The sequence below is a fragment of the Salvelinus alpinus genome, chromosome 9 (assembly GCF_045679555.1).
Source record: "Salvelinus alpinus chromosome 9, SLU_Salpinus.1, whole genome shotgun sequence".
In the NCBI taxonomy this organism is placed as follows: Eukaryota; Metazoa; Chordata; class Actinopteri; order Salmoniformes; family Salmonidae; genus Salvelinus; species Salvelinus alpinus.
In genome coordinates, this window is record NC_092094.1 from 80,878,091 (window position 1) to 80,950,179 (window position 72,089).

General features: G+C 44.8%; 2 protein-coding genes and 1 long non-coding RNA gene across 4 annotated transcripts; all 3 read left to right on the plus strand.

Annotated features, from left to right (window-relative positions):
- The first annotated feature begins 20,354 nt into the window (after nucleotides 1–20,354).
- On the plus strand, nucleotides 20,355–21,879 carry LOC139584078 (oligodendrocyte transcription factor 3-like). The gene has a single exon (XM_071415594.1). The coding sequence runs from the start codon at nucleotides 20,596–20,598 to the stop codon at nucleotides 21,364–21,366; it is 771 nt and encodes a 256-aa protein (XP_071271695.1). The 5' UTR covers nucleotides 20,355–20,595; the 3' UTR covers nucleotides 21,367–21,879.
- Nucleotides 21,880–33,766: 11,887 nt separating this feature from the next.
- LOC139530725 (BSD domain-containing protein 1-like) lies at nucleotides 33,767–39,413 on the plus strand. 2 transcript variants are annotated; one of them, XM_071327383.1, is made up of 11 exons: nucleotides 33,767–33,857; nucleotides 34,811–34,874; nucleotides 35,129–35,245; nucleotides 35,374–35,541; nucleotides 35,955–36,009; nucleotides 36,922–37,037; nucleotides 37,195–37,263; nucleotides 37,786–37,870; nucleotides 37,970–38,461; nucleotides 38,588–38,691; nucleotides 38,812–39,413. In XM_071327383.1, the coding sequence occupies exons 1-11, from the start codon at nucleotides 33,847–33,849 to the stop codon at nucleotides 38,836–38,838; spliced, it is 1,308 nt and encodes a 435-aa protein (XP_071183484.1). In that variant the 5' UTR covers nucleotides 33,767–33,846; the 3' UTR covers nucleotides 38,839–39,413. The 2 variants fall into 2 exon arrangements, with proteins under 2 accessions (XP_071183484.1, XP_071183486.1); XM_071327385.1 differs by lacking the exon at nucleotides 33,767–33,857 and adding an exon at nucleotides 34,142–34,164.
- Nucleotides 39,414–40,560: 1,147 nt separating this feature from the next.
- Nucleotides 40,561–41,227, plus strand: LOC139530727 (uncharacterized). The gene is made up of 2 exons (XR_011666111.1): nucleotides 40,561–40,877; nucleotides 40,998–41,227. It is a non-coding gene; the product is annotated as an uncharacterized lncRNA (long non-coding RNA).
- Nucleotides 41,228–72,089: the final 30,862 nt, after the last annotated feature.

Genomic DNA, 72,089 nt, shown 5'->3' on the forward strand with positions numbered 1-72,089 from the left:
TTTCTAAGTTAACTGAGGACAGACTGAACAAACATCTGGATGGGTAGAAGCCCCAGGGAATAGTAATATGAATCCCATAGGGAGGTGGTGGTGGTGAGGTGGCTGCCACTTCAAAAGACTAGACCAGCTAGCCTCAGCTCTCTCTCTATCTCTTGCATAACGCTCTTCCTCTCCAATCTGCCAGGCAAATGTGTCTCACTGCATTATTCATCCTGCGAGCGGAAATTAGTGATTCTCAGAAAACACATCCGGAATGATTGTTTTAAGTCTGAATATTAAAAGGGCCCTCTGTGCCCCGATATGATGTGCAGTGTTGGCTGTGGCAACATGACGTCTTCCCTTGTAATCAAACATATGACTGAGCTGACCCACACAGTATGTTATAGTGGTTATTAAAATGAAGGTCATTTCAAAAGTTATATATTTGAAATACAGTAATAAAGTGTAATCTGCGACCGTCTAGCAATCCAAAGGTTGTGCATTCGAGTCGCATCTGGGACAACTGTAGCGTTTTAGCTAACCCTTCCGCTAATCTTATTCTAAATTTAACCCATTTCACCTAACCTGCTACGTACATTCTCCTAACCTTTGTCGTTTTAGTTCCCCTAACCTTTTAAATAAATGATCTTAACCTTTGTCATTAGTACCCCTAGTACCCCGCCAATGAGAATTATGGGGAGAATGTGTTGTTATTTGCAACAAGAAACCTGGTCTCAGAGAATCACGCATAATACTATACGTCCTCCAAGACATATGCTAAGGTACAGTAACCAATTCTTATGCTATTGTACGATCAGGTAAGACATATGATACATATTTACGTACAGAATAATACTAATTGCCCTGAGACCACGTTGATGGACTGCACAGCACATTGCAGTATTATAGAAATAGTTCAAATAACCAGATTACATGTTTAATTGACACCACTAGGGGGCACACCAGCTCTTATAAAGTTAGTCTCTAGATCCATGTCATCTGATGGCAAGCATAGAAGCCATCACTTTCATTACAGACAAGACAGCACCGGAGAACAGACAAATAACCAGAGAGAAATTATTAATAAAATACTAGCTGAAAGCAATTATCACAAATCTCTCTAAAATCTTTCCAATGTTTGCAGTGCCTCATTGCCCTGAAACCCTTGAGGTAAATGTGACCTTTCTCATCCACCTCACCACATTCCACAGTGTGTATGACAGCATGTGAGCAGAAGAGAATCCAGTCTGAAAGGAAAGGAACAAATTCAATAATTTACAGGATATTCTTTAATATCTAAACCCTACCCAATTGAGGATCATGTTTTATACTATTGGCCTGTATCTAACCAAATCCTGAGGTATTGTGAATGTGATCTGATCCATTTCGGCTCTCTTTCTATTTGTTTTGATCTCAGTGAGTCCTCTCTGTTCTCCCTGTGTGTGACCCTACCCTGGCCCCGCCCAAAGCCATGTTCATTTTCTTAGGAGACAAAAGCGTGGCCCTTGGTCCCGCTGGTCCTGTGGTGGAGGTTGCGAGGCTCCGCTGCTCCCCTCCGGTCCCAGGGCCGCGTCACGCTGGGGCCCCTCAGGGGATCATGTCCTGAAGCCTGTAGTATCAAAGAGGCCCCTGGGTCAGGGGGCCGAGCAGAACCTGGGTTAACCCCCCTGTGCTCCTTGCATTACAAAGACATGGTACGTTCCCACTCTTTAACACTCACTTTCGCAAAATATGCGTATATCAATGATCCCCTCAAAGACCTGTTGTTCACCCTCCCACTGCTACATACAGAGCACAACAACTGGGACCTCACGGTGAAACTAGGGTCTCTCTGTATAGTTTGTTAGATCCTACAGCTCACCTATTCAGAAGGAATGTTGACCTTGATTGAAAGAATGGTCTCAATGATATTCATTCCATGTAACTTTATGGATGACTATCTTTGGCTATAACATGCCTACAGTAATTAGTCAGTCATTGGAAAATTTGAAAATACGCATGACCTAGCTAACGATAAAAATGTTAAAACGTTTTGTTGTTCGGGGATACACAGTGGAAAATATGTACATCATTTTATTGACTGTAACAAGCTGTGCGCTGGAGATACTTATTTTATCCATCTATCCCAGCAGAAACGACAATCACCCTTCGGCTATTCTCCAACCAAAACCCTCCCCTTAGGTAACTCTGAAAATAGACTTCTTAGGTTGACAGGCCTCAGAGAGACAACTGCACAGCAACTTCTTTCTCATCCTCCTTTACCATGTCCTCAGGATGTCCCTGGGTGGAAGTGGGAACACTGCTTTTGCCACTTTAGTCTTGATTTGAGAACTATCTGTTTGGTGTTGAGGGTGACAGTTGAACATGCTGTAATGTGACCTGTCCTTAGAGATTAGTATCCATATTATTATTACATTGTGCATTCTGAAGCACCAGTCACGCTATGCTAAATGTCATTTTTCATTGGATAAAGTTGAAATGTTGATGATTCAAACTTTTTCATCCGTTGATGGTCCCATCAGCCATATTATTACATTCATAAAGATGTCATGGCATCTCCAATCCCTTTATCTCCTCCATTTCCACTGGGATGATGATTTTCCGTGGTGAGACACATTATGCAACACCATAATGGACTTGCCATTCAAAGTTAATGGGATTATATTTCAGTCTCTCCATTGACATGTTTATACACAGCATTATGCTGAAAACTTTTCTGAAATAGATTGTGAGAGATGTTTGTTACTGTTGGCTGTTTGGTGAATTTAGGAATGTGAACTGACAAAACTGTAGTGAATTTACTGTTATACCATATCAAATCCAAGTGTATCTAATGGTATGTCAATTCTTATAATAGCACAAAATCTGTGTATATTTAAGCCTGTGTGCATTTAAACATGCAAATTCATTTTTACTGTTGATTTTCAATGAAAGTCATTATCTAAAACATGGCTTTTTACTCTCTACACAGATACACTGTGACCACTAGTCAGATTTGCTAGTGAATCCATCCCTTCTGCTCAGTTTACCATAACAAAATTACATTTAGGCTCTGTTGTTATTATCAGTCTCCTAAAGGCCTTCCAGCTGCTCAGCAGAAGGCGATTGTTTAAGAGATCATAGACTTGATCAACTAAAATGGTGGGAGGCAGGAGACGTGTAGAGGGGGAATGGTTCAATCTTACAAGAATTTCCTCTCTCTCTGATGCCCAATAAAACTGGGATAAAGACTGAAAGTGAATGGCTGAAATGGGGTCACTGATGGAAACAATGGCAGAAGAGGAGAGAGGAAATCTAATGTTTGCAGATGCTAAGTTTATTGAGCACCAATGAAGGAGAGTTCTTTATGACACTTTTTGTAAAACAAAACAGCAGAGTTCCTCCAGTCCTGGTTGGGGGGCCCTGGCAGAGTGGCCCCGTGGCCCCTGTGCAGCAGTGAGAGGCCCCCTCCATCCAGCCTAGCCTAAATGGCAGAGCACAGGTCGTAATGGGCTGGCACCTCCTTTGTGTCTGCCCTTGCCCACATTGTGGAAATGAGGCCATGTCTGTTTGTTGTTCTGGAAGGCCTCATGTCTTGTCCATCACCGTCACAGACCAGAGACACATAAGAGGAGGACTAGAAGGGGTCTCACCCTGTCCAATCTGTCCCGCATTGGGCTTTACAACCTGGGATCCTACATTTGCCTATCCCACCCCAGACCCATACATCTCCATCAGAGTCTTTTGGGACTGACGGCTTTTGTATCGGCTCACTCCAGCTGCCAGGACCTGTCTCTACACTGCTAACAGGGGTCTGGGCAAAGCTGCTAACTAAACAATAAGGCATGGGCCCTACCAGCCCTGACTCTGCAATGGTTAACCAGTGCCGAGCCCACTCGCTCCCCATCCGAGCCCCGTCCCGGCCCCGTAGCCCCCAGGCTCTTTGTGAGGACAGGGTTAATGTTTTAAAGGCCGGAGCGGAGCCTGTCCCCGTTCATCCCACTGTCCCCCAAATATACTGAAGTGCAGTCACTAGAAATTTACTTTTTAGGCCTTTTGTTAAGTACTGTGTGTTCTGCATTAAAATCTACAGCACATCATTGCCCTGTGGATCCCTAAAGGTTTGTTGCACAATAGTTTTTACTCTGCTTAGGATATAAACGTTTGATATTATGCTGAGTAAAAGGTTTACAAATCAATCCATCTTCATCAATGTAAAGATCATATTAGTGAACGCTATAAGTCGGCTTGAAGAGGATGATGAAATACAGATTGCAAATCAATTCCAGGTCGACAGCATCAATCATTACTGATGAAGGAATATCAGTATTACAGTCCCACAGGCAACAGGTGGATGCACATCTGTTACCGTGTGCTGCCGTTTTGATGTTTCCTTCCCTCTCTCAATCTCTTTATCCCTTTATCCACAACTCTCTCTTCTACTCCACCCTCCCTTCCTCCTAATACAGTTGGGAGGTGAGGTCTATGCATCTCTCTTTTCATTGTTTCCTCTCTCTCTGAGCCCTGCGTTTATGACACTCATAAACGTGTATTGATATTTGATGCCACACTCAGCAGGGCAGGTTCTGTAAGTCCAAACTCAGGGGCCTCTGACTCTCCATCAGGAAAAGAAAATACAAAGAATAGTATGAATGACAAAAGTGCTTTAAATCTACAACCCGCATGCCACGGCAAAGCCACACATCCATATGGCATCGGCCTGTAGGATCCTATGAGGAGCAGGTGCCTGTTTGGCCTAATGAGACAACACAACAGTCAGAAAAAAGAGCTGCAAGTTAGCTCCATCCTATAAATCAGATCTGACATTATCACCAAGGGCCATGACAATGATGTTATTGGCATTTCCGTGGTAGTGAAACAGTGACAGACTGAATGACTTGTCTTTGTTCCATCCAGCCTTATAGAGAGGGGAGGTCTGGAACACCATCCCCCTCAGTCCTGTTCAATAACTCCAGTTCCACTAGTTAAACAACAGGAGGCTGATGAACCACAGGGTCGTGGCCTCTCCATTGTTATGCTATCAGAGTGGAACAGGACCTATTTAGGTGGAGGCCAGTGAGAGTTTGGGTTTCTGTGGGAGTGTGAGTGGGTGGGTGCATGTATGCCCATGCATGTGTGTCAGGGGAGAACGACTACCCCCTCTCACTGAAGCCACGAAGTTCAAGGCCTACCACGGTACAGCAGGCATTGTTTTCAGAAAAAAGGATCCCTCATTATTGTGAATGGGAAAATGTCAATCTACCTGATCAATCTTTGTGTAAAATAAATACAAAAATCGAAGACAATCATGGTACCAATAATTGTTTCTATTACACCAGATGTATGTCCTTGAACCGATTATTTTAAAATCGCACACAAAAGTCATAAGGATAATTTAGTTTCTAATGGCAGCCTGCAGTACCCCAGTGTGCCTTCAACTTGAGATACTCAATGAGAGGGGGCAGCACTGAGCTAGCCTGCAACATCACTTTCTGGAGTAGCTCAAACTGTGTATGTGACACCATCTTAACTGACTGCCTTGGCTTCAAATGAGTCTTCACATAGGAATGAATGGTGTCACGTGATCATGGCTTTGTTCATATACAGTTATCGGTGTGTGTTTTTGTGGATATATCTCAGCCTGATGTCATAGACTAGACGTAACATAGTAAATGTAAATCTGGGACATTCAAATTAGTATGATATGGTACGTTTGGTATGGTTACATAAGACAGATGGTTAATTAAGGCGAAAACTAAAGTAGGGTGGATGGTCGGGCGTATAACGCTAACATTTAGCAACCCAAAGGTTGCGAGTTCAAATCTCAACACGGACAACTTTAGCAATTTAGCTAATTAGCAACTTTTCATCTACGTACTACTTTTTAGCTACTTTGCAACTACTTAGCATGTTAGCTAACCCTTCACATAACCTTAACCTTAACCCTTTTAGCTAACCCTTCCCCTAACCCTTAACCTAACTTCTAAACTTAAACTTAACTTTAACCCTAACCCCTAGCCTAGCTAACTTTAGCCAGTTAGCTAATGTTAGTCACATAGCTAGAATTCATAACATATCATACATTTTGAAAATTCTTAACATGTTGTACATTTTGCAAATTCGTAACATATAATATGAATTGTAATTTGTAACATATCATACGAAATGGGTAATGGACTTCCACGAATTAATACATGCCAAACAAAAACGTAACATATCATATTAAATGGCATGTCTCGGATTTATGTACAGAACAATACGAAATGCTCTGAGACCAGGTTGGATATCCTGACTATCTGTAAATCCTTAACTGTTACAACTGTGGTATTTCCTAGGGCTGTGACATGCCCAGGCAGAGCTGATCTCATGATTATAATTCAGATCTGCCTGAATGCAAATGAGCATTTCATGGGCCCCATCTGTGTGTGTGTGTGTGTGTGTGTGTGTGTGTGTGTGTGTGTGTGTGTGTGTGTGTGTGTGTGTGTGTGTGTGTGTGTGTGTGTGTGTGTGTGTGTGTGTGTGTGTGTGTGTGTGTGTGTGTGTGTGTGTGTGTGTGTGCGTGCGTGCGTGCGTGCGTGCGTGCGTGCGTGCGTGCGTGCGTGCGTGCGTGCGTGCGTGCGTGCGTGCGTGCGAGATTTGGGAGCAGTTATTGCAAACACACATCATCATAAAACAGAGTGCAAACTTTTCTGTAAAATGAAACTGTAACTACAATTACAACCCTGAATATCTCACATGGCCATAACCTTCTTTAGTTTTATTTCACCACAAGACCACAAGCACTTTGGGTATCTTGGATCAAACAAATCAGCGCAATAAACCTTGCAGTCCTTTAATGTCCTGACAAGGCATGTGACCATTGAAGTAAATTGCACTTATTCATTTAAGTTCATCAAACCATCAGCCAATAAACCCAATTGTGTGTCACTAACCTGTCTGATGCCATCAAAGAGTTGATAGACAGAAGGAGCACGCTTGATTTGAATGGGCCTGCACATCTCTTGAGGAGGACGACGCACACACGCACACACGCACACCCTCCACATCCCGTCAATCATTAGTGAATGAGGAGGCACAGTGGCCACCAACACTTGTGTTTTGTGTGCTGTGACCTCGGGGTCAGCAGTAAGTAGCTCTGTGTTGACCACAGACAATAGGAGCGCATCATGTACTCCACATACAGTGGCGTCTCAATGGACACATGGCAGCTCCTATCCACAGATGGGAAAGGATGGGGGGGACGCGTTGCCGTGGTGAGGGAGCACAAGCGAAGGTAACGGGCTGAAACAATGGTGCTGATGAAAGCTAGGAGTCGTGCCTGGGCGTTGGGGGGAGAGATTATTGGGTGGCAGGTCTCCTTGTTATCAGTCAGGACGACACTGAGGGGGATGGGGCAGAAGGGCTGCACTGTGGCAGAAGTGTACAGATTGGGGACACAAAGCCATCTCCACGCACCAGTGAGCAGCCAACTGTTCAAAAGTGTGACCGGCACAATGGCAGTCTGACACACTGGGCTCATCAGAGCCGAAAACAAGTGTTTGTGAAGAAGGAGATTGTGTTAGGGTGTGTTTGGGTATGTTAGGGGGATAGATTGATAGATAGAAATGACTTACCCAATACAAAGATGGAGAGATCATTTGATAAGCCTATTGAATTCTTCCTATCTGACAGAAGAAATGTCCAGTTAGAATAGAGCAATAGGTACCTGGACTTCTGATGATTCTAGATCGATACTGCCACTGACTTCATCTTTTCCCTAATCTACTCACAGACTAGACTGCCCAGGATAAAGTGTTGGTGATGGTATTGTCACATCATTCACATGGCAAAGGAGAGGAAGTCACAGGATGGACTGTTGAGAAGATTGCACTGTGTCGCAGGGAGGACTACTGTATGTGCACTATATGCCCTATATAACCAACCACAGACAGTGTATATATGCCTAAGAGAAAGTAAACCATTGTAGTAGGTACATTTAGGATATGTAGTCTACCCATCACTTCTTGTGGCATTTTGAGACACAGACGACCAGGCAATGTGTGTGAGCGGCCTAGGGAGGGGGCCGTGATTGGGGTCTCTGACACCTGATGGAGAGCTGCTGGACTGGGCCTTCTCATCCCTGACAAGGATCTGCTCCTCTCCTGGACCTGGGCTTGTCCCCTTACTGTCTCTGACAACACTCTTTCCCTCTCTCTTTTCTCTCCCTTTCTCCCTTTATCTCCTTCTCCCCCGTCGAGCCCCCCTGCACGCCCTGTGGTAGTTGTGGTGTAATTTATGAAGCCCTAGCAGCATGGAGCAGAGCTGTGTATGGGACAGCCTGCTGACTGAGCTCTATTCAGGTCCAGAGGACAGGGCCACAGCTCCTTTCATCCCCCCATAATCAGCCTCCCTCCCTGGCCCGGGGAGTGGCGGGGATGCTCTCCTTCCAGTCCCTTCAACATGTTCCCCAGTCACAGCCGCATAAAGATTAAGGAACCTTAAGAACAGCGTGCAGGGAAAGTTAGTGACTCATAAACAACCCAGGGGATTTCCATAGCGCCCTTGTCTTGTTTTTGTCATTCAGATAATGCAATTGTTTCAGGCTGTGTAAATGAATAAATCACAGTGCTGTTTGTGCTGATGCTCTGTGATAACAAAGGCTGCACTCCCTGTTAACAGAACACCACTCTGGCTGTTCATCTAAACTCTGTGAAACAACTTGTAAACTCTTTAGCAGACTGTTAAAGTGAGCAAATGAATCAAACATGGAGCGTCTTTTTCTGATAACATTGCTGGTTGGCTACTGGGGAACCCATCCCACAGCTAGCTTCCAAAACAAAGTGGGGTTTGAGATGGAGATGAATAGTCTCTTGCCAGTCTATCTCTGTTGTTGTTCTCTGTGGTTTTGATGCTGTGTCCTCTGCAGTGCCCCATCACCCACAGGTCCAGATAAAGCCCTGATGTGTACAGAGCATCTCTACTGATTCTGTTTAACAATGACAGAGAGAGAGTGGTGGAGCTGTAAGGTACACAGGACAGCGTTTGCTCCTCAGCTTAGTGCTTTATTGAGCCATGATGGGCCTAATCTGGCCTGATCCTCTGTCGCTACAAGCATATGCCTGTGATAATGCCCTCATTTTCTGGTCACCGGAGCACTTTCATGGGATGTGATCCCCAAGAGGTGGCAGAAGGGGGTCTCTAAACCCTAAAATGGAGGCTCACGGAGACCCTGAATGGAGGGAGAGGTCTTTAAAGGCGTGGGCCAGTGAGGAAAGTAAAACACTTTCATTCAGGGTTAAAGAGAGTGGGATTATTGAAAAAACATGGAGGGTGGCTACTCTTTCATCCGTTACAGCCATGGCTCTGAGTCCCTTCTGTCTCTCTGTGTGGCCCATCGCTTCTGTAAACACATGAATACGAATGAAGGAGAGGGTTTAGTCAGGCTCTCACATTTACACATGCCGACTGAGCAAGAACCTCGTTGTTATCAGAAGGGGAGATGTCGCCTTTGTGCTCTTATTGTGATCCGAAACAAGTAAAGGAAAGTATTGCACCAAATACTGTACAATATCTAGACTAAAATAGACACAGACGGATGACCAGTGCATGGAATAGTGACTTCCCTGATAAGCGTGGAACGAAGTCTGGGTTTGAAAGTCAAATCAGCCATTAGAAAGTGTATGTGACTAATAGAGAGTGAAATAAGAGCCATTGTATCTGACATTAATTAGGACCGAACCCAATTAGGAGTCTAAGTTTCCAACAGCCATTTTGGCTAGCAGCCTAACGATGGGAAAATCCATATGTTCTGAATAAATCGCCTATGTTGTCTCTCAAGGTTTGTCCAATTATAAGATCCTTGAGAATGGGCCAAGCCTAGGAAACCTGCAGAGCCCTCCTCTTGTAACAGAGGTAGGGGGTCCTGTTGACCCACTTGATTCTCTTCTGAATAAAGTTTGTGCATGTGTGTTTGAGGAGCACATAGAAACACACACATGACTCACACAGAGTAAATGTACACTACCGTTCAAAAGTTTGGGGTCACTTAGAAATGTCCTTGTTTTTGAATGAAAAGCACATTTTTTTGTCTATTAAAATAACATCAAATTGATGAGAAATACAGTGTAGACATTAGTGTTGTTAATGACTATTGTAGCTGGAAACAGCTGATTTTGTATGGAATATTCTATGGAATAGCCCATTATCAGCAACCATCACTCCTGTGTTCCAATGGCACGTTGTGTTAGCTAATCCAAGTTTATAATTTTAAAAGGCTAATTGATCATTAGAAAACCCTTTTGCAATTATGTTAGCACAGCTGAAAACTGTTGCTCTTATTAAAGAAGCAATGCAACTGGCCTTCTTTAGACTAGTTGAGTATCTGGAGCATCATGTCTAGTTTGAGAAACAGACGCCTCACAAGTCTTCAACTGGCAGCTTCATTAAATAGTACCAGCAAAACACCAATCTCAACGTCAACAGTGAAGAGGCGACTTTGGGATGCTGGCCTTCAAGGCAGAAAGAGAAGTGGGAAAAATCTAATGTCAGAGTTTTTGCTCTGACATGAACTGTAAACTGTGGGACCTTTACAAATAATGTCCAATCAATTGAATTTACCACAGGTGAACTCCAATCAAGTTGTAGAAACATATTAAGGGTGATTAATGGAAACAGGATGCACCTGAGCTCAATTTCGAGTCGCATAAGCAAAGGGTCTGAATACTTATGTAAATAAGATATTTCAGTTGTTGTTTTTTTAAATAAATTTGCACAAAAAAAAAATATATATATTTTTGCTCTGTCATTATGGGGTATTATGTGTAGAGTGATGAAAAAACGTTTTTTAATCCATTTTAGAATAAGGTTGTAACGTAACAAAATGTGGAAAAAGGGAAGGGGTCTGAATACTTTCCAAATGCACTGAATGCAACTATTTAAGGTGTTTTCACACTTGGTCCCTTTCAGACAATTTTTGTGAACTCAGTGCGGTTTGCTTCATTTTTTGTGCAGTGTGAACACTTCAAAGGAACTCAACCCCTTCAAAAGAGCCCTGAAGCAAACTGAACTGAGACCATCGGGAGAGGTGGTCTGGGTCCGATTCCCTTTTGATGATGTGCAGGTTTGAGGAAAAAAAATGTGTGCTGTTTTTGGATATTAATTAGCGATTGTCAGTGATGCACAGAAATTCTGAGTTTTTACTTCAGATTATTTGTTAGAAATATGTGCTCTATAGGCTAACAGAGCTTCATAAGCTGTTTATTAAATTGAGGGGGTTGAATAGTTTGAGAAGACAACAACATACTTAGGTTACAAAAGCAATACTAGCTCTTAAAGGGGAAGTAGCCTACATTGGGTGGAGAATGTTAAATTCCAGCATTAACCTGCAGTTATTCTTATGCTATTTATTCTGTTACCAATAATATTTACATGTTAATAATATCTTCTGATTACAATTATTATGTCTAATATTTTAACTAAATGCAATCTATTAGCTTCCAAAATGTAAGTAGGTATATCTAGCTGTCCGATAAACCTTTATGATGGAATGGCTTGTCCTGCACTTTGTAAAAACCCAGAGTGCATTGAGTCAACGTTGGGAAAAGATCTTGGTTCTGTTTTGGAAGCTAATAGATTTAATTCCATCAGAATGTCTTATTGGGCAACTAGATACACCTACTTACATTTAAAATCAAATACAATTTGTTTTGTCACATGCACCGAATACAACTGGTGTAGACTTTACCATGAAATGCTTGCTTATGAGCCCTTCCCAACATGCAGAGTTTAAAAATAATAAAATAGCATTTTAAAATAGTAACACAAGAGGAATAAAATAAAATACACAAGAACGGAGCTATATATATAGAGGTATGAGGTATTTGAGGTAGATACAGTATGTACATGAAGGCAGGGTAAAGTGACTAGGCATCAGGGTAGATAATAATAAGAGTAAAATAAAGAACAGAGTAGCAGCAGCAAATGATGAGTGTAAAAGTGTGAGTGTGCATGTCTGTGTAATGTGTATGTATCTGTGTTTGTGTTGTGTTGGTATGTGTGTGTGTGTTATGTGTGTGTGGATGGCAGGGAGCTCGGCCCCAGTGATGTACCGGGCTGTCCACAACACCCTTTGTAGCTCTTTGCGGTCTAGCGCAGTGCATTTGCCACACCAAGCGGTGATGCAGCCAGTCAAAATGCTCTCGATGGTGCAGCTGTAGGGCCCATGCCAAATCATTTCAGTCTCCTGAGGGGGAAGAGGCGCTGCCATTTTGTTAGCTAATAGGTTGCATTTAATTAAAAGATGAGACTGTAATGTGTACGTCAATAACCGGGAAGCAAGTACAGGGAGTGAATTTAATAAATAAATGAACATAGAACAAAACAAGAAACACGAGTAGCGACATGAAACATATGAACAGAACATAACGCCTTAGGAAAGAACCGAAGGGAGTGACAGATATAAGGAAGGTAATCAGGAAGGTGATGGAGGGGGGGTCTGATGAGGCACTGGTGCGCGTAACGATGGTGACAGGTGTGCGTAATAATAAGCAGACTGGCGACCTCGAGCGCCGTAGAGGGAGTAAACGTGACAGAGACACAATAATTGTAATTAGAAGATGCTGTTAACATCTAAATATTATTGGTAACAGAAGAATAACTGCAGATTAAATAATGCTGGAATTGAAAATTATACACACAATAGGCTACTGCCCCTTTAAGAGCTAGAATTGGTATTGTATCCTATGTTGTGATTTTCACCATATATGTTGTTATCTTCTCACACTATTCAAACCACACAATCAAATAAACAGCTTATGAAGCTCTCTAAGCTCATAGATCACATCTTACCAGTGGCGATTTTAGCATGTAAATCTTGGTGGGGCAAACTCCCCCATTTTTGGGGGGGATGCATGCCAGCAAAGCCACTACACAACACAACACTAAACAATACATTAATTGCACTATAATGGTGACAAACGGTGCCCACAAACTGTTAGGGCTACATAAAGCTGTCCCAAAAGCAAAGTCCCAACAGCAGTCCCAACACCTTACCACTGCTACACCTGGCTATCAGCGGAGACTTGTCTGGCAGCGAAACAGTTCATTCAGCCTCATTTACTTCCTTTTAAAAAAGAATAGCTGATATGGCTGACTTGCTTAAACAAATGTGGTTTCTACGGACAATTGAGATGTACAAACTATGGCATAAGGGCAAACTATGGCACTATGGCACGAGTGGATAAGAGGCAATCTGTAATTTCGATTAAGACATTTTTCTTTATTTAACTAGAGAAAATTCTTATTTACAATGACAGCCTACACTGGCCAAACCCAGACGACGCTGGGCCAATTGTGCGCCGCCCTATGGTACACCCAATCATGGCCAGTTGTGATCCAGCCTGGATTCGAACCAGGATGTGTGTAGTGACGCCTTAAGCACGGAGATGCAGTGCCTTATACTGCTGCGCCACTCGGGAGCCCCAAATTAATGAGCGAGTTAGGACGGACATAGTCAATATAACGATTTGTTCAGAACTTTTGAAATGTACAGCGACAGAATTCGGAACATGGGCCGTTCTTACAGTATTCTCCCTGTACACCAAGTCAGAACCATAGGATAAATAAAGGGGGCATATAAGCAGACAATGAAAGCTCTTACAATATTCAATGATTACATTTCTCTAAAACAGGCTATAGGCTACATGTGCACAACCAGGTCAGAACAGTAGGCGAAATGATGAGGGGAAAAGGGACCAAATTATTAGGGTGAGGCACATGGGCTATTAACTGCTTACTACACAACATACACTTAATATTATTATTTTAACTACAGTATACATATCTCTCTCTGGCATATTACATCATTCAAAACGTATTTTCCTCAGTCGGAGCTTGTTTTTTTCCCGAGTTCCCAGTTGCCTTCCCAGTTCTGGCTTTCCTGTTGTTTTGAGCATGGCAGAAGTCATGCTGGATTGACCAATGTTGAATGTTTATGCTTTTAAGCTTGGAAAAGAGACCCTTAAACCCAGACTTGGGACCACACAGGCTAGTGATTGCTTTGCAATGCTTGCAATTAGCCACTGATTTCTTCCAAACCACGCATTGTTGAATATGCAATTTCCAACTTGTTGTGTAATGTTTATGTCCAATGGCCGACGAGCACAGACACGTTTAATCTATCTTTAAATTTAAAAAATTACATTGTTTTGCAAACTGATATGTGACACGTATTAATGCCCAAATAACATGCAAAACAGGCAAAAAATATAGGGCCCCACCTGCCCTGAATGACGGGTCGCCACTGCATTTTACGAACAAATAATCTGAACTAAAAACTCAAACACATATTTTAGAATGTCTGTGCATCCTTGACAATCACTAATCAATATCCCAAAACAACACGTTTTTTTCCACGAACCTGGGGTGTAATCATTAGCCAAACAGTCAACTAAAACCAGAGTTTCTATTGGACAAATTCAATCCCTGTTTCATTCCTTCTGCTCCCGTTTAAGAAACGTTTTGCAACAGAATCGGCAGAAGGAATACGCCCCTGCACTTCATCATCTTCTCTATTTTGTGGCACCAATGGGAGGGCTTATGGCAGGGGAAATGGTGTTACAGTAGTCTAATGTGTGGTGTGGGAATAATGATAAGAGAAACCTGCGGAGCTTTGTGTTCACATTGACCTTAAAAAGGGAATCGGGGCTCTTTTGAGGGGAGTTCCTTTGGAGTGTTCACACTGCACAAAACATTAAGTGAACTGCACTGAGTTCACAAAAATTGTGAAAACACCCTAAGTAGCAGAGTAGTAGTTGGTATTTCATTAGTCAAGAGGGAGAACGTTACAAAAGTGAGTTCTACTTAAACCTGTACCTACAGGTCAAGCTTTTCTGCCCAAGGCCATTCTTCTGCAGGACTGAAACTGCACAACATAACACAAAAAGCACTGATGTTTTCACCAGCACTCCACCCATAATATTTCCCTCAGTGTAGGCTAGTCTTGGTAACATTTCACAGGAAATTCCAGAGCAAGAGACAAAAATGTGCTAGTGAGAATAATAGAGGAGTGATGTGGAGAAAAGATGGAGCTGGGCTTCATATCTCTGCCATGTGATTAAAGAAACAGACAAACATCTGGACAGTAGCGTTGCTGGAGCCATGTATGATCACATATAACCTAATGAAAGGGCTTTGTGAATACAGCAAATGTGTGCTATTCCCCTTAAGCAATTCAGCATGTTGTGGTCATATGTAACAGAGTTATTATTGGTGATTCAACTTGCCACTATTGTATGCCAATGGGTTTTTGGGTTTTAGTTTTGTCTTGCCTTCACGTACTCAACATGGAATCTTACTGGCTGGTTTGCGTGGCTTGCTTACGAAGGTCGGTGATTTTTATACTCTGAAGTGCAGATCGGAATGTTGAAGTTATATCGATTTGTTTGTAAACATTGCTGTAATATTGTACATGAGATGTGGTGTTTCCTTTCTGAATATTTGTGGTGCATTTCATCTAATATAATTTCAGCAAATGCTAGCTGGTTATTCATTGTGTCTGGGGGTGTTAAGTATACTGAACAAAAATATAAATGCAACATGCAACAATTTCAATTTTTTTACTGAGTTACAGTTCATATAAGTAAATCAGTCAATTGAAATAAATTAATTAGGCCCTCTATGGATTTCACATGACTGGGCAGGGGTGCCAAGCCAAGCCGAGCCACCCACTGGGGAGCCAAGCCCAGCCAATCGGAATGACTTTTTCCCCACAAAAGGGCTTTATTACAGACAGAAATACTCCTCAGCACTCCCCCTCAGACAAACTCGCAGGTGAAGAAGTCGGATGTGGAGGTTTTGGGCTGGTGTGGTTACACGTGGTCTGCATTTGTGAGGCCGGTTGGACGTACTGCCAAATTCTCTAAAACGACGTTGGAGGACGCTCATGGTAGAGGCATTAAATTCTTCCTGCAGTCAGCAGGCCAATTGCACATACCCTCAAAAACTTGAGACATCTGTGGCATTGTGTTGTGTGACAAAACTGCACTTTTTAATGTGGCCTTTAATTGTCCCCAGCACAGGGTGCACCTGTGTACTGATCATGATGTTTAATCAGCTTCTTGATATACCACACTTGTCAGGTGGATGGATTATCTTGGCAAAGGAGAAATGCTCACTAACAGAGATATAAACAAATGTGTACAATTTGAGAGAAATAAACTCTAGTCAACAAGTGCCAAACCAGCACACGCATGCAGAGTGTAGAATGATCTGTGGTGGCTGCATTGCATGGCGTGCTATCCGTACTGTTTCTCTATCAGATAATACATGCGTGATTGGTGCAACATGCTGGAGTCCTTGTCGATGATTGTTCACAACACAACGCAAGAAGAGAACTGTTACACATACAGTTGAAGTCGGAAGTTTACATACACCTTAGCCAAATACATTTAAACTCAGTTTCTCACAATTCCTGACATTTAATCCTAGTAACCTGCCCGCTTGACCCTATCCCCTCCTCTCTTCTCCAGACCATTTCCGGTCCCGCTCAGCCCAGTCACAACTGTTCGCTGCTCTGGCCCCCCAATGGTGGAACAAACTCCCTCACGACGCCAGGACAGCGGAGTCAATCACCACCTTCCGGAGACACCTGAAACCCCACCTCTTTAAGGAATACCTAGGATAGGATAAAGTAATCCTTCTCACCCCCCCCCCCCCTTAAAAGATTTAGATGCACTATTGTAAAGTGGCTGTTCCACTGGATGTCATAAGGTGAATGCACCAATTTGTAAGTCGCTCTGGATAAGAGCGTCTGCTAAATGACTTAAATGTAAATGTAAATGTATGATGGCTGCATGGTCCCATGGTGTTTATACTTGCGTACTATTGTTTGTACAGATGAACGTGGTACCTTCAGGCGTTTGGAAATTGCTCCCGAGGATGATCACAGACTTGTGGAGGTCTACAGTTTCTTTTTCTGAGGTCTTTGATGATTTCTTTGATTTTCCCATGATGTCAAGCAAAGAAGCACTGAGTTTGAAGGTAGGCCTTGAAATACATCCACAGGTATGTATGTACTCAAATTATGTCAATTAGCCTATCAGAAGCTTCTAAAGCCATGACATAATTTTCTAGAATTTTCCTAGCTGTTTAAAGGCACAGTCAATTTAGTGTATGTACACTTCTGACCCAGTGGAATTGTGATACAGTGAATTATAAGTGAAATAATCTGTCTGTAAACAATTGTTGGAAAAATGACTTGTGTCATGCACAAAGTAGATGTCCTAACCGACTTGCCAAAACTATAGTTTGTTAACAAAAAATTTGTGGAGTGGTTGAAAAACGAGTTTTAATGACTCTAACCTAAGTGTATGTAAACTTCCCACTTCAACTGTACATAAATATTTAGATTATCTTCCGTCTTTTATATGTCTGTCACATATAACTTCTACATGAACTCTGTGGCAAGTGTCATTGTAAGAAAGTGTTATAACCTGTAGTGTGTGAGTAATCAGAGTCAGTGTGAACCAGCACACACAGACACACACACACACACACACTGTGTGTGTTATAGTCATGTTAATGAAGCCTCTGTGGCCAATGCAGAGCCATGGAGGAATAGCCACGCTACGCAGGATCTTAGAAAGTTAACCGGCCCAATCTAAAGGGCTTTACGGTACCGAAGAAGGGCAAGACAATGCATCGCCCACTCTTTAGTATCTTTTTAACTACCTCCTCCCCTCTGCAGGGCCCCCTTCCAGTGATAGTGATGTGATTTCGCAGACTGTTTGGGGGCTTAGTCGTATTGAATCTGACCCCATTGTCTTTATCCGCGGTTGAATTGTACCTAGTCTGCCATTAACAATGTTCTTGTCTAGGTTTAAAGCGGCAATCAGCAGTAGAACAATAACAAAGCCTACTCCCCGCCCCTGTTTCTGTAAAAAGGTGAAGGATGGGGCTGGAGAAATGTAACCACTCTCAAATTCATAGACAGAACTATGGATGCAAGGACTGACCATCCATGATATCAACATTATAGTTTTAACCATGTTTTGAGGCTATATAGTGTTTATTTACATTTACTATGTTTACAAACATTTGAGTAAAACAAGCTTATACTGTATTTCGGGTTCTGATGGGGTACGACAGTGGAACTAAGCTCATAAGGCATTTATAAGTTACATTCTTTAAGAATCAATGGGTATCAGTGGAGGCTCTTAAGAGGAGGAAGGGGAGGACCATCCTCCTCAGTGAATTTCATAAAAAGAAATATAGTGAAATGTAATTTTTTTTCTCCTTTTAGATAAAACGATACTAAATATATTCACGTCAAATAATTGATTAAAACACACTGTTTTTCAATGAATGTCTACAGTAGCCTCAACAGCACTCTGTGGGGTAGCACCGTGGTGTAGAGGGAGGACCGCTAGTTTCCGTCCTCCTCTGGGCACATTGACTTCAATACAAAACCTAGAAGGCTCACGGTTCTTACCCCCTTCCATAGACTTACACAGTAATTATGACAATTTCTAGACTATGTCCTCCAACCTATCAGAGCTCTTGCAGCTTGAACTGACATGTTGTCCACCCAATCAAAGGATCAGAGAATTAATCTAGTACTGAAAACATAAGCTACAGCTAGCTAGCACTGCAGTGCATACATTATTGTGAGTAGTTGACTCAAAGAGAGAGAAAGACAATAGTTGAACAGTTTTGAACAAATTAATTTATTCAGAAATGAAGGAGAAGAGAGAGAGAGAAAGAGAGAGAGAGAGAGAAAGAGAGAGAGATAGCTATATTTTGTTGTATTTAAAAAAAAACGTTAACTTACTTAGCTAGTTTAACCTACTCAAACACCAGGCTCAAACAGAGAGGGATGCTATGTTAGCTAGCTGGCTATGGCTATCCAACACTGGAACTCTTCCTTATCAAGGTAAGCTTTTGGTTTTATTCATTTATTGCCACCTGGGCCTGCCAGTGTAACTGCTAAACTGCTTGCTGCTGACTGTACACTGTACTGCATGATTGTAGCAGGTTTACAAACGCGTTAGTTTTAGTAGCTATGTTGACTATGATGTTAATATGGTGACAACGATGTAGGCCGTGTGTAGCGGTTGGCGGATATGATAGGTTTGGAAAGTTTTTTTTGCCTGGTCACAGACAGCTGATGTGTTGTACACTGAAGTCCACAAGCGAAGGGAAAAGGTGAGAGGAGGAGAGTGCGTCGATGCGATTCACTTTGTATGTGATCAGGGGTGTATTCATTCTGTTGAAAAACGTTTCTTAAATGGATGAAATGGGGATAAACATACCTGAATTTGTCCAATAGAAAATTATTACACCCTAGATCAGCTAGGTGCAGGCAAGATTGTGCAAGGCGGGATTGAATGTGTCACTGTCTGTCACCGTGATTACTCAAATTTCTATCGACCTGTGCACCTACATTGTAAACATTCATTCATAGGCTAAGTTGTAGCAACCTCATGATGAGTGTGGGAAAAATTAGAGTATCATGTAGTAGCCTAAACCTATCAATGTTACATTGAGCTGGGTGAATTGAATATGAATGACAGTCATCCAATATGCTCCAATATGCTCATAAAATAAATAATCATCCTCCCTCATCTTAAATGGCACCGACCGCCACTGATTTGTACATATGATTAATTTATAAGTACAAAAATGGTTGTAGCAACTGCTGATTGCCCCACATACAGGGTTCCATATCAAAGTGTATTAAATATGTCAATGTCAAGATCACTATTCTCAAGGAGGTACCAAATATTTATTATTACTGAACTGATTTTTCTGTTCTTATTAAGATTGAGGTATTGTTTTAAATATTGGGTTACATTTCCCTCCAAATGAAATGCAACAGATAAAACATGACATATACAGGATGTCCATCACTTTGATCAATTTCCAGCACTGGCAGCACATGTATTGAAATGATTACTATATTATTCATTACTTTGGTGAATGTCCCCCTGACACTGGGAGAATTTTTTTACATTTCATTTTGCACATTGTTTATCACACCATAACCATTATGGTTAATGTCTTTACATACTTGCAAATGTAGACCACTGATGAAAAGGACTCTGTCCTTTAGATCTTCACATGTACATGTGAATCTTCACTGATGAACTGTGAGGTGTCTTGTGTTAACTAAACAGTGTTTTGTATGTCTTAACACATACGTGTGAACCCAGGCCTGCTCTAGTTAATGTGTGGTGATTATGGGGAGTTAAACGTGGGTGTAGCGAGGTGGGGTGGTAAGGGTGGGCTCTGAGGAGTGAAAGTGTGTCCCTTCTGCAATTGGCTGCGAGTCTAAATGTTTCATTATGCGTCTCATTGTTCCTTTGTTGGGATGGGGGTATAAATGCACCCCTGTAGAGCTGCAGGAGGACAGACCGCTGACGAGGACCAGACATAGCACATCTCCTGCCTTCGCCTGCTGTATCTAGCTATCTACTGAGCTCTGACAGAAGTACGAGTGAGAGAGCATTGGCCCTCAGCGAGCGGTGGGGGAAAAAAGAGTGAAACATTTTTCAAGAACTTTTCACCAAAGGCTTTGGCTCTAACCTCAGCTGCTTTGGGGATTTAGTTGTCTTTTCTACTTTCGTGTATAACGTTTATTTTTTTACTTATTCAACGGCTGAGATGGATTCTGATGCTGGCTCCAACTCCAGCCGCTCCTCATCTCCAGACCTGGTGGTGGACGACTCCATGGGTAGCTTCTTCTCGAACAAGATGTTTCAGGCCTACTGCCAGGAGGAGGGGGCAGCCAGGGCTGCCGGCCAGGGCAGGGCTGACCGCTGTGCTGGGGGAGGCAAGAGCAAGACCCGGGCTGACCTCAAAGAGGGTGACGACGTGCAGGACCTTAGGCTGAAGGTGAATGGCAGAGAGAGGAAGAGGATGCATGACCTGAACCAGGCATTAGACGGCCTGAGAGAGGTCATGCCCTACGCTCAGGGGCCCTCTGTCCGCAAGCTCTCAAAGATCTCCACCCTGCTGCTGGCCCGTAACTATATCCTCATGTTGTCTAGCTCTCTGGAGGAGATGAAAAAGCTGGTTGGGGATGTGTACGGAGGCAGTGGTGCCCAGAGTCGCACCAGCCACCCCCGGATCACCCTTCCCGCCCCCACAGCCCATCTCCCACTGCACCCCTTGGCCCAGAACCTGCACTCCCTGGTTGGCAGTACGGCCTCAGCTCTCCACCACCCCTCGCCTCCCTCTGCTCCAGCCCCACACTCACCGCCCTCTGCAAGCTACATGGGCTTCCACCATGCACCGGTACAGAGCCTGCTGAAGGACCCTCTCCATCTAGCCAGCTCCTACAGGCACTTCCCTGGTATGCCCTGTCCCTGCTCGCTCTGCCAGCCTCTACCAACCACCACATCCACCCTGCACAGCTTTTCCATGGGCAAGTGAGCAGGTGACACTTAGGACTGAAGTTGAGGCCCAACCCAGGACAAAGTAGCTCACTGCCAGTGGATTGAGAAAAATCATTGGTTTAACTGTAAAAAAAACACTGGTAGCCTCAGGACCTGTACATATTTTGTATATAGTGTATCTTTTATTGAGTATGCCGCTGCTATTTTTCCAATTGACATGCCTTGTTTATATTGAAAGGATTTAAAATGCACACACAGGGACCATTTCATACTGTTGTTCTTGGAACTAACAGCAAGAATAGCTGCTATGGCTATTCAATATCAGTGTTACTGAAACAAATGACAAAGATGGAAAGTACTGTGTCCTTCTGTGCAGGTGTCCTATTTTCCTAAATTAAACTTTTGATATAAAAAAACTAAAATGTTCTGCTGTTTTACTTGAGACAGTCTATTTACATCAGAAATTTAAATCTATTAACATCTACTTACATTTTATTTGCATCAGACTATTGTGTTTTTGAGCATGTCGTTCATGTTTTTAATTTTCTAATTGGCTACGTAGCAGCACTACAATAGTAAAACATAACTATATTATATTTACCATTGCTGTGCACTGTATTTTAGGGTCTCTCCATGGTAGACCCAGGAGGGTGTAGTAGTTATCGATGCTGAGCAGGGGAGGGGAGGGGTGGGTTTAGAGTAGAGAGGGTGTTGGTTGCTAACCAGCCTAGAGAGGAGAGGCCTACCCCTGAGCTAAAGAGAGACAGAAGGGCCAGACAATGCAGCTCTGCAGAGGGAGGTTGAATGTGGCACTCTGAGCTCTGGGATCATCCATCTTCACCTCAACAGGGTGTGGGAGATGAAAGGGCAGCGCGGGCGCCAGGATGGCGATTCACTTTTGTCTGGCGCAGGCGGGGGACAGGGCTGTGGCCTTCTCATCTGTGGGCCAGAGGATTTGTCACTGTCCCTTAAGGACATGGCTGTATTCATACCTAGGGCGCATCTGAATAATGCAAGTAGATATGGCACATTTTTACATAGGATGTTTAAACATAAGAATACACACCAAATCTCATTGGGAGATAATAGTGTATATGGCAGTATTGTAACTTCTACTTTTTTTTATTTAAACCAACAAATCAAAACAGATATTTAAAGATAAAAATATATCTATCTTCATGAAACCAATTATATAAAAAAATTATAGTCAATGATTGACTAGCTTTACCAAACACTCCAGAACAATGACATATGTGGGATGGAAGCCACAGACATGTATTTACTCAAACCCCCAACAATGACTCACCCTCACTTAGCAACAAGTCAAGCGTGTAAAATACATGCTTATCCTCCCATGGCTGATGGATGAGGTGGAGATCAGGGGAGAAATTAAGAGATGTAACTCCTCAGTCCCCCTTCAACCCCCTCCTCCATGAGAGCTCTGAATAGAGCTGGACAATAGCTGTGCATGGGACACAAAGACCGGGGGAAGCCAAGCTCTCGTGCCTGGGACACAGGCCCCTTCCATTCAATCTACATTTCATCATGGTAACAAGCGCCGTTGGGCCAAAAGGCCTGACACCTCGCCTGCCACAAAGGCGGTTAGCTCTAATTTATGGGGCTATTGACACTGTAAAGAGCCCCTGTCAGTACTCCGGGACTGTCAGCTGTGGGACGTCCCAGTGGGGGGAGGCAGCTGCCAGCCCAGCCAAGGGAGGGGCCTTCTGTGGTGGGGACGGACGCTCCGGCATCACCTGGTCCCTGGTCCCCTGACACTGGGACCCTGAGTCCTTCCACTAGCCCCCCCCCCCCCCCCCCCCCCCCGTATTTTGGGCACAGGTGGAATTGGGAAGCAGAACACATTGTTCGGATTAGTGGGATCGGCCTCCCTTTGCTGATAATTAGGGACATTAAATTTACTTGTGCAAAGCTGGTGTTTTTGTGTCGCTAGCTGATGGTGTTAACCCACGAAGCAGCAGCAGGATGGAGAAGGTGTGGGTGTGTGTGTGGGTGTGTGGCGTGTAATGGATATGCATCTTAAATCATACAGTGCCTTTCCGAGCCATTATGGCCAGCCACTGTTGTCATCATAGTGCTTTTACCATATGCTGACCTGTTATGTGCTGTCTGAAGTATGTATGTTAGGAGCATATGCTGTGAATAGGCTACCATGTTTAGGAAACTCCACATTAAACACATAGAACATAGGACGTGTGAAGTAAAAAGGGCTTTTAATGTGAAGGTTTTATCATGTTGAATGAGTAGTGCATGGTTCATGATACAGGCTTATTTCTACATTACCATGAACAGCTGTGAGGCTTGACAATATTTTGGGACTTATCCATTAAAAATGATAAAACATAAACATGAGGGGTAAAAACATGCTTTTTCAGTAGCAAGAAAAATACCTAATAGTAGCTAGGTTTCCATCCAATTGGTGACAGATTTTCATGCAAATATTCTAAATTCTGCATAAAACAATATGCGCATTTTCCCACCAAAGACGTGTTTCCATCAAATTGACTTGTTGCGCATAAAAGGTTGTGCGTGAAAATTACTTTTGCGGTTACATTTTTTGCCAGCAAAAATGTTTGTGTTACAGTATATAGCGAATGTGCCCACTCTGGTCTTGGCACGTGTGCTCTACCCAACAGTTTGCAGATGTGGGTATACAGTAGTCTACATTATGAGATTATTATGGACAAAAGAGTGAGATTATTTTATTTGTCAAACGACAGCCAAGAACCAATCATCATGACCCTCGATATTTATTGGAAAGGAGCATAAGCTCATCACCTTGCACTTTCACCACCCTGTGAAGTTCATCATCATTTATTTAATCTGTTGCCTAATAAACTGTATGTTTTCCTGAGTCGAAGTAGGAGGACCACGCACCATGTCAACGCCTTCGATATGATGGTTCTCATATCAATATTTGCACATAAAGGCATTTCCACAGCCATTTCTCACATTCATACATTTTACCAACACAGAACAATCCCACCTTGTCTAGCATATTTTCTTTTGTCCACATTTGAAAATGTACAGTACCGACAGATTTGCTGTTTCCATCAAGCCTGTTGTGACATTTCACTCTAATAAAAAGGTTGGATGGAACATCGGAGAAAAGAAAAGCCTCAAACTGAGTGGAGAGTAAAGACTGCATAGTCATTATTTCCACTACTATATACAGTTGCCATGATCATGCTAGCTAGCGGCACCACCCCATAGAGACAGATGGATGAGTTAACAGGAGGGAATGCTAATCAATAGAAGGGTGTGTGTTACCCTGGGCTCAGCAGTAGACAGGATCGACAGTTAATTAGGGAACTGAAGGAGACAATTAAGGGGATTGAGAGTCTGGACAGAGGAGACATATTGCAGAACATACGCACACATTGTACGTCGTCTGGGTACAGGGGATCTTCAATTAAGGGAGAGCACTCCACCAGAAGCTTGCAGCCTGACCTTTTTACTATCAGCTCAGTAAAGTCTGGCTCCCCTTCACCCTGCATACTGATGAGGGGGAAACACAGCTGGGATAGGGTCAACACGCACGCACGCACGCACGCACGCACGCACGCGCACACACACACACACACACACACACACACACACACACACACACACACACACACACACACACACACACACACACACACACACACACACACAGGTCTGGGAATTCGTGTAGACCCGTTAAAGTTTGAGTAACATATGGGCAGATTAAATTTGAATGCTAGTCATGTGGCTAGGTGAGTTAATGATCTACCTACAACAAAATATGAGTTATCATATCATTTTTTATTTTTTTATTTTTTATTTTTTTATTTCACCTTTATTTAACCAGGTAGGCTAGTTGAGAACAAGTTCTCATTTGCAACTGCGACCTGGCCAAGATAAAGCATAGCAGTGTGAACAGACAACAACACAGAGTTACACATGGAGTAAACAATAAACAAGTCAATAACATGGTAGAAAAAAAGAGAATCTATATACAATGTGTGCAAAAGGCATGAGGAGGTAGGCAATAAATCGAATAATTACAATTTAGCAGATTAACACTGGAGTGATAAATCATCAGATGATCATGTGCAAGTAGAGATACTGGTGTGCAAAAGAGCAGAAAAGTAAATAAATAAAAGCAGTATGGGGGTGAGGTAGGTAAATTGGGTGGGCTATATACCGATGGACTATGTACAGCTGCAGCGATCGGTTAGCTGCTCAGATAGCAGATGTTTAAAGTTGTTGAGGGAGATAAAAGTCTCCAACTTCAGAGATTTTTGCAATTCGTTCCAGTCGCAGGCAGCAGAGAACTGGAAGGAAAGGCGGCCAAATGAGGTTTTGGCTTTAGGGATGATCAGTGAGATACACCTGCTGGAGCGCGTGCTACGGGTGGGTGTAGCCATCGTGACCAGTGAACTGAGATAAGGCGGCACTTTACCTAGCATAGCCTTGTAGATGACCTGGAGCCAGTGGGTCTGACGACGAACATGTAGCGAGGGCCAGCCGACTAGGGCATACAGGTCGCAGTGGTGGGTAGTATATGGGGCTTTGGTGACAAAACGGATGGCACTGTGATAAACTGCATCCAGTTTGCTGAGTAGAGTATTGGAAGCTATTTTGTAGATGACATCGCCGAAGTCGAGGATCGGTAGGATAGTCAGTTTTACTAGGGTAAGTTTCGCGGCGTAAGTGAAAGAGGTTTTGTTGCGAAATAGAAAGCCGACTCTAGATTTGATTTTGGATTGGAGATGTTTGATATGAGTCTGGAAGGAGAGTTTGCAGTCTAGCCAGACACCTAGGTACTTATAGATGTCCACATATTCTAGGTCGGAACCGTCCAGGGTGGTGATGCTAGTCGGGCGTGCGGGTGCAGGCAGCGAACGGTTGAAAAGCATGCATTTGGTTTTACTAGCGTTTAAGAGCAGTTGGAGGCCACGGAAGGAGTGCTGTATGGCATTGAAGCTCGTTTGGAGGTTAGATAGCACAGTGTCCAAGGAAGGGCCAGAAGTATACAGAATGGTGTCGTCTGCGTAGAGGTGGATCAGGGAATCGCCCGCAGCAAGAGCAACATCATTGATATATACAGAGAAAAGAGTCGGCCCGAGAATTGAACCCTGTGGTACCCCCATAGAGACTGCCAGAGGACCGGACAACATGCCCCCCGATTTGACACACTGAACTCTGTCTGCAAAGTAGTTGGTGAACCAGGCAAGGCAGTCATTAGAAAAACCGAGGCTACTGAGTCTGCCGATAAGAATATGGTGATTGACAGAGTCGAAAGCCTTGGCCAGGTCGATGAAGACGGCTGCACAGTACTGTCTTTCATCGATGGCGGTTATGATATCGTTTAGTACCTTGAGCGTGGCTGAGGTGCACCCGTGACCAGCTCGGAAACCGGATTGCACAGCGGAGAAGGTACGGTGGGATTCGAGATGGTCAGTGATCTGTTTGTTGACTTGGCTTTCGAAGACCTTAGATAGGCAGGGCAGGATGGATATAGGTCTGTAACAGTTTGGGTCCAGGGTGTCTCCCCCTTTGAAGAGGGGGATGACCGCGGCAGCTTTCCAATCCTTGGGGATCTCAGATGATACGAAGGAGAGGTTGAACAGGCTGGTAATAGGGGGTGCGACAATGGCGGCGGACAGTTTCAGAAATAGGGGGTCCAGATTGTCAAGCCCAGCTGATTTGTATGGGTCCAGGTTTTGCAGCTCTTTCAGAACATCTGCTTTATGGATTTGGGTAAAGGAGAAGCTGGGGAGGCTTGGGCGAGTAGCAGCGGGGGGGGGGGGGGGGGGGGGGCGGAGCTGTTGGCCAAGGTTGGAGTCGCCAGGAGGTAGGCATGGCCAGCCGTTGAGAAATGCTTGTTGAAGTTTTCCATTATCACGGATTTATCGGTGGTGGCCGTGTTACCTAGCCTCAGTGCAGTGGGCAGCTGGGAGGAGGTGCTCTTGTTCTCCATGGACTTTACAGTATCCCAGAACTTTTTGGAGTTAGAGCTACAGGATGCAAATTTCTGCTTGAAAAAGCTGGCCTTTGCTTTCCTGACTGACTGCGTATATTGGTTCCTGACTTCCCTGAACAGTTGCATATCGCGGGGACTCTTCGATGCTATTGCAGTTCGCCACAGGATGTTTTTGTGCTGGTCGAGGGCAGTCAGGTCTGGAGTGAACCAAGGGCTATATCTGTTCTTAGTTCTGCATTTTTTGAACGGAGCATGCTTGTCTAATATGGTGAGGAAGTAACTTTTAAAGAATGACCAGGCATCCTCAACTGACGGGATGAGGTCAATATCCTTCCAGGGTACCCGGGCCAGGTCGATTAGAAAGGCCTGCTCGCAGAAGTGTTTTAGGGAGCGTTTGACAGTGATGAGGGGTGGTCGTTTGACCGCGGACCCGTAGCGGATACAGGCAATGAGGCAGTGATCGCTGAGATCTTGATTGAAGACAGCAGAGGTGTATTTGGAGGGCAAGTTGGTCAGGATAATGTCTATTAGGGTGCCCATGTTTACGGATTTAGGGTTGTACCTGGTGGGTTCCTTGATGATTTGTGTGAGATTGAGGGCATCTAGCTTAGATTGTAGGACTGCCGGGGTGTTAAGCATATCCCAGTTTAGGTCACCTAACAGAACAAACTCTGAAGCTAGATGGGGGGCGATCAATTCACAGATGGTGTCCAGGGCACAGCTGGGAGCTGAGGGGGGTCGGTAGCAGGCGGCAACAGTGAGAGACTTATTTCTGGAGAGATTAATTTTTAAAATTAGAAGTTCGAACTGTTTGGGCATAGACCTGGAAAGTATGACAGAACTTTGCAGGCTATCTCTGCAGTAGATTGCAACTCCTCCCCCTTTGGCAGTTCTATCTTGACGGAAAGTGTTATAGTTGGGTATGGAAATCTCAGAATTTTTGGTGGCCTTCCTAAGCCAGGATTCAGACACGGCAAGGACATCAGGGTTGGCAGAGTGTGCTAAAGCGGTGAGTAAGACAAACTTAGGGAGGAGGCTTCTGATGTTGACATGCATGAGACCAAGGCTTTTTCGATCACAGAAGTCAACAAATGAGGGTGCCTGGGGACATGCAGGGCCTGGGTTTACCTCCACATCACCCGAGGAACAGAGGAGTAGTAGGATGAGGGTGCGGCTAAAGGCTATCAAAACTGGTCGCCTAGAGCGTTGGGGACAAGGAATAAAAGGAGCAGATTTATGGGCGTGGTAGAATAGATTCTGGGCATAATGTGCAGACAGGGGTATGGTGGGGCACGGGTACAGCGGAGGCAAGCCCAGGCACTGGGTGATGATAAGAGAGGTTGTATCTCTGGACATGCTGGTCTCAATGGGTGAGGTCACCGCATGTGTGGGAGGTGGGACAAAGGAGGTATCAGAGGTACGGGGAGTGGAACTACGGGCTCCATTGCAAACCAAAACAATGATAACTAGCCTGAACAACAGTATACAAGGCATATTGATATTTGAGAGAGACATACAGTAAGGCATAAAGTAATTGCAGGTCTTGATTGGGAGAGCTAGCTAAAACAACAGGTGAGATAACAGCAGCTAGTCAGCTAACACAGCAACAGCAGGTAAAATGGCGATGACTAGGCAGAGAGGGTCGGATTAACTACACACAGAGCCTGAGTTAAAACACAGAGCCGACAGATAAAACACAAATAAACAGAATGGAGTACCGTGAATTAATGGACAGTCCAGCAGGCATCAGCTATGTAGCCAAGTGATCATAGTGTCCGGGGGGCAGCCGTAGATGGAGCAGGGAAGCCGCCACTACGCTAGCACGCGGCGTTTAAAGTTAGTAGCCCGGGGGTGGTCTGCTCAGACGGAGGGGGTCTGCTCAGACGGAGGCCGGTTGAGGGCACAGCGGATGGGGTATTCGTCGGCAGACCAGACGTGGTGGTGCGGCGGGGCGCCGTGTCGACAGAGAATCCAAGCCAGATGGCGAAAGAGGTATTGTAGAATTTTGTTTGCTAACTGGTGCTAGCTTCGTGGGAGTGGCGCTAGCTGCAAGCTAGCTGTGAGGATCAGAAGTAGTGGCTCAGGGATTACGGCAGGAATCCGGCGTTGTTGTGGAGAGACAGTCCGATGCTGGTAAATTGGTGAGTAATATCCAGGATAATAACAGGGCTGGTGTCTGTGCAGAAGGTAAAAGCTGCTAGCAGTGGCTAAAAATGACTAAATAGCTTGTAGCTGATTAGCTGGTTAGCTACTGGGGGTTCTTGAATGTGTTCCAAAGTTTAAAAAGTTTAAAAAAATAATAGCGATTCCGTATCACATTGGGTGAGGTAGGTTACCGGAAGGTATAATCGAATTAAAAATCGAAAAGAGCTAGATATTTTTTTTTTAATATATACAAAAAATACGAAAAATACAAAAGTACACGAGAGGACGAAACAAAACACGCCTACACTGCTACGCCATCTTGGATCTTTTTGACTGGCAGGCCACACTTTACCTAATTTATCATATTGAACAAGCTCAAACTGGTTCAGAATGATAGCCTACAGACCATGAACATCAGAAACCATAAACATTCTTTTGGATCCCATTAAAATGAGTGTTACGACCTTTGCATGGGCATAATTAGCCAAATATGCAAACCTAACCAACTGTCTGGCTCAGCTCTAGCCAATTACCTAAACTCCTCCACGGAGTTGAGCGCAGACTAGAGTTTGACTCCTCTATGTGTCGATACTTCAAAAATGTAAATTCTTACCATGTAGCTGTTTGTCCTCTGTTTTTGGGAGCCTTTCTTTGTTGCTGAAATGCTTACTTTTTATTAAACGTTAATCAAACACAACCACTGACTGTGACCTCATTGCTGTTGCTCTAAGATAGATGGCAACTAAGTGTGAATGCGCATTTGCCAATTGAAACAGTCGGTGGTGGTTGTATTTGAGTAACATTTTATTAAAAAGTATAGATTTCAGCATACAAAAAAAGGCACGCAACAACAGAAGACAAACACGGGTACACAGTAAGGGTTTAAGAATATTTTTTTTAAAGTATCGACAGACACATAGCAATTCGAAGGAATCAGAGATTAATTTAAAAAAACTCTAGTCTGCGCTCAACTCCGTGGAGGAGCTCAGCCCTAAAGGCTTATTCTGAAATCTTTGTTTGGCTTTCATTTTAGCTGGCCTTAATAATAAACACAAGTGGGTGCAAGGTTGGGGTTCAATTATGATAGATTTTTAAGCAGAATTTGAACGCAATGTCGGATTTAGTTTTCCCCTTATGAGAAAACATTGCAGTCAGAATGCAGTATGCTGCAAATACTGCTTCCAAAAAAACTAAGAAATATTATTGCAGTTACAACGCAGTTGCAATGCAGTATAATTGCAGTTATTCTGCAATTACTGCGTCCAAAATACCACAGTATACCACAGGACTGCAGTGACTGCACTTTTACTGCAGTTTCAAAACTGCAATCTTTTTTTATAAGGGTCATAAAGTTAATGATTATGCTTTTTTTGATATCGCTGCCACAGAGAATCTGAATACTGAAGAGTATTTCTGTCTGTTATGAAGCCATTTTGTGGGGGAAAACTCATTCTGATTGGCTGGGCCTGGCTCCCCAGTGGGTGGGCCTATGCCCTCCCAGGCCCACCCATTGCTGCACCCCTGCCCAGTCATGTCAAATCCATAGATTAGGGCCTAATTAATTTATTTCAATTGACTAATTTCCTCATAGGAACTGTATTTCAGTCAAATGTTTGCAATTGTTGCATGTTGCATTTATATTTTTGTTCAGTATAAAAGCATTGCATGAATCTATCATCGTATTTGCAGGTCCGAGAAATGTCATGCAATTCTACGTCATTTTACATATTAGCAGAATATTTTTTTATATCACACAAATTGACAAAATTACAGGCTAAGAATGGACAGAGAGATATGTGTATGTGTTCATCGTATCATATTTCTCCAATGCCAAATCAGTGTGTCTTGATAGCAACGAAACTGTCCCTGTTTGCAAATAATTAAATCTGAGATGTCATTAGGAATCTGAGCATGGTACTTTCAAAGGTTAGGCCTACCTTTCCACCCCAGACAAAGGGGGTGGAAAGATGCATAACATTTTAAGCTTCAACTGCTGGCTACTCTTCTTCTGTGGCTTAACTCAATGAGAGAAGGCCACAAGTGTTTCCCTAAAAGCTGTCTGGGTTTAAACATCTTCTATTGTACAGAACATGAAAAGCTTAATCAATTGATAGTGACATAATTAGATTACTTCCCAAGCAAAGTAAAAAAAATTGTCTCCTCGGCTATAGAAGGTTGTAGCTCAGCCTCTGAATGTCAGAGAAACTAAACAATGACATCCCATATGGATCATGGGAGACATGTTTTCCCCAGGTATTTTACGGCTTGTTTCTAGCATACAGCACTGTGGACCAAAGCGCCGTTATAAATCACTTTATATAATCAGATCAGTTTTATTTTCTTCAAAATCTTAATCTAACAAGGGGTAGGCATGTTTTTTTGGCCATTTCTTTAATAAAAAGTAGGCATATGGCATACCTTCTCATACCCCCTAAATTAGAGTCTTGGTTTTAATTTAACAGCCCTTCACTGACATAATGATGGGTCGTTCGCGAACGAACGGCTCTTTTTGAACTGAGCTCAAAACAAGGTTTTTCTGTAGATAATTTCCAAAATAATTCTTGAAAGAGGATGAATCCTCAATGCAGAAACAATAAATAGTGGCGAGAGCGTATCAATCTGGTCCACTCTAATTTGTTCAGTGTTTAAGGCCATCTAAAAATTAGGACAGGTAAACATTTATTTGAATATGCATTTCCCGATCTGACAATAATAGCCTAGCTTTTGATCTTTACATTTGAGATTTGCAATATTTTTCATGGTTCTAAGTAAACTTTTAAGCATTTTGAATGTAGAGACATTTGTGAGCCAAATGTGCCTGCTCTTTTACATGAACAGAGCCCAATGAGCCAGCTCACTGAAAAGACTCGGAATGCCCATCACTACACTGACACGGAGGTAGGCTATTTAAAGAGTTCATGGTGGGTGGAGGAGTTGACCGACAAATCTAGGGATATAGTACCCTATTGCCTACCTCCTATTTCTTAAGTAGGAAGAAATAGGCTCCAACACAAAGCCCTCTTGTTAGTAAAGTCTAATTAAAATTAAGAAGTTGAAATGAACTATGCCTACTTGAATTTGCCTACTTTCAGGACCATGATCTATTCATTTCCGATTGATTGTGCCATGGCTGTTGCCTCAAGTTTCAGCACCACAATGTGGCTTATTGTGAGGTCAATTAACTCTGATAAATAGGCCTACATCATTGTCAAGAAACATATAATAATAAAACATATTTTAGTAGTAGCACGCTATCAAAGTTGACCTCCGGTCCTCCTCATTATCACGCTCTCCTCCTCAAAGAGAACAGAACAAAACATAGGCTATAGGCTAGTCTGCGTGCAAGACAGTGGCAACCTGTCAACAAAATTTGCCCATGAAGGACCACCATTCCACCTTCCTGTTCAAGTGAGCACAGCACAAGGTGAGTCCAAAAAGGTATTGTATGCTACTGAATAGTTATGTAATATATTTGGTCTATTTACCCCTCTCAATTTTGCCTACTGTTCTGACTTTGTGGTGCACATGTAGCCTGTTTTAGAGAAATGTAATCATTGAATAATTTCGCTGCCAGACAAGGCTCCACTGATAGCCAGGTGTAGCAGTGGTAAGATGTTGGGACAGCTTTATGTAGGTTTGTGGGCACCGTTTGTCACCGTTATAGCGCAATTCATGTATTGTTTAGTGTTGTGTTGTGTAGTGGCTTTGCTACTACACACTTTTTTTTGCCCCACCAAGATTTACATGCTTAAATCGCCCCTGGTGCAAGTTGGTGCATTTTTTGGAATAGGCCTAATAAAACAGTGGTTCCCAAACTTTTTCACTCAGGCCCCTCTTCCAGCATTGGGGAACATTTAGCTGTTTTAAAGCTCATTTTCTTGCAACTCTATACATTTTGCCATGTCCTGTGATATTTAAGTGACTCAAACATTACAACAAAATCTATGGGCTAAAAAACATTAGCTGACATGGGCTAGTTGATCTGAACATTTCTGACAAGTTATAAATATCTCTCTAAGGTATGCAATGACTGACATGACAAGAGGAACTGATGATGCACTACCCAATTTCGAAATTGCACCTTGTGCATTCTTCTATCAACTTTCAAGAGTAAATTGAAAGCTCCCCCATTTTCCTCCAAAAAGTGTGTAGTATTATGTAAATGTTGACCCATCCCTAACCATGATCATTTGCAGACACAGACATAGACCTAAAAAATTGCCTAAAGAGCTAATAATGAATTTGGTAAATAATAATACATTTTACACGAGCTATCTACCCTAAAGCTGTATTTAGTAGACGCAGATACAAACTGAAAAGCCTTTCTTTTAGAGGGACAAACTTTTTCCTAATTCAGCAGGGTCAGAGTTCAGTAAATGCCGGTGATGTCGTCATGGTCTGAAGATGGCTGAAGGGTGAGTGAGAAGTCGCAAAATAGTTTTTGTTTGATAAATTAACCATCGTATTATAATCACACTTTTGGCATGGGTTTTCTTCATATAAGATGTTGCTTCCTTCATATTTAGCTCTTGCTACATTCACCCATTTCAAAACGTTCTGTCTGTTCTCGAGGCAATGTGAGGAAGTCCGTCGGTGTTTGTTTACCAAAATATTGCACCAGCTGGTTAGCTTGATGGCTAACGTTAGGTGGCTAGCTAGCAGTGACTAACAGACTGGTTGCTGCCTAATCGCAGAGACCGACGTTTTAATCGCGTGACAAATGTAATTTTGTCGATTATTTCTACCTCCTGTTGTATTTATTAAAAGTGATTGATAAAATACAGTGCCATGGTTCCAACCGTAGCTAACTTTGTTAGCATGACAGCTAACTAGCTAGGCTAGTTGCTGTACACGTCTAATGCACATTCACTGGGGTGTATTCATAACCTATTGAAACTGAAACCGTTTATCGTTTAAGAACCAAACGAAATTAAACAGAGCAAACGGAACATAACGGGGAGGGACCTACCTAAATTTGTCGGAGAGAAACAGTGGACATACACTCATCTGACAGCAATCTAGCCAGTTTAGCTGACTGGCTAGCCAACACCTGGGGTGTATTCATTACGCCAATTATGCAACAAACAGTTTACTCCAAACTGCAAACGTTTTACATTTACATTTTACATTTTTACAACAGAAACGACGTAATGAATACACCCCAGGTGTTGGCTAGCCAGTCAGCTAAACTGGCTAGATTGCTGTCAGATGAGTGTATGTACACTGTTACTCTCCTGTCTGGCCAGATTGTAGGTAACGTTAGCTAGGCCATTAACATAGTTAAGTATCTAAAATGCAAGATATGTATTGCATGACATTGCCCTGTTGATCCATTTTTAAGTCACATCACCATGTCTCTTGACTCCAGGGAAGGCTGTGAAGGCTGGTGGGGAGGCTGGCTTCAGCAAAGCTTCCAGGCCGTCAAAGATAAGGTAGGCATCCATGCTAGCCTGCACAAATAATCAGGTTCTCTCTCCTTATGATGCATAATAAGCTACAAAATAAACTAGCTGGCTATTTTGTTATGTGCTGTTTGTCAAGAAGGCAAATTCAATGTTTTCAACATGACTCATAATAAAACATAAAAGTCAATGAATATCCTTGTGATGTCCAATGTATGCTGCTATTGCAGACATCTCACCTTGTTTGGACTTCCCAATGTAACTCCAACATTTTGTTTTTACAGTCATCTGAGGCGTATGAGTTTATAAAGCGTGACCTGACAGAGTTCTCCAACGTAGTGCAACATGATACTGCGTGCTCCATCGTCGCCACAGCAAGTGCTGTTAGAAGCAAACTAGCGGTAGGCCATTTGGTTCTTTACTACGGGTCACAGTGACCCATATGAGAAAAGCTAATATGCATTGTCACTTGGTTATTTGTAGGCATACTTCCTGTCTGACATATGCCACCTGTCCCACTTTGTTTCAGGTGGAGGGCTCCTCTGACACCACAGAGAAGGTGAAGAAGAGCCTGTCCAGTTTCTTAGGCGTGATAACAGACACCCTCGCTCCTCCCCAGGACATGACCATCGACTGTGATGTCATCACGCTAGTGGCAACTCCTGCAGGCACCACAGAGGTGTATGACAGCACCAAGGTGAGGATGTTTAGATTGTGTTTAACTAATCACCGTGACAGTGTCATTCAACTACTTAATGAAGAGATATTATGCTGTTTTACATTTTACTGCACTTACTGCTAATATACCAGAATGTATCTCAGAAATGTTAACATTGTTAGAGCTTCTCCCCCACCTGTTCAAACATGTATGAGTGGTTAGTCTCAGAAGTGATACTGAGCTACACAGCAGAGGGGATGGTTTATCCACAGATTTGTGCTTTAGGCTTCAAGAGATTAAAATGTTTTTGTTATCGGTCTCTTTTTGTTGCAATACTAGATACCAGGGGTGTATTCACTAGGAACCAAACGTGCAGGGACCTACTTGAATTTGTCCATTCCAATAGAAACTCATGTTGTCACATGAGTTACAGTTTGTGTTTTGTTCCCTAGGCTCGTCTCTACAGTCTACAAGCTGACCCTGCTACATACTGCAATGAGCCTGACGGTGAACAGTCCACAATTTTCTTTTCCATCTGTTTCTTCACTCTTCTGATTATATTCAAGAAAAGGTCATGTGCCATGTAATGTCACTAACCAGGCTTCAGTGCCCTCAAAACATAACAAAGCCTACAGTATGGCAATGACAAGGGACTAAAGGCCCTATGTACATTTTTAGTCTGGAAGTCATGATGGATTCTCTTGGTAACTTTGGAAAAGGGAATGAAAATAAATGTTCCGGGCAGGGTCCGATTCAGACAGACAACTCTCCCAACAAATCACAAGTTTGGATAGGTGGGGCTTAAAATGCGATCAGAAATTGCTCATGAAATACTCTTACCATAACCTGTAGGCAGACCTGCCAGAACGTTGCTATTTGAAACCAAAATTTGCAGGCAAAACTTTTGCAGTGGTTTTAGTGAAGGTAGTTGATTCAAATTAGCTACTTGCGAAATACATTCATTAAAAGAACCTCTGATCTCCATCTTGTTAGCTGCTATTTTGTGTCCTGGGGATGTTTACCTTAGGGCAACAAGCAAATAAGGCAGTGACGTAAGAAACCGGATGTCCTAACTCCTCCCTTTCCTCTTACCAAACTAAGGGCTCTATTCAATCTGAGAGACTACTAAATGTCTTCAAATGCGCTCCAATAATCCAAGCCTGCAAGCCCTCTCGTTTGATATTTCCGAAGCAAATGTTAAGTGTGTTCAATTTCTGTGTATTGCCCACTGTACTCTGTGGGCATTAAAATCAGGTTTATGGATTGGGCCTACCCATTAATCATGGTCAAAATGAACTCCTATTACAGTGAATACAAATAACTTGTCAGGGCAAGACTTCTTATTTTCATGCAGTTAAACTGTCAAACATTTTAGTGTCTTGGGTGTGCTTTAATTGTGTGGCCTGTGTATTGTCCTAGGTCCCCTAGAGCAGTTTGATGCGTGGCTCTCCTGCTTCAGTCTGGAGGAGAGGAAAGGAGAGATCTCTGACCTCCTGGTCAACAGCCCCTCCATCAGGGCCCTTTACACCAAAATGGTACACTTATCTAAACCCTCCTGTTAAAAGGTCTTATCATAGAAACACTAGAGCTTAACATTATTTACCACGTTAATAGAATGTAAGTGAATTATTCTTGTTCCTAACAATGCAAAATCTGGGTGTGAAGTAGCATATTATGCATTTTGATCCCTAGGTGCCAGCAGCGGTAGCCCATTCTGAATTCTGGCAGCGGTATTTCTACAAAGTCTTTCAGTTGTACCAGGTAATTCCTACTTTTGTTACTGGCATGGATAGCTCTCGTGAACTGTCATGCACCCCCTTCTATCACGTTAGAAAGTAAACTCTTCCCTCTGCTGGACAGTTTGGAGAGGAGCCTCAGAGCTCCGGTAGGTTAGTAAAGACTCTGGGAAAACATTGAGATTGTGAAAGCTAATCTCAGCACCCAGAGCCAAATCTCCTGCTACTCGATTTGAGTTCAGATGCTTTCCAATGTTTCTTAACAAAGTCCACGCCCTCCTCTGCCAAAGCCCGTTCCCAGCCCCTTCCTCTTTTTCTGGAAAGTCAACCTGTGTTTATAATATTTTATGTGCTGCATGCTGACAAAATGGAGGTATCTTACAATGTTTTCGATGCAACTATTTCACAGGTAAGTTGTGTGTATTAGATAATTTTCAAGTTAAAATACCCATCACCACTTCATAGCACCAGCTCCCTGAATACATAAAAACACAAAAATCTGGTACTGTTCTGCTGATGAATAATAACTATTGTGACTGACCACCAGGAGGAGGCGAGAAGAGTGGCCCTGAAGCAGAGAGCAGAGCAGACTACCCACACAGAGGCTCTGGGCTGGGAGGAGGAGGATGAAGGTGTGTTGGATAGTGGATTTCACAATGGTGAAATGTTTTAGATTAGTGCAGGTCTGTCTCATGTGACTCACTGTTCTCTCTCCCTTATTTCTACCCCAGATGACTTCCTTGGTGTGACGTCTTCATCTCGCCTAGACTTCACACCCCCATTGGAAGACCCCGCGACAAAGCTGTCCCCACTCACACCAGTCACCATGGCGACGACCCCGCTCAGCCCCATCCCGTCTCCCAGCGGGGAGCGCTCCTCTACCCTCTCCTTGAGCAGCGACAGTGGCAGCCTGCCCACCCAGGTGGAGTTGAGACCAGCCAGGCCACATCCTGCAGTCGTGGAGCTGGCCCAGAAACTCAACAAGGCCAGCCTGGAGGAGAGCGAGCCAGAAGGGCAGCAGGAGGAGGAGAGGGAACAGGGGCATCCTGAAGGTCAGGTAGAGTCCCCATCCCAGCCTGAGCCCACAGGGAAAGCTACAGCTGAGAGAGTAACAGTCCAGGCTCCTACCACCAGACCAGAGACAGAGGGGCCCCAGGACCTGAGGGTGTTTGAGCTCAACTCTGACAGTGGGAAGTCTACACCTTCAAACAATGGCAAGAAAGGTAAAAGGACATTCTATTCAGCTATTGATGTGACTGTGATTTGATTGAATAGGGCCTAAGCTGTTTGTGTCATAGGACCATTTAACACTGTTCTATCTGACCCTGTGCCCCCCCCAACCCCTGCAGGGTCCAGCACAGATGTCAGTGAGGACTGGGAGAAGGACTTTGACCTGGACATGACAGAAGAGGAGGTGCAGATGGCGCTGTCTAGAGTTGCCGCTACAGGAGAGGTGGGCTATGATGTATTTGTCATATTTTTCTTGTTGTATTTCTTCTAACCTTAAACCATAACAAAGGATAACATGCCTTGGAAACAACTGTATTGAGCTAAATTACATGTTATTTTTCAGCTGGAGGATTGGGAGAACTGGGACTGACGCTTGCCGTGCCATAGTGTTTCTATCCCGCCATTAAAGCAAGTTCTCGGCCGACGAACCATGCTTAACGTGTTTTAACTCCTTGTCAACGCTGTCACCATGTCACGTTTGTTCGTAGAGGAATGTCTGATGGGTTTGGACCATGTTGCTGAAAGCTCTAACAGAGCAATGGGAATCCAAGGCAATAAGATTTGTCAAGGCACCATCAGCTGTCAGTTTGTGCGTATAAGTCTCAAGGCTGATTACTCAGTCTTGTTGGTTATTTCTTGGAACAACTTATGACTTAGAGAATGACACTAGTTTAGTTGGTGTTCCATTTGACTAAAGCTATGTAACATCTATGAGGATAGGTTCCCCACATAAGGGGAGTTGCTGCTCTCTCTGTTCTGAAATGCCACAGTACATCGTTGCTAGTAGTTATTCCAAGTTATGAGTGGGGGGGATTATTATTTTACTTCAGGCTGCCGAATAGCCATAAGCTGTAACGCTGCTTATCACGTTACATAAGATGGAGTTCTTCACATGTGATTTATTGAATGTTGAATATGATTTAAACGTGTTTTTTTCCCCCTCAAGTGATTTATTAACTCTTTTATCTTTTGCAAGTGAATATTCAAAATATACTTTGGCCTTCATAGAGAGCATTAATTTTGGATTCACTCACAACTAGATACATGGCCTTGTCAGACACACTATAGTGCGGAAAAGATATCCAAATGTTTTGTCACACAAGACACTGATCTGAGTCTAAACCCAACTAATCCATGTTCTACGTTTTGACTTTGTTTTAGTCCCTGTCCTGCTTAGTAATTGATGTGAACATCTCTTCTGTGACCTCCAGAGGCCATGTTTCCTTTTTGTTTCTTGTCTCTGCTACACTAATGTTCACATCTATTATGCTATCAGGCCTGTTTGTCTATTATTCTGGGTAGGGAGGGGCTCATGTGTTGTCAATCGTCAAGAGAAGATCATTATGATGCAATAAAGAGGTGCCATGGTGCTAGAGTTTTGCGCTTGGATGTCTGAGGGGGATATGGTCTGTTATGTTATTTCTGATGTAAAATAATTAATGAGTAACAACACAGACTGCTGATCCCACAACCTGCTGTGCTTAGTATGGTATTGACAGACTGCACAACAGCTCTGGAGTTACCAGTGTGCGAGGAGTCGAGGCAGTGAGGGCTTTGTCTGCTTGATTTATGTAATGATACAGTATAGGCTAGCTTCATTCTGCAGTATCGCTTCATGCTATTCTGATATTTTATTGTAATAACTGTTGTCTTCATCAGTGTAAACAGTGACCAACACAAAGCATAAAGATGTAGTCTACAGATCTTTACAATGACTTATTTTTATTTGAGTATAATTACTCTGTGCTTTGTTTTGCATGGCAGTGCAATCACATATGCATACAGTTGTACAGCAGATGTATCGTTTTAAGTTGTACGTTTCTGGTTACTAGTAGCTTGTTGGAGGGATTACTTAATAATGACTTGATATGTTGCATGTCTCATGTATTTCACTTGACATATATTTGCACTTTAAACACCAGTACGTTTAAAGCTGTTTTTTTTAGGCAATTATTTTTCTCTATTTTTCAAATGAGCATTGTCATTAAAAAGAGCATAATGCAAATGGTTAGTCATTGTCTGCACATTTGTAGGAAAAAAAGTTAGTGGCTGTAGTTTGTCTTCAACTCTGGATTTCTAGAAAATCATTGCTGCTGAGAAGTGAACTTGTCAAGAGCTGAACGGTTAGGCCATTATGATGGGGTACACCTTTGCCAGGGTAACGGTAACATCGCTACGTAGGCAGGTGTCATCGCTCTATGGTTTTACACCACATGGGACGTCGACAGTTTACAAACGTTGAAGGTCCGCTTAAAAATCAACCATGACCAGGCACCACCACCAGACTAGAGTTTACAAAAAGAAATCGCTGCCGGAGTGCCATATAGGCCTACCGAAATTCATTTTAGCCGCAAAGAAGTCTCTATCTACATGTCCATCGACCGACATCGATGATGTCCCGATATCTCGGTAAATATGCCATGTCTACAGTCCTGTTAGCTAGGCCTAGACCAGGAATCAGTGATTCAAATATGTGAAGTTTTTTTTCCTCTTTTCGCAATAGTTGTTTTTCTCTTTTCCCACTGATAGCCAGCTGCGCAGGTGTCCAGGTAACCACTGCCTAATCGTTTGGCGTGAGGATGTTTGTTTAGCGTCCATGGTGAACGAGCCCTCGCAGACCACGGAGAGCTGAGTAGGGAGACCGGACAGCTTGTCCTCAAAGGGGAAAAAGTAGCAATTGCTCGTCATACAATATCAAATTGGAGTGCAATAATTGTTGGAAATGCGTCAATAAACGTTAACATTTAAATCCAACCAAACGTTGTCCTTTTCTAAATATTTTTTTTCTTGTGCATTTATTTCTGTCTGGTATGGCTAAATACTGTACCATGGAGTAGAGTCGACGCTGATGTCGCGCCTGGCTTTAGGGTATTTATTTCAAAGTAGGCCACCCGGTGGCAGTGTTGCCTAATTTACTTCAGATTCAGAACATGCCTCCCTTTCCACCCTTTTCCAATGGTTGACGTTGCAGCACTATTGCTTACCAATCTAATCCACTGGAGCTAATTCTGAATTGGCATTTATGATTCACAATTTACCCCGTCACAATAGATCCCAATTTTCTCCATGTCCTGAGCCACAATGGGTATTTGTGCAGATACCATCTTACTGCTATAATGGGGCAATGGCAGCCATCCTTCGTTGGAGAGATGCTGCTTGATTTTTTTTCTTTCCACATAAATGGATGCATATTAACACATAGTATATTTCATATCTGCGGTATTTTTTCTCTAGTTTCACCTTTTTATAGTGGTTGACATGAGCGTGTATGGGCTTGGCTTGTATGGTTCTGATGGCAGTTGTGGCGTGTGACTGCGGTTAATGTAGGTCACAGAACAGTTTGCAGAGCCTGTTATTTTTACCCTTTTGTTTTCTAACATGGATGCTTCCATAGCCCTCTCCAAGACATGGCCATGATAGACATGAAGAATAGAATACAATGCATTCGGAAGGTATTCAGACCCCTTGACTTTTTCCACATTGTGTTACATTACAGCCTTACTCTAAAGTTGATTACATTAAATGTTTCCCTCATTAAAATCTACAACACCCCATAATAAAAAAGCAAAAACAGGTTTAGAATGTTTTGCAAATGTATTACAAATAAAAACGGATACCTTATTTACATAAGTATTCAGACCCTTTGCTATGAGACTCAAAATTGAGCACAGGTACATCCTGTTTCCATTGATCATCATTGAGATGTTCCTACAACTTGATTGGACATGATTTGGAAAGGCACACACCTGTCTATATAAGGTCCCACAGTTGACAGTACATCGCTGAGCAAAAACCAATCCATGAGGTTGAAGGAATTGTCTGTAGAGCTCTGGGACAGGATTGTGTTGAGGCACAGATCTGCGAAGGGTACCAAAACATATCTGCAGCATTGATGGTCCCCAAGAACACAGTGGCCTCCATCATTCTTAAATGGAAGAAGTTTAGAACCACCAAGACCCTTCCTAGAGCTGGCCGGCTGGCCAAACTGAGTAATCGGGAAAGAAGGGCCTTGGTCAGAGATGTGACCATGAACCCGATGGCTCTCTCCCATTTCGCGTATGTCTCAGCACAGAGACAGGCACACTGCCAATGGAGGGCTCTGCTCTGCTTTCTGTCTTTGATTCTCAACTTTTCTCTCGTGGAGAATTTTTTAGATGTATCACGGCCGTTGAAAGGATTGCTAAAAGGGTTGGATGGAACCTTTAGGAGAATGTTTCAATTATTATATCATTTTAATTATTTTACCCACTATAATGGTAACATGCATGCTACATTACCACATACAGAATCACAGCACACTGTTTCATAGAGACCACCTGAATTGTCATATAAGGTCCAAGGACCCTAACTGGACTTGTACACTGAACATAGTGTATACATTACATTCTTGAAACTATCCTCTCTTGGAGCCTTTTAGTTAGCAGAAGTGCTCTGTAGGAATTTCCTGTAAGGAATGACTGCTCCCTTGGCTTAGTGGTATAGGTGCTTTACATTTAGGCATTGGTACTACCGTCATTAATCTAAGTACAGCCTGTTTTAGCAGTAGCTACTGACCTAATGGAATGCGATGTAGGCTACTGTAGGATTTATTACACAGAGTGAGCTCAGAGTACTGCTAGTACAGTAATAAATAACCACATAAGAGATAAATGTGTTGTAATAAATTGCAGTAATATAGTCTACCGTACCATCCAGTGAGAGAGCAACATGGTAGCTACATTCCCTAGTCTGCTGTTGGCCACGCCCAAAATGCACAGCTATTTTTAGCAAGGCTGCATCTTTATGAAGTAAAGTAACATTTATTTGGACGGTTCATGTTTTTGCTTGCAAGAAGTTAAACATTAACTTGACACAGTTGTCTGTAGCCTATACCAAGGTAGTCCCCTGACTCCCCTCCAAAGTGGCATATTGCAGTCTTCCCTCCTACTCTTTAAACATGCTCTGCCTCTCCATTTTCTTACCATCTCCCTGTCCCCCTTTCTGTCTGACACACACACACACACACACACACACACACACACACACACACACACACACACACACACACACACACACACACACACACACACACACACACACACACACACACACACACACACACACACACACACACACAGAGAGAGAGAGAGCGAGGGTGTCACGATGAGGTCATTGTCTTGAGCGAGAGTATTATGCTGTGCACCCTAAAGGGAGAAACCCTGTAACCTCAATGCCTTTCAACAGGCACAAAAGACTCAGATTGGAGGAGGAGGTTGAGCACTATGGAATGTGTAATCAGGGCTTGGAGACTGACTAGATCTCCAAATTTATACAGCTGTGTGTGAAAAAGTGTGTGTGTGTGTGTGTACATGAGTGCTTGTGAATGTACATGTAGGAGTGTATTCTCTGTTGGTTTTTAGCCTATTTCATCTACACGCACAGACACTTGACTATTAGCAATTTCTTTAATGAAAAATGTGTGCGTATGGGAATTGTCTCAAACTATCTGACATATTTCAAGTTAGAACTCACTAGACTACATGGTAGGGAGACAGTCTAATTGACTAAGGTCTCTGTTGACTCTTGAAGGGCTCTTGAGATTCTTCTGACTTTTCCAAACAAATTTAGCATTTTCCAAAGTTCAGTGGTGGGAACGGGCCACTTTGTTTGTGCTAAGTGGTGTTGGGGAGGAATGTGGGTTTGAGTTGGAAGGGCAGCGGATGGGGGGAAGCTATGATAAATCCCCCTCCATTCAGATTTAAGGTCAGGACAGAGGGGCTCCTCTGTAACCACGTCAGGAGACTACTCTGCCTGCTGCCACAACAAATGTTTACTCTTTGTTCCCTATTTTATTCTTTACGTCCCTGTTCCCCTCTCCCAAGGGATGGGGTTTCCTTCTCCTTCTCTGTGCACATGGACAATGACGGATAGATGAATGATTCTCATCAAGGTGAAGTTGCTTCTACGTTTCTGGAGGGTTTGTGTGCTCTTATTGTAAGAAAACATGCAGGCTAGACCTGTACAGTATGTACTCTTTTTTTGTGCATGCTTTAAAGAGAGCGCGTGTGTGTGTGTGTGTGTGTGTGTGTGTGTGTGTGTGTGTGTGTGTGTGTGTGTGTGTGTGTGTGTGTGTGTGTGTGTGTGTGTGTGTGTGTGTGTGTGTGTGTGTGTGTGTGTGTGTGTGTGTGTGTGTGTGTGTGTGTGTGTGTGTGTGTGTGTGTGTGTGTGTGTGTGTGTGTGTGTGTGTGTGTGTGTGTGTGTGTGTGTGTGTGTGTGTGTGTGTGTGTGTGTGTGTGTGTGTGTGTGTGTGTGTGTGTGTGTGTGTGTGTGTGTGTGTGTGTGTGTGTGTGTGTGTGTGTGTGTGTGTGTGTGTGTGTGTGTGTGTGTGTGTGTGTGTGTGTGTGTGTGTGTGTGTGTGTGTGTGTGTGTGTGTGTGTGTGTGTGTGTGTGTGTGTGTGTGTGTGTGTGTGTGTGTGTGTGTGTGTGTGTGTGTGTGTGTGTGTGTGTGTGTGTGTGTGTGTGTGTGTGTGTGTGTGTGTGTGTGTGTGTGTGTGTGTGTGTGTGTGTGTGTGTGTGTGTGTGTGTGTGTGTGTGTGTGTGTGTGTGTGTGTGTGTGTGTGTGTGTGTGTGTGTGTGTGTGTGTGTGTGTGTTCATATTTGAGGCGGGCAATATGGACCAAAATCCATATTGCGATAAATTGACACTTTTTTTGCATATACGATAAATCTGCGATAAATTACAGTACATTCATTTTTGCGGGAGGTGCTAGAGCTGGGGGATATGGACAAAAGTCGTATCACAATAAATGTAACACTTTATAACAACAAATACAACATTACAAATGTTTTTAATTAACAGTTACTTTACATTAGCGGTAGGGCTCTAGACAATTTTTTTCCTGTGCCAAGTAAGACAGCTGAGATGGTAGCCTATGATTAAGAAAGTAAGCTATTTCATCTAACATATCCAGGAAATGCATGATTGATATTTTGATGTGCAACCTGTCAAAATAGGATCCAGAATGATCCGATTTATTATTGGCTCTTCAGAGAATTTGCCGACATCTTTGTGCATATTGGCCTATGGGCTATATTATACACCACCAGAGGAAGTGGGAACTCAAAACACCTAGCTAGATTGCCAACTCTAAATGTGATATTGTTGCTAGATAGCCATGTAGAATAATTTGTTAATCTATCCGTAAATGTAGGCTAATGTCCTACAAAGACTTTCCAGCACTAGGCCGAGGCTACTATTCAGGCCTATTCAGGCCTATTCAGGCCTATTCAGTGCAAATTGCACTCTCCACTCGGCTCCGTTCCGCGGCGCATCAAAACAACACTACACAGCCTACTCTGGATGTCAATTGGTGCCATGAACTAAAAACTAAGAGATAAGAAATACATGAAATATAGTCACCGAAAATCTGTGACTCTCCTCTCTGTAACTAGAACAGTAGTTGCTTTGAAAACTGTATTTAGCATTTTGTGCAACGGTCATATGCTTGTGCTTCTCAGAATGCATCTCTCCCTCCTCTGTGCGCACATTGGGGAGAGGTAATGAGAGCCAGCAGGCCACAGCGAAACAAGGACAGGCAAATACTTTCATAGTAGGAATCCCAATAATGTAATTATTACTGTTGACCAAATAATGTTTTTAGAACAATCTACAGAAACATTGTGTAGCAAAGTTAAGAAAATGACCGACGTAAGCAAAATGCTTCTGTAAGAGGAAGACAATGTCAGTGTCAGTAATTTTCGGTTTATCGTCCCAGCTCTAGTAGACAACCCTCTCTGACCTGTCCAGTGACCTCTGTCCTGTTCCAGTTCCTCTCTTTGAATGTTCCGTCCCTCCTTCCTGCTCCATTTTTCTCCCATTCATTCACTCATTACCATCCCCAGACTCCTATCTTCTGACCTGGGACACCAGCAGACCCATTCATGTCTCACACGCTGTTTCATTCCCTGCTGTCATCAGCCAGACAGTAATTGAGTATGAGAGTATGAGAGTTGCTGTGGAGATGCAGTGTGGAGCGAAGGGCCAGTCTCCGTCTAGCCTCATTTCACTGGCTGCAGCGAGGCGGATTAAACTGTCAAAGTTTGACCATCGCCGCAGTTATTCAACAAATTAAGGCTGACACGAGCTATTATGTAAATTTGCCACTGAAATTGCAGAGGCAAAATGGTACAGATCAAAGGATGGGTATGTTATCAGGACCTCTTGTTGCCTGTGAGAGGTTACGCCATATAATTAGCTATCCATGATATATGTATTGTGCCCCAGCATTTCTAATTGTGTAGTAGAGACCACCTTCTACTGTATACATTGAGGTTAGAGTTAGAGAGGCAGGAACTATGCGGTGTCCCTTGGATTCTGTCATGTCTCAGCAAGTCTGAAAGTCTCTGTGCTCAAGGCCAGGATCACCTCAACTTATTAAACTAGAGTGAACGAGATGCTGATGGAGGTCCACTTACCCTAACATCAAGAGCTTTTTAAGCTGGCACAGAGAGGACCAGTGGCTACCCACATCATATGGACATCAGGTGGATCTTGTATCTTGAGGTTGTGCGTGTGTGTGCGCGCATGTCTCCTTGTGTTTGTCTGTGTTTGTGTGTGTCCTTGGGTGTGTGTGTTGTATGTATGTGTGTTCTGAGAAAGAGGCTAGTGACAGTGTGTGATTCAGTGTGGAGTGTAAAACCCAGACAGCTGGAGGAAAATGAGCTTGGCATTAGCATGATCACTCACCTAACGACGAAACCTTTCCCAAGCTCACCTTTTAAAGCGAATAAATTCATAATTTAGAAGTCGAAAAATAACAAGGATCCACCTGCATCTACTTTATATTTAGAGACCTGCTATGTGTGAACACCTCAAGGTTCATGACTGACATGCTTTGTCATGCTGATGAATAGCCCAACCTGTTCATCCCAGCGTCACACCGCCCCAGCGACCCTGGAGAACTGTACAGCAACATTGCCTCATCCAGGGGATCTGATTGAGACAACCAGAGTGCCATCTGCCCCTCGACAAGATTACACCAGACTGGGCCAAGAAATCCTCCAGCAGACAAGATGAAATATGAAAAATTGGGCAGGAATGGCTGTGTGATAGTATCTCTCTCTCTCTGTCTCTCTTAGCTCTATATTTCTGCCCTCTTGTTTCTCCATTTTCTCTAGGTCTGCATCAGACACTGTCTGGAATTCTATTGATTCTATTATTCTAATTCTATTCATTCTACCTTTCTCAAATTTGATGTTTAGAGTGTTACATTTTTATGTTTATGAGTCTGTGTGTATTTCCATGTGTGTCTTCAGATATCCTGTCTTGAATCTAGACAGTTCTTCTCCTACCCTACTCTCTTTTAAACTTTAAAGAATGCAGCCTTATTCCTGTTTCTCCTGGTGGTTGGTTTTCACCTGGTACAGAAAAACAAAGAGGACATCAAAAAACAACTGAAAGCCACTGGAGAGATGAGGACTTTAGAGGGGAATGGTTACCATGGAAACTGTGCTTTTCTGTTCCCTCCCTGTTTGGTGTTATTCATTTTCCTGTAACGGTGTGCATAAATTAGCATAACCCAACCCTGTTCCACTCTACCCGTATGGGCTTGAGAGTGATCGCTTCGGAATGAGCCTCATTCTGGAATCCTGACACGGTTGCTGTTGAGCCACTGCTCATCAATGGGACTGACTGTCATGTACGTTGACTGTGGTCAAAATAATCTCTGGTCATTACTGATACTATACAACATTTTCAGACACCTTCAAGCTCTCACGAGGTATACAGAGCTATACACTAACACAGTGCATTCGGAAAGTATTCAGACCCCTTGACTTTTTCCACAATTTTTTACGTTACAGCCTTACTCTAAAATTGATTCAATTGTTTTTTCCCCTCATCAATCTACACACAATACCCCATAATGACAAAACATTAAACGGAAATATCACATTTACATACGTTTTCAGACCCTTTACTCAGTACTTTGTTGAAGCACCTTTGGCATCGATTACAGCATCGAGTCTTCTTGGGTATTACGCTACAAGCTTGGCACACCTGTATTTGGGGAGTTTCTCCTATTCTTCTCTGCAGATCCTCTAAAGCTCTGTCAGGTTGGATGGGGAGCGTCGCTGCACAGCTATTTTCAGGTCTCTCCAGAGCTGTTCGATCAGGTTCAAGTCCGGGCTCTGGCTTGGCCACACAAGGACATTCAGAGACTTGTCCGAAGCCACTCCTGCGCTGTCTTGTCTGTGTGCTTAGGTGAACCTTCGCCTCAGTCTGAGGTCCTGTACAGTTTGGAGCAGGTTTTCATCGAGGATCTTTCTGTACTTTGCTCCGTTCATATTTCCCTCGATCCTGACTAGTCTCCCAGTCCCTGCCGCTGAAAAACATCCCCACGGCATGATGTAGTCACCACCATGCTTCACTGTAGGGATGGTGCCAGGTTTCCTCCAGACGTGACGCTTGGCACACTTGGTTTCATCAGACAAGAGAATCTTCTTTTTCATGGTCAGACCTTTAGGTGCCTTTTGGCAAACTCCAAGCAGGCTGTCGTGCGCCTTTTACTGAGGAGTCGCTTCCGTCTGGCCACTCTACCATAAAGGCCTGATTGGTGGAGTGCTGCAGAGACGGTTGTCCTTCTGGAAGGTTCTTCCATCTCCACAGAGGAACTCTAGAGCTCTGTTAGAGTGACCATCGGTTTCTTGGTCAGCTCCCTGACTAAGGCCCTTCTCCCCCGATTGCTCAGTTTGGCTGGGCGGCCAGCTCTAGGAAAAGTCTTGGTGATTCCAAATATCTTCCATTTAAGAATGACGGAGGCCACTGTGCTCTTGGGGACCTTCAATGTTGCAGAAATGTTTTGGTACCCTTACCCAGATCTGTGCCTCAACATAATCCTGTCTCGGAGCTCTACGGACAATTGCTTCAACTTCATGGCATAGTTTGTGCTTTGACGTGCACTGTCAACTGTGGGACCTTATATAAACAGGTGTGTGCCTTTCCAAATCATGCCCAGTCAATTGAATTTACCACAGGTTGTAGAAATATCTCAAGGATGATCATTGGTAACAGGATGCACCTGAGCTCAATTTTGAATCTCATAGCAAAGGGTCTGAATACTTATGTAAATAAGGTATTTATCTGTAATTTTTAATAAATGTGCAAACATTTCTAAACCTGTTTTCACTTTGTCATTATAGGGTATTGTGTGTAGATTGATAAGGGAAAACATGTATTTAATACATTTTAGAATAAGGTTGTAACATAACAAAATGTGGAAAAAGGAAAAGAGTCTGAATACTTTCTGAATGCACTGTATACTGAACAAAGAATATAAATGCAATATGTAAATTGTTTACATCCCTGTAAGCATTTATCCTTTGCCAAGACAATCCATCCACCTGACAGGTGTGGCATATCAAGAAACTGATTGAACATCATGATCATTACACAGGTGCACCTTGTGCCGGGGACGATAAAAGGCCACTCTAAAATGTGCAGTTTTGTCAGACAACACAATGCCACAGATGTCTCAAGTTTTGAGGGAGCGTGCAATTGGCATGCTGACTGCAGGAATGTCCACCATTCAATTATCTTGCAAAAGCTCTGTTCATTTATCTACCATAAGCTGCCTCTAATGTCGTTTTAGATAACTTGTCAGCGCGTCCAACCGGCCTCACAACCGCAGACCACGTGTAACCATGCCAGCCCAGGACCTCCACATCCGACTTATTCACCTGCGGGATCATCTGAGACCAGAAACCTGGACAGCTGATGAAACTTTGTGTTTGCACAACTGAAGAATTTATGCACAAACTGACGGAGACTGTCTCAGGAAAGCTCATCTGCGTGTTCGTAATCCTCACCAGGGTCTTGACCTGACTGCAGTTCGGCATTGTAACCGACTTCAAATGGGCAAATGCTCACATTCGATGGCCACTGGCACGCTGGAAAAGTTTTAACTGGAGCGGGCGTGTATGGCGTCTTGTGGGCAAGCGGTTTGCTGATGTCAACGTTGTCAACAGAGTGCCACATGGTGGCGGTGGGGTGCAGGCACAAGCTACGGACAACTAACACAATAGCATTTTATCGATGGCAATTTGAATGCACAGAGATACCGTGACGAGATCCTGAGGCCCATTGTCATGCCATTCATCCACCACCATCACCTCATGTTTCAGCATGACAATACACATCGCCACGTCGCAAGCATCTATACACAATTCCTGGTAGCTAAAAATGTCCCAGTTTTCCATGGCCTGCATACTCACCAGACATTTCACCCATTAAGCATGTTTGGGATGCTCTGGGTTGATGTGTACAACAGCGTGTTCCAGTTCCCGCCAATATCCAGCAACTTCACACAGGCATTGAAGAGGAGTGGGACAACATTCCACAGGCCACAATCAACAGCCTGATCAACTCTAAATAACAGAGATGTTGCACTGCATAAGGCTAGTGGTGGTCACACCAGATACTGACTGGTTTTCTAATCCACGCCCCAAATTTAAAGAAAAAAGTTCACTGTGACCAACAGATGCATATCTGTATTCCCAGTCATGTGAAATGCATAGATTTCCTCATATGAACTGTAACTCAGTAAAATCTTTGAAATTGTTGCATGTTGCGTTAACATTTTTGTTCAGTGTAGTATGCGTTTTAAAATTAAGACGGATACTCTAAGACAGTTATTCAAGAACACAGTGTTGTACGTGGCTTGTTGCTTATTTCTTTAATGTGTGGGGGATAGCTTTCTTTAAATAGCTAAAGAAATCCAGATATGCATTATTGTACCCCCTCTGAGCTCTTGTGCACATGGTTCCTGCTTTCACCGCTTTGCTGAAGTTCTACAGTGTCTGTCTGTGTCTCTGTTTATCATCAGCTAATTACAGTTCTCACTATGTCTGTGGATCCTATCAGTCAGATCCTCCATTCACATCTGTTGCATCACACACAATTAGTCATAATAAAACCTTTCTATGCGGCCACTCTGTCATCATGCCAGTTTAGGCCCTTTGTGAGAGGGTTGGTGGACAGTCCACTGATGTGGTTCCATTCCATGTCCATTGTGACCTAATATTTTCTCTCTCTCTCTCTCTCTCTCTCTCTCTCTCTCTCTCTCTCTCTCTCTCTCTCTCTCTCTCTCTCTCTCTCTCTCTCTCTCTCTCTCTCTCTCTCTCTCTCTCTCTCTCTCTCTCTCTCTCTCTCTCTCTCTCTCTCTCTCTCTCTCTCTCTGTCTCTGTCTCTGTCTCTGTCTCTGTCTCTGTCTCTCTCTCTGTCTCTCTCTCTGTCTCTCTCTCTGTCTCTGTCTGTGACCCAACCCCTCATTAGGCCTGGGGTGCCAAGCCTCTCCTGATCCCCATCATGTGGTACAATCGAATTGCCATTGGCAACAGAGGCCTCACTTACCGCCCAAGCATCTGGAGAATGCTCCTTATAACCAGCCAATAGCATCACACAAAGAGCTCATTTTCCATTCCCCTATCACCCTAAAGGCACTGTGGTGAACGGGTTCTTTTTGTCCTCCTCGTGTAATGTCCTAGAGCTATGTGACTGTTTCCCTATATGGCTTACAGAGCTTTCTCCTGACTTAACCCAAAGTTCACTCTATCCTCAATAAAAGTTGAACCTCAATTGGCCTATGGTACTAGGCAGTGAACTGCACTGCGAGGGACGATGGTAAATGCATTAAGATAGAAGCCTTAGGATATTGGCTCCTCACAACACCTTTACAGAGTGGGACACGACTGGTACAGTGTATTCCATTGTTAGCCATACCCTGAATGGCACAATCAGAGGTCTGTGAATGAAGAATGGGCCATATGGTTTTTCTATTACAGCATTGCATAATGAATGAGTGCCTATTGTCTTGGAGGATTGTATACATGTTCAGGGTGCTATGCTTTGTCCCACCTACCTCGTCATGGGCCTGAATGCTAGGGAACATCAGGTGATGTCATGTTTTGTCATTGATTATCATGTCTTGTCCCTGTGCTTCCCTTCTATTCGTTTCCCTCTGCTGGTCTTATTAGGTTCTTTCCCTCTTTCTATCCCTCTCTCTCCCCCTCCCTCTCTCCCTCTCTCGCTCTCTCTCTCTATCGTTCCGTTCCTGCTCCCAGCTGTTCCTCATTCTCCTAACTACCTCATTTACTCTTTCACACCTGTCCCCTATTTTGCCCTCTGATTAGAGTCCCTATTTCTCCCTCTGTTTTCCGCTTCTGTCCTTGTCGGATCCTTGTTTGATGTTTGCTGTTCTGTGTCCTTGTTCCGCCCTGTCGTGTTTTTGCCTTCTTCAGATGCTGCGTGTGAGCAGGTGTCTATGTCAGCTACGGCCTGTGCCTTCCCGAAGCGACCTGCAGTCTGTGGCCGTGTCTCCAGTCGTTCCTCTCTACTGACGAGAGGATTTCAGTTTCCTGTTTTGGATTTACCTTTGATATATCCAGGAGAATCATTGTTTGTTTGATACTGGAATAAAGACTCTGTTTCTATTACGTCGCTTTTGGGTCCTCATTCACCTGCATAACAGAAGAATCCGACCAAGAATGGACCCAGCGACTACGGATTCTCGCAACACTGCCGTCGAGATCCAGGGAGCAATGCTCGGCAGACACGAGCAGGAATTGTCTGCTGCTCGTCATGCCGTTGAGACCCTGTCCGCTCAGGTCTCCGATCTCTCAGGACAGTTTCAGAGTCTTCGTCTCGTGCCACCAGCTACTTCCTGGTCTTCCGAGTCTCCGGAACCTAGGGTTAATAACCCACCATGTTACTCTGGGCAGCCCACTGAGTGTCGCTCCTTTCTCACCCAGTGTGATATTGTGTTCTCTCTCCAGCCCAACACATACTCAAGAGAGAGAGCTCGGATCGCTTACGTCATATCACTCCTTACTGGTCGGGCTCGGGAGTGGGGCACAGCTATCTGGGAGGCAAGGGCTGAGTGTTCTAACGTTTATCAGAACTTTAAAGAGGAGATGATACGGGTTTTTGATCGTTCAGTTTTTGGGAAGGAGGCTTCCAGGGCCCTGGCTTCCCTATGTCAAGGTGATCGATCCATAACGGATTACTCTATAGAGTTTCGCACTCTTGCTGCATCCAGTGACTGGAACGAGCCGGCGTTGCTCGCTCGTTTTCTGGAGGGACTCCACGCTGAGGTTAAGGATGAGATTCTCTCCCGGGAGGTTCCTTCCAGCGTGGACTCTTTGATTGCACTCGCCATCCGCATAGAACGACGGGTAGATCTTCGTCACCGAGCTCGTGGAAGAGAGCTCGCGTTAACAGTGTTTCCCCTCTCCGCATCTCAACCATCTCCTCTCACCGGCTCAGAGACTGAGCCCATGCAGCTGGGAGGTATTCGCATCTCGACTAAGGAGAGGGAACGGAGAATCACCAACCGCCTTTGCCTCTATTGCGGTTCTGCTGGACATTTTGTCATGTCATGTCCAGTAAAAGCCAGAGCTCATCAGTAAGCGGAGGGCTACTGGTGAGCGCTACTACTCAGGTCTCTCCATCAAGATCCTGTACTACCTTGTCGGTCCATCTACGCTGGACCGGTTCGGCTGCTTCCTGCAGTGCCTTGATAGACTCTGGGGCTGAGGGTTGTTTTATGGACGAAGCATGGGCTCGGAAACATGACATTCCTCTCAGACAGTTAGGGAAGCCCACGCCCATGTTCGCCTTAGATGGTAGTCTCCTCCCCAGTATCAGATGTGAGACACTACCTTTAACCCTCACAGTATCTGGTAACCACAGTGAGACCATTTCCTTTTTGATTTTTCGTTCACCTTTTACACCTGTTGTTTTGGGTCATCCCTGGCTAGTATGTCATAATCCTTCTATTAATTGGTCTAGTAATTCTATCCTATCCTGGAACGTTTCTTGTCATGTGAAGTGTTTAATGTCTGCTATCCCTCCTGTTTCTTCTGTCCCCTCTTCTCAGGAGGAACCTGGTGATTTGACAGGAGTGCCGGAGGAATATCATGATCTGCGCACGGTCTTCAGTCGGTCCAGAGCCAACTCTCTTCCTCCTCACCGGTCGTATGATTGTTGTATTGATCTCCTTCCGGGGACCACTCCCCCTCGGGGTAGACTATACTCTCTGTCGGCTCCCGAACGTAAGGCTCTCGAGGATTATCTGTCTGTTTCTCTCGACGCCGGTACCGTGGTGCCTTCTTCCTCTCCCGCCGGAGCGGGGTTTTTTTTTGTTAAGAAGAAGGACGGTACTCTGCGCCCCTGCGTGGATTATCGAGGGCTGAATGACATAACGGTTAAGAATCGTTATCCGCTTCCCCTTATGTCGTCAGCCTTCGAGATTCTGCAGGGAGCCAGGTTCTTTACTAAGTTGGACCTTCGTAACGCTTACCATCTCGTGCGCATCAGAGAGGGGGACGAGTGGAAAACGGCGTTTAACACTCCGTTAGGGCATTTTGAATACCGGGTTCTGCCGTTCGGTCTCGCTAATGCTCCAGCTGTCTTTCAGGCATTAGTTAATGATGTACTGAGAGACATGCTGAACATCTTTGTTTTCGTTTACCTTGACGATATCCTGATTTTTTCACCGTCACTCGAGATTCATGTTCAGCACGTTCGACGTGTACTCCAGCGCCTTTTAGAGAATTGTCTCTACGTGAAGGCTGAGAAGTGCGCCTTTCATGTCTCCTCTGTCACATTTCTCGGTTCTGTTATTTCCGCTGAGGGCATTCAGATGGATCCCGCTAAGGTCCAGGCTGTCAGCGATTGGCCCGTTCCTAAGTCACGTGTCGAGTTGCAGCGCTTTCTCGGTTTCGCTAATTTCTATCGGCGTTTCATTCGTAATTTCGGTCAAGTGGCTGCCCCTCTCACAGCTCTGACTTCTGTCAAGACGTGCTTTAAGTGGTCCGGTTCCGCCCAGGGAGCTTTTGATCTCCTCAAGAAGCGTTTTACATCCGCTCCTATCCTTGTGACTCCTGACGTCACTAAACAATTCATTGTCGAGGTTGACGCTTCAGAGGTGGGCGTGGGAGCCATTCTGTCCCAGCGCTTCCATTCTGACGATAAGGTCCATCCTTGCGCTTATTTTTCTCATCGCCTGTCGCCATCGGAACGCAACTATGATGTGGGTAACCGCGAACTGCTCGCCATCCGCTTAGCCATAGGCGAATGGCGACAGTGGTTGGAGGGGGCGACCGTTCCTTTTGTCGTTTGGACTGACCATAAGAACCTTGAGTACATCCGTTCTGCCAAACGACTTAATGCACGTCAAGCTCGTTGGGCGTTGTTTTTCGCTCGTTTCGAGTTCGTGATTTCTTATCGCCCGGGAAATAAGAACACCAAGCCTGATGCCTTATCCCGTCTCTTTAGTTCTTCTGTGGCTTCTACCGACCCCGAGGGGATTCTCCCTGAAGGTCGGGTTGACTGTCTGGGGAATTGAGAGACAGGTAAAGCAAGCACTCACTCACACTGCGTCGCCGCGCGCTTGTCCTAGTAACCTTCTGTTCGTTCCTGTCTCTACTCGTCTGGCTGTTCTTCAGTGGGCTCACTCTGCCAAGTTAGCTGGCCACCCCGGCGTTCGGGGTACGCTTGCTTCTATTCGCCAGCGGTTTTGGTGGCCTACTCAGGAGCGTGACACGCGCCGTTTCGTGGCTGCTTGTTCGGACTGCGCGCAGACTAAGTCAGGTAACTCTCCTCCTGCCGGTCGTCTCAGACCGCTTCCCATTCCTTCTCGACCATGGTCTCACATCGCCTTAGACTTTATTACCGGTCTGCCTTCGTCTGCGGGGAAGACTGTGATTCTTACGGTTGTCGATAGGTTCTCTAAGGCGGCACATTTCATTCCCCTCGCTAAGCTTCCTTCCGCTAAGGAGACGGCACAAATCATCATTGAGAATGTGTTCAGAATTCATGGCCTCCCGTTAGACGCCGTTTCAGACAGAGGCCCGCAATTCACGTCACAGTTTTGGAGGGAGTTCTGTCGTTTGATTGGTGCTTCCGTCAGTCTCTCTTCCGGGTTTCATCCCCAGTCTAACGGTCAAGCAGAAAGGGCCAATCAGTCGATTGGTCGCATATTACGCAGCCTTTCTTTTCGAAACCCTGCGTCTTGGGCAGAACAGCTCCCCTGGGCAGAATACGCTCACAACTCGCTTCCTTCGTCTGCTACCGGGCTATCTCCGTTTCAGAGTAGTCTTGGGTACCAGCCTCCTCTGTTCTCGTCCCAGCTCGCCGAGTCCAGCGTTCCCTCCGCTCAGGCTTTTGTCCAACGTTGTGAGCGCACCTGGAGGAGGGTCAGGTCTGCACTTTGCCGTTACAGGGCGCAGACTGTGAGAGCCGCCAATAAACGTAGGATTAAGAGTCCTAGGTATTGTCGCGGTCAGAGAGTGTGGCTTTCCACTCGTAACCTTCCCCTTACGACAGCTTCTCGCAAGTTGACTCCGCGGTTCATTGGTCCGTTCCGTGTCTCTCAGGTCGTCAATCCTGTCGCTGTGCGACTGCTTCTTCCGCGACATCTTCGTCGCGTCCACCCTGTCTTCCATGTCTCCTGTGTCAAACCTTTTCTTCGCGCCCCCGTTCGTCTTCCCTCCCCCCCCCCCGTCCTTGTCGAGGGCGCACCTATTTACAAGGTACGGAAGATCATGGACATGCGTTCTCGGGGACGTGGTCACCAGTACTTAGTGGATTGGGAGGGTTACGGTCCTGAGGAGAGGAGTTGGGTTCCATCTCGGGACGTGCTGGACCGTTCGTTGATTGATGATTTCCTCCGTTGCCGCCAGGGTTCCTCCTCGAGTGCGCCAGGAGGCGGGGGGTACTGTCATGTTTTGTCATTGATTATCATGTCTTGTCCCTGTGCTTCCCTTCTATTCGTTTCCCTCTGCTGGTCTTATTAGGTTCTTTCCCTCTTTCTATCCCTCTCTCTCCTCCTCCCTCTCTCCCTCTCTCGCTCTCTCTCTCTATCGTTCCGTTCCTGCTCCCAGCTGTTCCTCATTCTCCTAACTACCTCATTTACTCTTTCACACCTGTCCCCTATTTTGCCCTCTGATTAGAGTCCCTATTTCTCCCTCTGTTTTCCGCTTCTGTCCTTGTCGGATCCTTGTTTGATGTTTGCTGTTCTGTGTCCTTGTTCCGCCCTGTCGTGTTTTTGCCTTCTTCAGATGCTGCGTGTGAGCAGGTGTCTATGTCAGCTACGGCCTGTGCCTTCCCGAAGCGACCTGCAGTCTGTGGCCGTGTCTCCAGTCGTTCCTCTCTACTGACGAGAGGATTTCAGTTTTCCTGTTTTGGATTTACCTAAGATAATATCCAGGAGTATCGGTTTTTGTTTAAGACTGGAATAAAGACTCTGTTTCTATTAAGTCGCTTTTGGGTCCTCATTCACCAGCATAACAGGTGAGCTGTGCGCGTGTGTGTCTTTGGGGGATGAGTTTATCCAAAAGTTATTTTCCATTATTCATTCCAGTAGTCCAGAAGTAGAGGGTAAAGCTGGGGAGGGAAAGAGGGAGGGGGCTTGTGAACAAGGCCCTAAACTTATTACCTGACCATTTCCCTTTTTAAAATGACACATTTATATTCATAGTGCTGCCACTAAAATAAATACCAAGTCCTTTGAAAGTTAATGAAATAGCTGTGGCGTGCTCCCACAATGATGGGCCAGCACAGAGCTGCTTCTGGCTGCCATGGCAACGCACCCACCATTGATTTATATAGCTGATAATTAGGAGTACATACAAGAGAGCCTACAGGTGGACACACACACACACACACATACACAAACAGACCACACTAAACACACAGACGCAAAACCACAAAAACTCATTAGAAAAAGTCAAAGCGCAGCTCACACTGCGTTTTGACCAACCAGACAGACAGACAACACTAGTCGGCAGACCGAGAAGAGCATCCTTCATTGGTCTATAGAAACAATACACCCTTTTATTGAACAAGCAGATCATTTTTGGCAAACTCAATCCAATTCAGTATCGCACTCATGTATAGTATGGATATATCTACTGCAATGTTAGGGGTTTCTTCAATGGTTAAAAAAAACTGACACATCAGTCTGCAGATTGGAGGAGTCTTCCAGAGGTTGTGTAGTATTGTCTGTAGACAGTCATGATGCGCGTTCCGGCTCTTTTGGCTCCCAAACGGCTCTTGAAAAAAAATATGTTTTGTATTTTTTTTAAGTCAAACAGTTTGCGATAGTTTGACTATGATTGGTTTTAAAACAATTCTAATTAAATTATTAAATGAAATCATACTCTACCTTCACCACAATGTATTTAAAAATGCATTGTTTTGTTATGAAAAATAATGCTATTAAACAATTGCATTTAAAGTAACTTTTTAATGTATATAAACAAGGTGCATATAAATGTAACCATTCAAAACGAATACAATCTGAACAGCATAATAATAGAATATTGCACCATATCAAAGAAAAATAAATAACAATGTGCAAAACTGCAGCATCCCACTTAAAACATGAAACTGGTCCCTCTTTTCTTTATTGTCATGTTATAACCAGCAGCACACAGCAATGCTGACCATATTTTGCTTTTATGAGAGATTTGCATTCAGAAATGCAAGCTGCCTCACTTTCGAGGGGCTGATGCGGTTTCTTCTCTCAGTAATTATTTGTCCCGTTTTCGAGAAGACCCTCTCGGATGTGGCCACTATGCAGAGTCTCGCTGTCATTACTTTAGTAAGCCGTGGGTAGACAGAGGGCTTGTTCTTCCACCAGTTCAGAGGATCTGCAGATCTTTGGTGGAGGGGCTCCTCCAAATAGGATCGGACCTCCATTATGGCATCTGCTGAGGGATTCCTTCGTGCTGCATCCCCAGTTACTCTCTCGTCAAACAGCATCCAAACAGCAGACGTTTGTGGCACTACTGTTGGTGCTTCTGCTCCATCTGATCCCTCGTCTTCCTGTTACCCTGGTGCCTAAGCCAGCTGACTGCTGGGGCTGTCCCTCCCTGCTGCTGAGGTTATTCTTTGAAGAGCCTAATCAATTGCTCTGGCATCACTGAAGGCTAACTTCTTAAACCTGGGGTCAAGTGCAGCGGTTTCTGATAGCACGTGATTATATTCTATTCAGTGGAACTTCCTGTCCATTGATGAACATAGGGTGTCCATCAACTCTGTCACATGTCCTGTGGTTACATTTGCTTCTCTCTGGCGGCTGGCTGTGATTCGCTGCAGACCTTTACACAGGAGTATAATTTTTGCGGCTGTCACATAGCTGAAGAGAGAGAACAGTAATTTATTAGTTCAGGTTCATGTTATGTCTACTGATACTACATTCTCATCTACTGCTCATATACATATATAATACTGGATTAAATAATGATGTAGTAATAACTGCTTACTGTACCTCTCTCCACTGATCTCCACAGTGACCTGCTCAAAGGGTTCCAGGACTCTACACACCTCCTACACCACCTCCCATTCCTCTTGGGTCAGAGCATCAACAGGTGCATTGACAATGGCCAGGGTAGAGATCATGGAATCCTTTCACTTCAACATATAAAATGTTGAATTCCATCTTGTAGTGCAGTCTTGTTTAGGCCTCAGCTCAGGCATCCCCATCTGGCGTTGTGTAGACTTGAGTTTTTCAGCACCTACTGTGCTGTGGAAGTATTCCACAGCTGCTTTCACTTTATCCACAGTGGGCTTCATCACCTTCAGAACATCTCCTTGGACGCTCCTTGGAAAATATGCAGTATTTTGTTTTTTCATGTGTTATTTCTTACATCGGTACCCCAGGTAATCTTAGGTTTCATTACATACAGTCGGGAGGAACTACTGAATATACGATTAACGTCAACTCATCATCGTTCCTACCAGGAATATGACTTTCCCGAAACGGATCCAGTGTTTTGCCTTCCACCCAATACAATGGATCTGATCCCAGCCGGCGACCCTGTGCGACGCCGAAAAAGGGGCAAACGAGGCGGTCTCGTGGTCAGGCTTCGGAGACGGGCACATCGCGCTCCACTCCCTAGCATACTACTCGCCAATGTCCAGTCTCTTGACAATAAGGTTGACGAAATCCGAGCACGGGTAGCATTCCAGAAAGACATCAGGGATTGCAACGTGCTCTGCTTCACGGAAACATGGCTAACTCAAGAGACGCTAACGGAGTCGGTGCAGCCAGCTGGTTTCTTCATGCATCGCGCCGACAGAAACAAACATCTTTCCGGTAAGAAGAGGGGCGGGGGGGTATGCCTTATGATTAACGAGACGTGGTGTGATCATCATAACAACACACAGGAACTCAAGTCATTCTGTTCACCTGATCTAGAACTCCTCACAATCAAATGTCGACCGCATTATCTACCAAGGGAATTCTCTTCAATCATAATCACAGCCGTATATATTCCCCCCCAAGCAGACACATCGATGGCCCTGAACGAACTTTATCTGACTCTTTGTAAACTGGAAACCACACACCCTGAGGCTGCATTCATCGTAGCTGGGGATTTTAACAAGGCTAATCTAAAAACAAAACTCCCTAAATTCTATCAGCATATCGATTGTGCTACCAGGGCTGGAAAAACCCTAGATCATTGTTATACTAATTTCCGCGACGCATATAAGGCCCTCCCCCGCCCCCCTTTCGGAAAAGCTGACCACGACTCCATTTTGTTGATTCCAGCCTACAAACAGAAACTAAAACAACAAGCTCCCGCGCTCAGGTCTGTTCAACGCTGGTCCGACCAATCTGAATCCACGCTTCAAGACTGCTTCGATCACGCGGATTGGAATATGTTCCGCATCGCGTCCAACAACAATATTGACGAATATGCTGATTCGGTGAGCGAGTTCATTAGGAAGTGCATTGACGATGTCGTACCCACAGCAACGATTAAAACATTCCCAAACCAGAAACCGTGGATTGACGGCAGCATTCGCGTGAAACTGAAAGCGCGAACCACTGCTTTTAACCAGGGCAAGGTGACCGGAAGCATGACCGAATACAAACAGTGTAGCTATTCTGTCCGCAAGGCAATCAAACAGGCTAAGTCCCAGTACAGAGACAAAGTCGAGTCGCAATTCAACAGCTCAGACACAAGAGGTATGTGGCAGGGTCTACAGTCAATCACGGATTACAAAAAGAAAACCAGCCCCGTCGCGGACCAGGATGTCTTGCTCCCAGACAGGCTAAACAACTTTTTTGCCCGCTTTGAGGACAATACAGTGCCACTGACACGGCCCCCTACCAAAACCTGCGGGCTCTCCTTCACTGCAGCCGAGGTGAGTAAAACATTTAAACGTGTTAACCCTCGCAAGGCTGCAGGCCCAGACGGCATTCCCAGCCGCGTCCTCAGAGCATGCGCAGACCAGCTGGCTGGTGTGTTTACGGACATATTCAATCAATCCTTATCCCAGTCTGCTGTTCCCACATGCTTCAAGAGGGCCACCATTGTTCCTGTTCCCAAGAAAGCTAAGGTAACTGAGCTAAACGACTACCGCCCCGTAGCACTCACTTCCGTCATCATGAAGTGCTTTGAGAGACTAGTCAAGGACCATATCACCTCCACCCTACCGGACACCCTAGACCCACTCCAATTTGCTTACCGACCCAATAGGTCCACAGACGACGCAATCGCAACCACACTGCACACTGCCCTAACCCATCTGGACAAGAGGAATACCCATGTGAGAATGCTGTTCATCGATTACAGCTCAGCATTTAACACCATAGTACCCTCCAAACTCGTCATCAAGCTCGAGACCCTGGGTCTCGACCCCGCCCTGTGCAACTGGGTCCTGGACTTCCTGACGGGCCGCCCCCAGGTGGTGAGGGTAGGTAACAACATCTCCACCCCGCTGATCCTCAACACTGGGGCCCCACAAGGGTGCGTTCTGAGCCCTCTCCTGTACTCCCTGTTCACCCACGACTGCGTGGCCATGCACGCCTCCAACTCAATCATCAAGTTTGCGGATGACACTACAGTGGTAGGCTTGATTACCAACAACGACGAGACGGCCTACAGGGAGGAGGTGAGGGCCCTCGGAGTGTGGTGTCAGGAAAATAACCTCACACTCAACGTCAACAAAACAAAGGAGATGATTGTGGACTTCAGGAAACAGCAGAGGGAGCACCCCCCTATCCACATCGACGGGTCAGTAGTGGAGAAGGTGGAAAGTTTTAAGTTCCTCGGTGTACACATCACGGACAAACTGAATTGGTCCACCCACACAGACAGCGTTGTGAAGAAGGCGCAGCAGCGCCTCTTCAACCTCAGGAGGCTGAAGAAATTCGGCTTGTCACCAAAAGCACTCACAAACTTCTACAGATGCACAATCGAGAGCATCCTGTCGGGCTGTATCACCGCCTGGTACGGCAACTGCTCCGCCCACAACCGTAAGGCTCTCCAGAGGGTAGTGAGGTCTGCAGAACGCATCACCGGGGGCAAACTACCTGCCCTCCAGGACACCTACACCACCCGATGTCACAGGAAGGCCATAAAGATCATCAAGGACAACAACCACCCAAGCCACTGCCTGTTCACCCCGCTATCATCCAGAAGGCGAGGTCAGTACAGGTGCATCAAAGCAGGGACCGAGAGACTGAAAAACAGCTTCTATCTCAAGGCCATCAGACTGTTAAACAGCCACCACTAACATTTAGCGGCCGCTGCCAACATACTGACTCAACTCCAGCCACTTTAAAAATGGGAATTGATGGAAATTATGTAAAAATGTACCACTAGCCACTTTAAACAATGCCACTTAATATAATGTTTACATACCCTACATTACCCATCTCATATGTATATACTGTACTCTATATCATCTACTGCATCTTGCCATCTTTATGTAATACATGTACCACTAGCCACTTTAAACTATGCCACTTTATGTTTACATACCCTACAGTACTCATCTCATATGTATATACCGTACTCTATACCATCTACTGCATCTTGCCATGCCGTTCTGTACCACCACTCATTCATATATCTTTATGTACATATTCTTTATCCCTTTACACTTGTGTGTGTGTATAAGGTAGTAGTTGTGGAATTGTTAGGTTAGATTACTTGTTGGTTATTACTGCATTGTCGGAACTAGAAGCACAAGCATTTCGCTACACTCGCATTAACATCTGCTAACCATGTGTATGTGACTAATAAAATTTGATTTGATTTGATCTCTTACAATCAGGTTGATTGTGTGGCTGGAAATCGGTGGCAATCATTTTAGCCAATGCAGTATCAATTTGGCCTTGTTTTGCTACAGACATAGACTTTGGCATAAACTGGTCCATAGAAGACTGCGTTGCTGTGGGTCGCGGAGTAGGCCTACTTGACTGAGTGGATACTGGCTCCACCACTATCACTAACAGGCCCGCTAGTTTCTCGAAGCTCCACTACAGCTAGCTTCACAGTTGGGTGCACAGTTCGCATATGCTGGTGAGGTTGTGCGTAGAACCGGCTTTTTATGAGATTTTGTGTTGGCAAATTCTACACTGTTCTCTAACATTGTCTACATTATTAAAATGCATCCAAATGCTACTGTGCTTCCGACTCCTCATTTTCCAGCTGTTGTATTCACAGCTGTCCTTCCTCTCTCTCCTCGGCTGCAAGGTGTGTGACTGTGAGTGAGTTGGCTCGGCCACCCTCACGCATCTTTGGTTCATTGGTTGCGTGTCTGATTGACAGAAACTACAGGTGAGGCTGTTAGTCTGAGCAGACAGTCAGAACGAATGTGTGCGCTTGAGCATTTAGGCCTATATTATATATTTTTTTAAATCATTCTTTGAATTAGTTAATTATATTCATTTAAATCTTTTGAATATTCATATCTTAATTAAAAATATATTTTTATAAATATATTCGGCTCTTCTGATATGCGAGCCGGCTCCCAACGTTCTCTTAGAGCCGACTCGTTTGCGAACGACCCATCACTAGTAGACAGATCGAGGTTCCTCTCCATGCTCCGTAATGCAGCCGCAGCAGACTAATCCTGATCAGAGGATCCCCTCTGGGTGATTTGGAGTGTGAAACTAATCCAGCCAAATTGGTCTCATCAAGTGAAATTGAAAGCCAATGGCTGTGTCTAGACTTGGCAATTAAGGCAGTTTTTGTATTCTGATCATGAAGTTCTGATCATGGAATTCTGAACACATCATCCGTCTACACCTGCATTTAAATGTGTCCACATTGTGTCCGGATTCCTTTTTCCTGCGCTATATTCAATAGCCAGTATGCATTCTGCAAACGGTGGAATAGGCTAAATATGATAACACAACAACGACTTGATGGCAGTAGCTAACTACTGTAGCTAACTAGCCAGCTAACCTCTGTATCTAGCCAGCAAGCTAGCAAGCAAAGCTAAAGGGATTGCTAACAGGTTAATTCTAGCCAAACAATAAATAGTTTTTCTAAATATTAGCAAGCTGGCTAGCATTTATGAGACCAGCAAACGTGTTCCCCACATGCTGGGAACGTAGGCCTATTTCTTCCAACGTTATAATGGAAGGTAACTCTCCGGGACTTGTAGGCAGAGTGCTGATGACGTCGCCCACTGTATGCTCTTTCGGCCTGATTGCATCTCGACTGAGGAAAATCCGCACACAAGATGTCTCCCTAACCACCACCTAAGGTCACAATGCGACTTTTATCAATCTTGACCCGTCTTTTCAATGCGATCTTTGTATTCTGATAGCAGAAGTCGCATGTAAGTGTAGACAGACACGACCAATGATACCTCTGGCGCTCTAGGCCTCACTGTCACTTCTCTTCTCCCCCTTTCTTCCCCTCCCCTCCCCTCTGTCATGCCCTGGCCTTAGTTATCTTTGTTTTCTTTATTATTTTAGTTAGGTCAGGGTGTGACATGGGGGATGTTTGTGTGTTTTTGTCTAGTCGAGGGTGTTTGTAGTGTCTAGGGGGTTTTGGTAGAGTTTATGGGGTTGTGTTCAGTGTAGGTGTCTAGGTATGTCTATGGTTGCCTGAGTGGTTCTCAATCAGAGACAGCTGTCTATCGTTGTCTCTGATTGGGAGCCATATTTAAGGCAGCCATAGGCATTAGACAGATTGTGGGTAATTGTCTATGTCTATGTTGCATGTGTGCACGTAGGTTTGTAGCTTCATGGTCATTTGTTGTTTTGTATTAGTTTGTAAGAGTGTTTGTTTCGTCTTCGTTATAATTAAAGAAGATGTATTCGTATCACGCTGTGCCTTGGTCCTCTCTTCCACATAAAGACGATCGTGACAGAATTACCCACCACAAAAGGACCAAGCAGCGTGTTAAGCAGCAGCAGGAACAACATACACAGGATTCATGGACTTGGGAGGAAATACTGGACGGTAAGGGACCTTGGGCACAACTGGGAGAATATCGCCTCCCTCGTGAAGAGCTGGAGGCAGCTAAAGCTGAGAGGAGGCGATATGAGGAGGCAGCACGGAAGCGAGGCTGGAAGCCTGAGAGTCAAACCCAAATGTCTTGGGGGGGGGGGGGGCTACAAGGGAGTGTGGCGAAGTCAGGTAGGAGACCTACGCCAACTCCCCGGGCTTACCGTGAGAAGCGAGAGTACGGGCAGACACCGTGTTATGCGGTAGAGCGCACGGTGTCTCCTGTACATGTGCATAGCCCGGTGCGGTACATTCCAGCTCCTCGTATCGGCCGGGCTACATTGGGCATTGAGCCAGGTGCCATGAAGCCGGTTCAACGCGTCTGGTCTCCAGTGCGTCTCCTCGGGCCGGCATACATGGCACCAGCCTTACGCATGGTGTCCCCGGTTCGCCAACACAGCCCAGTGCGGGTTATTCCACCTCCCCGCACTGGTCGGGCTACGGGGACCATTCAACCAGGTAAGGTTGGGCAGGCTCAGTGCTCAAGGGAGCCAGTACGCCTGCACGGTCCGGTATATCCGGCGCCACCTCCCCGCCCCAGCCCAGTACCACCAGTGCCAACACCACGCACCAGGCTTCCGGTGCGTCTCCAGAACCCTGTTCCTCCTCCACACACTCGCCCTATGGTGCGTGTCTCCAGCCCGGTACCACCAGTTCCGGCACCACGCACCAAGCCTCCTGTGCGTCTCCAGAGTCCTGTGCGTCCTGTTGCTGCTCCCCGCACTAGCCTTGAGGTGCGTGTCCTTAGCCCGGTACCTCCAGTTCCGGTACCACGCACCAGGTCTACTGTGCGCCTCAGCCGGCCAGTGTCTGCCGTCTGCCCAGCGCTATCTGAGCTGCCTTCCTGCCCAGAGCCGTCTGCGCTGTCCGTCTGCCCAGCGTCGCCTGCACTGCCCGTCTGCCCAACGCCGTCTGAGCTGTCCGTCTGCCAAGCGCCGCCTGCGCTGCCCGTCTGCCCAGCACCGTCTGAGCTGCCCGTAGTCCTGAGCCTTCAAAGCCGCCCTTCTGTCCTGAGCCTTCAGAGCCGTCCGTCAGTCAGGAGCCGCCAGAGCCGTCCGTCAGTCAGGAGCCGCCAGAGCCGTCCGTCAGTCAGGAGCCGCCAGAGCCGTCCGTCAGTCAGGAGCCGCCTGAGCCGCCCGCCAGTCAGGAGCCGCCAGAGCCGCCCGCCAGTCAGGAGCCGCCTGAGCCGCCCGCCAGTCAGGAGCCGCCAGAGCCGCCCGCCAGTCAGGAGCAGCCAGAGCCGCCCGCCAGTCAGGATCTGCCAGAGCCGCCCGCCAGCCAGGATCTGCCAGAGCCGCCCGCCAGCCAGGATCTGCCAGAGCCGTCAGTCAGGCCGGAGCTGCCCCTCAGTCCGGAGCTGCCCCTCAGTCCGGAGCTGCCCCTCAGTCCAGTGGCGCCCTCTGGGATGGTCTTCAGTCCGGGACTCGCTGCAAGGGTCACCGTTCCAGAGGCGCCACCAAAGTGGGTAGTGACTATGGTGAAGTGGGGGCCACGTCCCGCACCCAAGCCGCCGCCATAAGAAGGCCCACCCGGACCCTCCCCTTCTGTGTCAGGTTTGCGGCCGGTGTCCGCACCTTTGGGGGGGGGGGGGGGGGGGGTACTGTCACGCCCTGGCCTTAGTTATCTTTGTTTTCTTTATTATTTTTGTTAGGTCAGGGTGTGACATGGGGGATGTTTGTGTGTTTTTGTCTAGTCGAGGGTGTTTGTAGTGTCTAGGGGGTTTTGGTAGAGTTTATGGGGTTGTGTTCAGTGTAGGTGTCTAGGTATGTCTATGGTTGCCTGAGTGGTTCTCAATCAGAGACAGCTGTCTATCGTTGTCTCTGATTGGGAGCCATATTTAAGGCAGCCATAGGCATTAGACAGGTTGTGGGTAATTGTCTATGTCTATGTTGCATGTGTGCACGTAGGTTTGTAGCTTCACAGTCGTTTGTTGTTTTGTATTAGTTTGTAAGAGTGTTTGTTTCGTCTTCGTTATAATTAAAGAAGATGTATTCGTATCACGCTGCGCCTTGGTCCTCTCTTCCACATAAAGACGATCGTGACACCCTCAAATAAGATAAAATGTTATTGGTCACATGAGCCAAATACAACAGGTGTAAACTTTAGAGGGAAATGCTTAGTTACGAGCCCATTTCCAACAGTGTAAAGTTAAAAAGTAATACAAATATTTGCTAAATAAAAAAGGAAATAGCAACACAAAAACAATAATGAGGCTATATACAGGGAGTACCAGTACTGAGTCAATGTGCAGGGGTATGAGGTAATTGAGGTAATACAGTATGTACATGTAGGTAGGGGTAAAATTGACTCGGAAATCAGGATAAATAAACAGAGTAGCTGCAGCGTATGAAGTGTGTCTATGTGTGTGTGTGAGAGTGTATGTGGCATCAATATGCGTGTGTGTGTGTGTGCGTGTGTGAGAAAGTGTACATTATGTACTGTGTGTGAGTGTGTGGGTAGAGTCTAGTGAGTGTGCATAGAGCCAGTGCAAAACAAATAAATACATAATTGAGATGGTCAATGTAAATTGTCCGGATAGCCATTTGATTCAATGTTCAGCAGTCTTATGGTTTGCGGGTAGAAGCTCCGGTACCGCTTGTCGTGTGGTAGCAGAGAGAACAGTATGACTTGGATGGCTGGAGTTTAGGGCTTTCCTCTGACACCACCTCATATAGAGAGGGAGTTCAGCCCCAGTGATCTACTGGGCCATACGCACTACCCTCTGTAGCGCCTTGCGGTCGGATGCCGAGCAGTTGCCATACCAAGCGGGGATGCAGCCAGTCATGATGCTCTCAATGGTGGAGCTATATAACCTTTTGAGGCTCTGAGGACCCATGACAAATCTTTTCAGCCTCCTGAGGGGGAAGAGGTGTTGTTGTGTCCTCTTCACGACTGTGTTGGTGTGTTTGGACCATGATAGGTCCTTAGTGATGTGCTCTCGAGCCGCTTTACTACAGCCTTGTGGATGTGAATGGGGGTGTGTTTCCTGTAGTCACACTTCCCTCCCTCACTTCTTCATCCCTTGTAAATCTGGTCACACTGTGGTTTTAGGTTGCCTCTGAATACAGGAGAGGGTTTTGATACTCACCTTAGACCGCACAGCTTTGATACATTCACGCTCACACATGGCATATTCGGCATTAACGCGAGCGAGCGCGCGCGCGCGCGCACACACACACACACAGTCCAATGTTGAAATGCAGTGCAGACAGCCATCGTCATTTCGTCTGACACCTCTTCTCCTCACTCCATTTCTGAAGGCGTTACTACAGGGCCCAGATCCAGAGCTGCTCTTCCCGACCAACATTCCACACACACACACACACACACACACACACACACACACACACACACACACACACACACACACACACACACACACACACACACACACACACACACACACACACACACACACACACACACACACACTTACACACACACACACTTACACACACACACACACGTTATGTTATTCTATCCTCGTGGGGACCTAAAATGTATTTCCATTTTAAATCATATTTTCCATAACCCTGACCTTAACTCCTAACCCTAACCCTTAACCTAACCCCTAAGCCTATATTAGCCTTTGTCCTCATGGGGACGAGGGAAATGTCCCTACGAGGGAGAATTTCCCTTGTTTTACTATCCTTGTGGGGACTTTTGGGGATTTTAGGTCCCCGCAAGGATAGAAGAACACACACACACACACACAGGTGACATCACTAGATTGATGATGGGGACCACCACACGGCCAAGTGCTCATCTTTCATCAGACCGGTTTATCAAAACAAAAGTGCACACTCTCCCCCCCTCACACACGCCACCCCAGCCTAAAGTCTGAAACCATAACAAAAAATGATGGATGATGGCGTGAAATGTGACCTTTCTTTTTTCATTTTTCTGTTGATCCCTGCTTCCCCTCCAACCCCCTGTATGTCTTATCTGAATCTGCCTGGTAGAAATGAGGAGGAAAAGAGAGGGGGGGGGGTGACTCTGGGTGAGTACTTGGTGAATGGGGGATGAAGGAGGAATGGGGTACATTTGGGAGAGTAGTGGGTGGTTGTCCTCAGTGAAACCATATTACATGACATCCCAGATGGACTTAGTGGGAATCAGTTAGGTATTTTCTCTCTGAGACTTGATGCGAGTCTGGAGGAGGGGGTTTAAGGGTGTGGAGCTCTATTCTCTCAGACCTTTCTCCAGACGTGAGATAAATATGGAGCATATTTCATGTAGGATTGGGGATCTGTCCCCCCTGTCGCTGGTCTCCTTAAAATGTTGCGGTTTCATAGAGGGAGATGAAGCCATGGAGAAATACGAGGAGAGACGGCAACCAGGAGCCGGTGAACTATCCTCGCCACAGCAGGCACACACACATATTCCCAGAACGTCACCCATTATCTCACCGCCCAACACAATGACAGCCCTCACATACCAAGTCCCACATTAATACCATACCACAAACTCCCAGTCTCAGGCTCAACATACCAGAACTAAACCAACTGTCCCAGTCCCATAGCTTCTAAACCACGTGCGTCAACCTCCTTCCACAGAGGGCCGAGTGTCTGCGGGTTTTCACTCCTCCCTTGTACTTGACTGAATAGATAAGGTCTCTAATTAGTAAGGAGCTCCCCTCACCTGGTTGTCTAGGGCTTAATTGAAAGGAAAAACCAAAAACCTGCAGACACTAGGCCCTCCATGGAATGGGTTTGACACCCCTGTTCTAAACCAACAGGGCCTCAATCACGACCCTTTAAATGCTGAGACTGAGTTTACTATACTGTAGCAATCCACCAGACAACAACGTGACAACAAACCCCTCCACCAAATCCCAGCCGCCTGTCCCTCCCTATTGTTTTATGGCTTCTGACCACATATTTTACTTCGTTGACAAGACACTTTTCATTCCAGCCCTTCCCTGCGCCCCTCTTATTATCTGCATAATAACGTATTGGAAATTATACTTTCCCAGATGGTTTGCTGGATGTCCATACTCATGAGAACAGTTTTTTTCTGGAGCCTATACTTTAATGTCTTTATGGGTTACACACACGTATGGAAGTGTTTACGTCCAACCATAATGTCTTGAGGCCCAGAGCCACTTGAGGCCACTCACATGAGGAGTGGTGGAGAAATAATGATTTTTTTCACGCTATTATGGAATGATCTGCTCATAAAAACGCATTTCACCTCTGACCATATCTTTTGATTTCCATGTGTTATGCAAATCTCTCTCTCTCACACATGTACACACACACACTCAATCTTTCTCTCTCTCTTCCATCTGGCATGCGCTCAGCCTCTCCTGACTTCAGGATACCCCATTGTCAAACAAACAAAGTTTATCTACTCTCTTGTTTTCTCCAGAATTCCCCTTATCTGGTTTCTGGCATCTCTCTCACTCCTTCAAGTGAGACATTTCATTGGCATGTATGAAGAAGAGAGGAATTCTCCACATCTCTCAGTCCTGCACTCTGTCTCTGAATGAAAGAAAGTGCTAATTGTTTTTCATGTGATGAGGGGAGTAACCTAGTCTAAATACCAATCTGTTTAGCTATCATTCCACTTCTTGACACTCCTGTTATGCTAAATATTTTGCATATGACACGGAGTACAAGCAGTGGAATGTTAGCTAAACAGACTGGAACCCAGGCAAGGAATAACCCACAAGTTATCTGATTTTCCAAGGGGGTTAAATAGCTGGGGGAAGCACAGAATCACAGGAGTAACATTACACAGTCCCTGTTCCCTGGCACATGGTTTTCATTTTCTTAGCCCTGTTGAACCAGTAACTATGCATGTCGCTGTTATTCATCCCCTGCTGAGTACATTCATCCCTCCCATCTCAGGCCTGACTGACTGTGTATGGCATTTATCACTGAGGATCTCAATGAGCTCATAATTGAATCAGGGTGGATGAAGGTCGGCTATGTTTTGGTACGCTTGATTAACTCTTAGCGAAGATTTGGTATTTCGTTGCTTGGAACTTTGTGAGGGACTTTATATTCAATGTAATCTGACTTTCATGCTGACTAAACCAGGCACGCGCGTGTGTCCGCCATCGCGCACTTGTTGTTTTTGTCCATCCACACCAGACGCGATCAGGACACGCAGGTTGAAGTATCAAAACGAACTCTGAACCAACTATATTAATTTGGGGAGAGGTCAATGCACATTAAACATTTATGGCCATTTAGCTAGCTAGCTTGCTGTTGTTAGCTAATTTGTCCTGGGATATAAACATTGGGTTGTTATCTTACCTGAAATGCACAAGGTCCTTTTTTTCTGGATCTATGTAGAATTTTTACCAATTTTTTAGTC

Coding starts and splice junctions, on each gene's coding strand:
- LOC139584078 (XM_071415594.1), top strand. CDS start 20,596: ATGGATTCTGATGCTGGCTCCAACTCCAGCCGCTCCTCATCTCCAGAC.
- LOC139530725 (XM_071327383.1), top strand. Junction 35,542..35,954: donor AGGTGTATGACAGCACCAAG/GTGAGGATGTTT, acceptor TTTGTTCCCTAG/GCTCGTCTCTACAGTCTACA. Junction 38,462..38,587: donor TTCAAACAATGGCAAGAAAG/GTAAAAGGACAT, acceptor CAACCCCTGCAG/GGTCCAGCACAGATGTCAGT.